This window comes from Rutidosis leptorrhynchoides, chromosome 2, assembly GCF_046630445.1.
Source record: "Rutidosis leptorrhynchoides isolate AG116_Rl617_1_P2 chromosome 2, CSIRO_AGI_Rlap_v1, whole genome shotgun sequence".
In the NCBI taxonomy this organism is placed as follows: Eukaryota; Viridiplantae; Streptophyta; class Magnoliopsida; order Asterales; family Asteraceae; genus Rutidosis; species Rutidosis leptorrhynchoides.
Window position 1 is genome coordinate 634,023,642 of NC_092334.1, and position 72,089 is coordinate 634,095,730.

At 33.7% G+C, this 72,089-nt stretch overlaps 3 protein-coding genes, 1 long non-coding RNA gene and 1 other non-coding gene across 5 annotated transcripts; 1 reads left to right on the plus strand and 4 right to left on the minus strand.

Annotated features, from left to right (window-relative positions):
- The first annotated feature begins 4,040 nt into the window (after window positions 1–4,040).
- On the plus strand, window positions 4,041–4,147 carry LOC139895150 (small nucleolar RNA R71). Its single transcript, XR_011775615.1, has one exon. It is a non-coding gene; the product is annotated as a small nucleolar RNA R71 (small nucleolar RNA).
- A 12,091-nt stretch (window positions 4,148–16,238) lies between these two features.
- On the minus strand, window positions 16,239–20,388 carry LOC139893649 (uncharacterized). Its single transcript, XR_011774644.1, has 5 exons — window positions 20,297–20,388; window positions 19,545–19,591; window positions 19,340–19,438; window positions 17,269–17,336; window positions 16,239–16,609 (listed from the first exon to the last, which is right to left on the minus strand). It is a non-coding gene; the product is annotated as an uncharacterized lncRNA (long non-coding RNA).
- A 13,624-nt stretch (window positions 20,389–34,012) lies between these two features.
- On the minus strand, window positions 34,013–34,642 carry LOC139890098 (uncharacterized). The gene has a single exon (XM_071873000.1). The coding sequence runs from the start codon at window positions 34,640–34,642 to the stop codon at window positions 34,013–34,015; it is 630 nt and encodes a 209-aa protein (XP_071729101.1).
- Window positions 34,643–40,225: 5,583 nt separating this feature from the next.
- Window positions 40,226–45,674, minus strand: LOC139893650 (protein ENHANCED DISEASE RESISTANCE 2-like). Its single transcript, XM_071876825.1, has 19 exons — window positions 45,522–45,674; window positions 45,090–45,164; window positions 44,957–45,010; window positions 44,778–44,881; window positions 44,576–44,700; window positions 44,457–44,497; window positions 44,276–44,376; window positions 44,093–44,188; window positions 43,905–43,969; window positions 43,741–43,812; window positions 43,507–43,653; window positions 43,135–43,421; window positions 42,585–42,809; window positions 42,409–42,510; window positions 41,172–41,222; window positions 40,944–41,087; window positions 40,757–40,852; window positions 40,422–40,523; window positions 40,226–40,338 (listed from the first exon to the last, which is right to left on the minus strand). Exons 1-19 carry the CDS (start codon window positions 45,672–45,674, stop codon window positions 40,237–40,239), a joined length of 2,142 nt encoding a protein of 713 aa, XP_071732926.1. The 3' UTR covers window positions 40,226–40,236.
- A 1,663-nt stretch (window positions 45,675–47,337) lies between these two features.
- Window positions 47,338–51,437, minus strand: LOC139893651 (26S proteasome non-ATPase regulatory subunit 4 homolog). The gene is made up of 11 exons (XM_071876826.1): window positions 51,296–51,437; window positions 51,101–51,214; window positions 50,506–50,611; window positions 50,309–50,423; window positions 50,016–50,225; window positions 49,629–49,932; window positions 48,933–49,053; window positions 48,226–48,329; window positions 48,018–48,095; window positions 47,736–47,820; window positions 47,338–47,523 (listed from the first exon to the last, which is right to left on the minus strand). Exons 1-10 carry the CDS (start codon window positions 51,305–51,307, stop codon window positions 47,770–47,772), a joined length of 1,215 nt encoding a protein of 404 aa, XP_071732927.1. The 5' UTR covers window positions 51,308–51,437; the 3' UTR covers window positions 47,338–47,523; window positions 47,736–47,769.
- Window positions 51,438–72,089: the final 20,652 nt, after the last annotated feature.

The following is a 72,089-nucleotide window of genomic DNA, read 5'->3' on the forward strand; positions in this document are numbered from 1 at the left end:
TGTCCATAACTTGACAACCGTTCAATGAAACGAGACGTGCTTTATATGAAAATTCATCTACTCGACGAGTAGAATCCAAATAATCACTTTTTATAACCCAGAAAATTAGTTACTAATTATCATCAGAAATTTTAATTACGAAATTAATTATGCAATTTGTTTATTTCATAACTTTCTAACCATTACTTGGATTCAAGTGATTCTTAAACCAAAATTCAACTATTTTTCGCTAGCTTTCCAACGACATGCATATCTTATACCTTATCTCAATCGTATATGTAACTAATTCAGAAATCAACATAACCTATCTAATGGCAATATCAAAAGTACAAGCATGCATAATCCTATATACTCGAGCACTAGTCAGGGATACACTATTAGTATGTAAAAATTAAATTATGAGTACTCACATATCAATATTGAGATTCAATATTGCAGGAAAGGTACGTAAACGCAACGGAGATGATAAACACTATATTGACCTCACGAGCATACCCATGAACCATACTCAATCACCTCCATAGCTATAACCCATAATTTCCTTAATCTTATCCCACTCGAAAAAACAACTTCGAAATCACTCGGACAGCACTCCGTCGTAATATTTTATGTATACTAATAGTATCTTGAGATAATACGGAGTAAATATATATATGTAAATCGATTGAGAGAGTTTAGAGAAAACTATTTTCAAGTTTCTATGAAATAATGAAACCTATTGAATTCTATTTATAATAGATTTTTGAATTATTAAAGTGAATTATTAAAGTATGAATTATTAAAGTGAATTATTAAAGTATGAATTATTAAAGTATGAATTATTAAAGTGAATTATTAAAGTATGAATTATTAAAGTTAAAGTAAAGTAAAAATAAAGTAAATGTAAAGTTTAAGTATAGTAAAAGTATAAAACTATGTACGTATAATACGCGTATAAATATATATAATATTAATTTAAATCGTTATATATATTTAATAAAATAAAATATAAATATCGTTATCTTTATCATACTAGTTAAGTAATGAGTTGTCAAAAGTGGTTCTAGATATTTATAAAAGTTATATACGTTTTAATAATAAAGTTCTTTTTAAACTGAAAACGTTTTTGTACGTTTGAAACTAAATAGATCAATCGAGTCTTTATGAGATTCAATCTTCCACTATCCTTTGTCTAGTTCTCAATGATTGACAATTTGTTCATATTTATAAATCACTTTACCATTTTCCGAATATTGTTAAAATGAAAAGATTTCTCAAATCAACGTGGGCCTTTCAACAGAGACTTGTAATCATAATTCAATATATCTGATAATTCAATCATTTGATCTTATCTTCTAATTCCATTGATAAACATTTTGAAACAGATACAATCATATAAAGTATTTAATCTAATATTTTGTTTACGTTTCAAGTTATAATATATATACACATATACATATATAATCATATTCGTTTAATGGTTCGTGAATCGTTGGAACTTGGTCGAAGTTGAATGAATGTTTGAACATAGTTTAAAATTCTTGAAATTTAACTTAACAAATATTGCTTATCGTGTCGGAAACATATAAAGATTAAAGTTTAAATTTGGTTGGAAATTTCCGGGTTGTCACAGTGTTTAGTACTTCGAAGTTTATATATAATACAGATGAGATGTTCTATTTTTGGGGATATTATTGATGTGCATTATATGTTAAGGTCGGTTACCAAGCCAAGTTATGAAAGAAAAGTGAATGTTATGTATCGAGAGAATGATTTTATACACAGGTTATGTGTATGATATTTTTGTGCACGAGATATGTGTACGGTTATTAAAAATCGCGAGGCAACCTACGGGGGAGAAAAGGATACGAACCTACTCTGCTAAGCATTTTAAAAAATGTTTTTGTACACGAGATAGGTGTACTGTATTTAAATCTTGTGGTCTATCAAAATGATGAATTTTATTGCTTATGATAAACCTATGAACTCACCAACCTTTTGGTTAACACTTTAAAGCATGTTTATTCTCAGGTACGAAAGAAATCTTCCGCTGTGCATTTGCTCATTTTAGAGATATTACTTGAAGTCATTCATGACATATTTCAAAAGACGTTGCATTCGAGTCATTGAGTTCAATAAGATTTTTATTAAGTCATTGATAGTTAGGATATATTATGAAATGGTATACATGCCTATTAACTCTCGATGTAAAGAAAGTTTGTCTTTTAAAAACGAATACAAAGTTTGTAAAATGTATCATATAGAGGTCAGAACCTCGCGATGTAATCAACTATTGTGAATCATTTATAATCGATATGAATGGGTCATTAAAAATGGTTACGTAAATTACTAGCCTCTCTGGTGTGCTTTCGAAATTATCTCTTTCCAAGAGAGCGAAAAAGCTGTGAATATCCTCGATCATTTGCACGTCGGAGTGATAAGTCGGGCGTCCGGTGGAAAGATCCATATGCTTCCGGATGAGAGTCAGTAGTGCTCGTTGGTTTCGTGAGAACGGAAGTGCAGATCCGGCTAAGGCGTTATAAACCTTAGAGTAAATGATCTTCTGATCTCGACAGAATCTTGTCTCAAGAATAGTGCGAACCACTGAATTGTGCTCTCGTTGCCTTTCTTCGTGATAGATATGATCGTGATGAGAATTGATATAGTCTTGAATGCGTTCTTCCAGGATTTCAACATCATTGTCTTCTCGTCGGAGATAGAGGTGGTGTTCTTCTCAGATAGCCATAATTTGTTCTGTTAAGCGTAGCGAAAAATCAATGGTTGATTTTCGGATGGCTTCGATAATGTCTTCAAATTCATCGGTATCATTGATGAAGGTGATCATGTATGCATGTATGGATATAACCAGAATTCGATCTGAAAAAGAGTCCGGCTCCCCTTGATCTGGTTCGGTTGGAGAGTATGAGTTATTCATAATGTCTTCATGTTGCTCTACCTCGTCATCATCGGTGTATTGCTCTTCTGAGGATGCGTCTGATGAACGGGTTTCTTCATTATTCTGATTCTCCACTTTAATACTTGCAGGATCAATTTCTATATCCTTAACCTCAGCCTTATCGGTCTTCTTTTTGAAGCGAATGATTAAACTGTGATATGCCGTCTCAAGCCTCATTACTTCTTCATGACGCTCAATGCTTGGAGCGAGTATTGTCGCAGTTTCTTTTATGTCTTCCATTTCCTCTTCCTCTTCAGATTCCTCCTCTTCCTCTATTTCTTCGCTGGGATCCTCTTCTTCCATTTATGGGTCATCTACAGACTGTGATTTGACACCCATCTCGATATCGTCGGCTGGTGGTGAAAACTCGTCATCGGAAGTGATCCGTCTTGTGGAAATAGCAAACATCTCTTCCTGTCCAGAAAGATCGGTTGGTCGGTCAATTTTGAAGGTAACGCTCTCCCCATGTGATCGTAAGATCAAGGTTTGATTGTACAAATCAATGACAATCCTAGCCATATTCATGAAAGGTCTTCCTAACACCACTGGTGTGTGTAGGTCTTCCTTAATGTCCATCACTACAAAATCTGTAGGATACAAGAATTGGTTGACTTTCACCAAGACGTTCTCAACTATGCCCTTAGGATATCGAATTGTGTGATCGGCAAATTGGATTGTCATTTTGGTTGGTGACAAGTCTCCTAACTCTAATCTCTGATAGAGAGAGTAGGGGATTAGGTTGATACTTACTCCTAAATCTGCTAGCGCATGAATGGTTCCAGATTGGTAGATTGAAAATGGAAAAACGAATCGGCCCGTATCTCCTAGTTTAGGTGGTAGAGAGTTTCTAAGTAATGCAGAGCATTCTTCACTCAGTGGAATTTTGATGGCCTTCGTTTGATTGTTAAGTGCAGATAGTGGGGCAGATGATGAAGTTGTTTCACCACTGTTCCAGTCATGATGATGCATTGTCATGTTCTCGAGCAATTCCCATGCTTCGTCTGCGGTTTGGTTTATCAGATTCCCCTGAGCTGATGCATCGATCGTCGTCCTATGATTTACCGTAAGACCATTGTAGAAGGTACAGATTTGGGCTGACCGTTCTAGCTGGTGATTAGGGCATTTCTTTAGCATGGTTTTGAATCGCTCCCATGCAGTGTAAAGAGATTCATCATAACTTTGTTTGAAGTTAATGATGTCATTCTTCAGTTTGGTTTGTTTAGAAGGAGGGAAATATTTGGTTAGGAATTTAGTAGCCATCTCCGTCCATGACGTGATGGAATCTTTTTCCAGTCCTTCGAACCAAGTTTGAACATGATGAGTGAGAGAATAGGGGAACAAGTATAGCCGGACTATATCTTGTCCTATCCCTGGCTGTTTGTAGGAGTTCGAAAGAGATATGAATTTATCAAGGTGAGAATTAGGATCATCATACGGTAATCCTTGAAACTGACAGCTATTCTGAATGAGTTGGATGATGTGATGTTTTAACTCGAACGAGTGTCCTTGAATCTCTGGAAATCTGATTGGTCCTCCTCGACCTTCAATCGAGGGTTTGGTATTTTCTGCTAAAGTAACACGTAACGCCATTCGATTTCTGATTCGTGCTTCCTTGCGTGCTTTAGAGATTATTGTGTCTGGATCAGGTACGAATAACAACGACCCTGGTCTAGATCGGGTTTGGGTCATACACTAGGTATGCCTTTTTGTTTTTTAATTTTTCGCAAATAAACTAAATTATAATAAGCTAAACTAATCTAAAGTAATCTAATCTAGGGTAATCTAATTCTAAGGTAATCTAATTTAATCTAATTTTAATCTAAGGTAATATAAGGTAATCTAATTTAATTAACTAACTATCCTAAGGTGGAATATGTTTTTGATTCTGGCTACTGATTCCCTGGTATTTCGGTAACAGAGCTCCGCACGAACTATTTAACAAACCAAGTGGCCAGGCCGACTACGGAGAGACAGGATCCTTGTGGTCCCAATATAATTGGCGACTGTTCAGAAAATCCAATAACCAAGTCCGTGTATAATTGTCTTTCTTAGACACCACTAAATGCTTATGAATAAGTTTGATAGAGAGTAGTATTGCCTGATACCAGTTCCCCGGCAGCGGCGCCCAAAACTAGTATCCTCCCGTGATATGGCCGAAACGGACGGTTTTATTCGCGCGGTGTCGTCAGACCACAGCTCGCCAGGATCAGCCACTCGGGGGAGGAGGGTACTGTTTTAAATTTATATTTAGCTGGGCCTAAATCTTACTACTCCTTATAAGTAAGGGAAGTTTGACCTAGGGTCGTATTTTTGAGATATCAGTAGAATCGAACCTATATTTAAGCCTAAGATAGTTAGGGAGTAGTGAATATTTATTTTGGGGTTTTTCTAGTTTATAAGACAGATAAAGTAAATGCGATAAAATTCGTAATTCAGATAAGGTTAAAGTGAGTGCATAGTATGACTTCATCAGTTATTCTGCCGAGATTATGGAATGCTGGCTCATGAATAGGCAGAGGCCTTGTATTCATTACACTGGTCCTAAACGCCCCTGTCATAAGACATGTCACTGGGTACTGCATTAGGCTTGAAGATTCTGAATAGACAGCAACGTCCCTTACCCCCGACGCCCGTGCAGTCTGACTACAGGCATACACGTTCAGACGGCTCATCCAATTGAGCGACTCAGTTGGGTGACGTATTAACATTCCGAAATGGTCTAAACTTTCTTAAGCATAATAGAATACATGGTTTACCATATCCGAGAGACGTGATGCGTTTCAATGCTTTCGTTAATAAGTGGTAAAAGATAATTAGGCCCTTAAAAAGAGTTCAACCATAAAGAACACCATGGCCAAGTCAAGCTGGCTTCCATGAACACTTTTGGTTATCCTAACGGTCCAATCCTTTATGTGTCTAAACAAACAGTTCCTTAATTAACTAAGAATCCCTCAAGTGGGGTGCAATGCTTGAGACCGCGTTATGGTGCAGTGTACTGGTCAACACTAACCAGGTTCCATGGCCTTACTTAGCAGAGATACAACTTACAACAACCGATGTGCTTCAGCGTGCACGTACGAAGTTTATATGCTTGGTGACTACACTAGCATGGTCTAGGACCGACAATGTACTAAGGGTCTAGTCAGATGTTTCACTACGAAAGAGTCCTCAGTCGGAATCCAGAGCTTGATAGACTTACTACAGCTGGTGTGCCTCAGTCGATCTTACGTTGTATTCGATAGACTTCTCTTACCAAGGGGTGACACAGATAGTGTACTCTGAATCGGGGTTCGCGACTTCTCAATAACAGAGCCTATAACTACGTTCTATTAGTTGGAAAAGCGATTGAGTTTAAAGCATAATCGGAAAGCATTTCAACAGCATACACAGACCATAATATTATTTCGGCATTATAACTACTTACGTAATAGCATACACTAAAGATAACTACTCGCTAATCATGGCAACAATATCATAAAACATTATATAAGATAAAGGATAGAAGTACCAGTAGATTAAACGAGTTCTGAATACAAAAGTGACAACTTCAAGACTTCAGGCCGCTCCTAATACAATCTTCAGCGTTCTTCTCCGGGTACTAGGTTTCCCGCACGGAGTCGAAGGCCTTGAGAGTATGACTAATATTGTACAAGAGAGAGAAAGAAGTGAATTGAAGTGTGTGTTGGAATGAATGACAAAAACCCTTTAAATAGACTAGGATTTTGCCAAAATACGGCTGGCAGGCCGTATGGCAGGCCGTTTGGTGAGCCGTATTTAGCAGGCCGTTTACATACTGGCAGGCCATTTGGCAGGCCGTTTTTGATGCTGGTCAGCCTTGATTCACTGGATCGTAACTTGATTTCTTGTCTTTCACCGTTTTCGCTCTAGAATCTTCGTTTTAGCTCCGATTCTCTTGATTCTTTTTGCACCGCCTTCGTAATTACTTGTTCTTCAATTCTAACAGACGAAGTGGGTATTTTACCGATAAAGTTCGAATCTTTGTTGTTTTTGGGCCTTAATACCGGGATGAAAACGTGACTTTTTAGCCGATATCAAACGCCCGAACTTAAATCCCATACCTCACGCCCACACACACACACGTGATGATATGGTATCGAACGCCCGAACTTTAAACGCATATCACATGTCAACCCGATGTGGTATCGCACGCCCGAACTTGAGTCCCACATCAAATTTCGTACAAGTAAATACATTACATACACACATGTATAATTATTCCACTCACCTTATCACTTAGGTGATGATTAAGCCCTTCCGTAAGCTTCAAGGCAAAATACCTAATACATTAAGTACCCAATCAATACACAAACTAGTTGGACTAGACACCAACACTTAACTCTTGTGCATTTAATGACCCATGTGCACCAAAAACGCCCATTCAAGGCCAAGACTTATCATTAATCACTAAAAGCTAGTGATTAAAGTCCAATAACACTAACTAACACAAAATTGGGGTATTTCACACCTATCTTGCCTAACTAGATCAACCATTACCCATTTGACTCCTTTCAACATCAAGACCCATAATTTGGTCAAACTTGAACCCATTAACAAAACCTTTCACTAACACATAAGTGTATTAGTGGTTTAACAACACAATTAACTCTATAAACACTAAATTACATGACTAAACCCTAGATTACAACTCTTAGGGTTTCCATACATCAATTTTACCCAAATTCACCAATTTAACCCTAAAATGGGTCTTACAAGCTTTAAATGAACAAACCCTAGCTATAAACCAAGATGAACTCAAAAGTCTGAGTTAAGACTTACCAACACTATCACAGCGTAGCTAGAGATTTAGGGAACAACTTTAAAACTCGAACTTAGGCAAGATTTGGTCTTCTTCTTCCCCAAAATGAGCTCTCTCACTCTAGAACTCTAACTCTCTCTCTCTAGAATTTAATTTGTGTATGTTAAAAAGTGTTTAATGTGACAAGGATAAGCCTTGGTCAGTTTTTATCATCTCAAACCTTCCATATAGTGAAAAGACCAAAACACCCGCAAAAATACCCATTAAAAACGAGATGGGAAGAATCAGGCCTGGCGAAGGGTCGCGTTTCGCGACAAACCAAATCAGGACGCGGTAACCCCAACCAAAACGCGACAATGTAATCAGGAGGGGGAGTTTTCAAGACGTCACGTTTCAACTCACTACATCGCGTACCGCGATGAGCCAGCTCTCGATAAGACTCATCAAAACGCGACAGGTTTCCAGGTACACCCCTAACTCAAGTCTTAAATCATTTACAAATTACCACGGTTAAGATTAAATATTCGAAAGATTAAATACGCACCTTGGAGCATGTACAAGGAAAAACGGGATGTTACACTAACAAGGCCGATTAACATACGTATAACACTAAATTTAACAAATAACGTCCAAAAATGTTCGATTTAAAACCACACATTCAAACACAAAATCGATGATATCTGACAAATGGAATTGAATTGTTATACCTCGCTAGTGGCGCTGGATTCACAAGAGAAATATGTATATGTAAATCACGATCAAAAACTCGTTCCTCAAATTTGAAAATCTGGGTAAAATTTGCTCCAAAAACACACAAGTTTTTTGAGCCGTCTGACCATCTAGGATTTATATACCCTCAGACACACTCAGTCGAGTGTGTGACTCACTCGGCCGTGAGTGTGACTCACTCGGACGAGTGTGTTTCCAACACATCTCATTTTCTTTAGCACACAGTCGGTCGTGTGTGGGTATTCACACGCTCGTGTGTGTATACTCACTCGGCTGACTGTCTCTTAAATTCAAAAACTTAAAACTTTTTCGATTTCAACTTTCACAATCCTTATCACGTCCACTCCCCTGGGACTGATCTCACCAGTATAATTTAATCACGCTTTGTTCCATTAATCTTCACACAACTAACTTTCAGGTTTTACTTAATGAGGTTCCTTACACAGTGAACACTTTGAGAACTCAGTTGTCAAGCTATGGAACCGTAACTAAATGCAAATTAACTATGATGTAAATATTTTTGGATTTTTCATATATAAACATGCAAAGCTAAAAAGCAAAATATTGTACAAGATCCAGTGTGTCACGATAAACAATATAATATCAAGCATATTCAATAAAGCTTCAACAATAAGTGTATGTGATTCTTCACATGTAACTTTTAACATCTAATTCATTAACCATTAAGATAATCAGGAATTAAACGTTATCACTATAAGAACATATATTATCATTTATCAAGAACAACACCAATTATAACATAACACATGTTTTTGTGAGTTGATTTATTACATTGATTCAATCTTTTGATTCAGGGATCAGAACTGAACTATTTTGACATGTTGTTTCAGAATTGATTCAATTTAATATTCAGCAAAGCATATACAGGACAACTTTCAAATATATCAATTGACATTCACCAACCTTCATCCAAGACTTCGATGATCACGTTCAATTAATTACATTAACATTTTCCAATGTTAGATTATGATCAACGACTTAGTCCTCATTTGAGATCGCACGATTTATTAGGTAGTCAATTGAGCACAAATCTATTGACGATGTCCGTTATCACATTAATGTACTTTCGATTTGATTGAACAGAACCATCTCACGATATTTCTAGCAACCCTGTCAGCCATGGGCTTCTACCTTAAACTTACACATTTCGTTTCAGATAATATTGCTAGTCTCAAATTTATTGCATACTTTGACCAGACGCATACCGGTCACTATAAACCCCATACTTGAACGAAAATCGTATAATGTATAATGGATGGGATGGTAGTGATATATTTGAGTGATGGAATGATACGCTAAGATATCTTTCAGAAGATGTCCCTCTAAGTCAATAGGTGCAACCCCATACCACAGACCAAAGACGTAAAGTCCAAGAGATAGCGTTGTGGACTGAATGAATGATTTGAGTTTTCTATATCTGATGATCTGACTTTTATCTCCCCTCGGATGTAGATAACCAAATCTTTCATATAGTTTCCTGATTGAAACTTCTGCTATCTCAGACTTAGATAACTTGGAATCCTTCAAAGTCGTTCAATTCTCGATCAATGATCCTTTGTGTTGTAACGTAGTGCATCATCTTTATATACAAAATGAATAATCATACATAAGATAATATATCATATAATAATATTTTTTTTTTTTTTTGGATTTTCTGATGTTGCACTTTTCTCACTGCTATAATACAAAGCATAAAAATAAAATAAAAATATAATATCTACAATATGACATATGACATGATGATGCACCACTGTCTTTGACTTTAGTTGTATCTTCACGGAAAACCAATCTTCTGATGTTGAAATCTGTAACCCGATGATGTTACGTATTCAAATAATTCAATGTTTGTGATACAAGATTGCACTTCTCAACTCATTCATTGAGAGAACATCCCACTTTGGATACCAGACATGTATGATGTAGACTTTCGGTCCAAGAATTAAAGGTAAATAGAAACAATTATGCATTCTAAACCAAGTATGCTCACCTTGGGGACATACAAAATTATCCTTCGCTACCGAGTATAAATCGTAGTAAGGGAGACCTCAACCGTCTGTTGAATTTCTGAACAATCATTTCTCAGTACATAGTCGGTGATAATTAGGTAACTACCCTTAACCGCTGTAAACCTTTCCATGATTTTCTTATCATGATATTTACGCATTCTTAGTGTGATCATCTCTATCTAGAATTAGGCCAGTAAAGTCTAGTAATACATTATCAATCATCATATACTACTTATTTACCAGTAACATGTCAGTTCAGTATTGCAATCACTTCCCCACAGATATAATAAGCAACTCTTTTTCAAGATTTTCAGCTTTTTTTATGGATTTTCTATTTTTTCAACTTTTATTTGATTTTCTGCTTTTCTGTTTTTTATGTTTTTTATGTTTTCTCTATACAAAAGCAAACAAATTTATCAGACCTAGCTCTGATACCACTTTGTTGGAGCCGATTGGATCTTCGGATCGATGTTCTAGCAAATTCGTGACGTTCGGGTGTCGATTTAGTCGAACCAATCAAGAATGATTGATTAGATCGAAGTCTAAAGTCGTTACTTCGACTTGGTGGATTTTTGGGACTGTTGTGATTGGAGAGAAACATCCAGAGAACTTGAAAGTGGCGATTAGATGATTAGACACAAATGAGAAACCTTAATCTCTATTTATACTCTTTTGGGCTTCGGTCATTCGTCAGGCCCGTCTTGTGTGATTGATCCGAACTTGGACCTTTATGCACCAACAGAACTTCTCTAATGATAACCCTAGAAGTTGTTTCTAAAAAATTCCTGCAACTATATCCTCAATCTTATAAAAACTATCATTAGAAAACTATATATTTATTAGGTAGTTATTTTATAAGTAGATAACTATAATTTTTTATTTTTTTTTTTTTTTTTTTTTTGGACATCACTTTTGGATCATCCAGGGGGACTTAAACACTAAGCGAAAGGTGACATATGTAGATGATTCAAGGTAGGGATAACATTGAGTGCAATGTTGCAGCCCAACATAATCGAACTCATGACCTCTTGCTAAGAGAGGCAGACTACTGCCAGCTAAACTACAACTCAATATTATAATGTTATAAGGATAATTGTTTTGAATAGCTATCAAAAGTAAGGTGATAATAATATACCTTTTATTAGTTTATTTATATGTAGTATTTACCAATACCTTTTATTAGTTTATTTATATTTATATGGAGTATTTACCAATTCGAAGATACGAAAATAACACCGTTATAAGCGGCGAGTTTAAGGCCATGAATTACATTCATGCGAGGTGGGTTTGTGACTTTGTTCTATTAATAAATGGGGGAAAAAAATCAGAATTTTGAAAATTGAAGAAGAAAAAAATATTGAAAGGAAAAGGATGAAAATGACGTAGTTCTTTAATGACCATTTACAATAACTATTTCTTTTCGTAATTATTTGCAAAAAGTCCAAAATGTTTTGAATTTTATACCAAGGTGAATTTTCAACACTAATCACAGTTCCTTTCTATTAAAAACTAATTTATAAACCCGCGATTTCGCGGAATTACACATAAAACCTCGTAAAATAAGTCTAAATGATGGAACGAAACATGTCAAGTATATTAATATTGGTTTCTTATGTACGTGAACATGTCGTTCTTAGTATTTCAATATTAGTAATTTGACATGGCGTGTTTCTATAGTTTTCCTCTCATTTTGTAATACATGTGCAACAAAAAACAAATAGCCGGTTTGAAACCTTTAATGTGATAAGTTGGGGGTGGTTATTTTAACTCATTTATATACAAATGAATGAGTTATGCTTACCCGGAAATTGAGTGATAGTTGTAATTACAGAAAAAGAAACTTAGCAAAAGAGGAACAGTTCAAGCAGCCAAATTTTGGTTTGTATAGTGTGCGACGTCAAAAAACCAGTAGGTAAACCTTGCCTTGTTTTGACCTATTTCATCTAACCCATTATTTAAGCCATACCAGTAGCTCATTTTGACATCTATAGTAACTAATGTACAAGTTAATAAATACAAATGAATGAGTTATGCTTATCGGAAATTGAGTTATAGTTCTAATTACACAAAAAAAGAAACTTGGCAAAAGAGGAAACTATATATTTTCAATAACTAAATCAAAACATTTATAGATTTTCAATAATACACACAACAACAACAACAACAATACCCAATCCCGCGCCTGCGAGGTATGGGGGAGGTAAGGTGTAGACAATCCTTCCTCTACCCTAAACTAGAAGAGAAGTCGTTTCTGTTACCACGAGTCGAGAGAATTCTCCACCCACGGTAAAGGAAATTCATCCCCCTCTCTACTCCAGGGTAGAGAGATTGCTTCCGTGAGGACCTCCGGCTAAAAAAAAGACTCTTTTTTTTTTTTTTTAAACTAGAAAATAGAAATTAAAAAATAAATTAAAACATACAAAGATAAATAAAAAATAATAATAATAATAATAATAATAATAATAATAATAATAATAATAATAAAATATAGGGGGGACGCCATGAAAATGGTAGAAGGCCTGCGTTCGGACGCCTGTGGGAAACACAGAGTATTTCCCGATAGAAGTAGGGTTGCACCAGGGATCGGCCCTTAGTCCTTTCCTTTTTGCTTTGATCCTCGACGAGCTGTATCGAGGAATACAGTTTCGATCAATATGGAAGTGTTTAAATATATTGTAGTAATTAAACTCGAGACTTAACACTTGAAAATGTTATCAATGGCTGAAAAGAAGCTACTTATATTTCTTTCTTTAATCAAAGGCCAAGTAAATTACAAAATCTTGGTGCTTCAATTTTTTCAAAAGGAATTACTATAAGCAATATACATGATGCAATATGCACCGATCTTACACTCCTAAAAACTACAGTCCCCATCTTGCTCACTTGGCCCCAAACATTCATGTAACAAATCAATAATCTATAATATGTTTGAAATTGGCATGTGAACTCAATTACAAAAATCGACTTACCTACTAATATTGAACAATATTCAAAATTTTGATGCCTCCTCTTCATATTCATCTCCCCATAGCTGTTTTCTAGCAACCACAACTCTTTCTTCATTTGCAGAAACTGCATCAGTTTTTGGTTCTATGGATAGTGAATACGCATCACATCTTAAAGCAGAAAAGACTTTTCTTATGTTATCAACGTCATAAGACTTATCTCTAATGATGAAAAATCCTTGTGGTCTTAGCATACGATCCATCGAAAACAGTAAATCTTCAACGCTGCCACCACAATCCTCGATTTCTGAAAAACCCTTCAAGCATGAAGTACGTCTTGCGTGCGTGGATATGTTAAAAAGATTCACACCTGCATGATTTACATTCATTATACGTTTTATTAACCAGCGGGAATCTTCAGCATGTATACAAAAATGACAATAATCGAATTAATAACTCGAGAAGTGGCTTGATTTTCCAAAACCACAACTCAAAAGTCCTAATGGGTCAGACTGAGTCATCTCGACCCATTAGGACTACTACAAAAATTACCCATTTTGAGTACTACAAAAATGACCCATTCTTTAAGATTTCATGTGCAGAAATTTTCATGGACTGCCTCTATTTCTTTTTCTTGCTTCTGGATGTTGAATGATAATGGTTGCAGCATGCTAATTCGATATAATTGTACTTCCATAGCAAAAAATACCCTCACTTGGACCTTTCATTCTTCATCACTAACTGTCAAAAGGTTGAGTGGGGTGACCACGTCTTTGGCAGGACACATACATTTATTTAATCGAATTTGAACCTTTATATTTTTTTAGATTTTAGAATCACCAATAGAAAACTCGAGTTACTTGTATCATTGAGAAGATTGTTTCAGATATTGATTAAGAACGCGATATGAACATACCTTAATGCGGAATAAAAGGATCGATGGCTAAATAGAAAAGATAGATATTAAACCTTCTCGGTTTAAATAGGACACAACCTTCTCGGTTGAACAAAAAGACCTTCGCGGCTTTTTTTTTTTATTCCACGTAACTTTTTATCATAAAACAAAAACTAAACTTTACAATTAAAACCGAAGGCCTTTTATAGCCTCAACCAACTATCCGGCTAAAACAAAATAACAAACTAATTTTTTGATAAACTTCAAGCTAAACAAATTAAAATTACTTATAGATAAACAATAAAACCAATAAAATAGGAAAACTAGTTGGACACCAATTCTAATTCATACTCCGTATTTCTTTTGCACCATGTCAATCCGGCTCCCTGGTCCATCTTTTCAAACTTGGCCCACTCCTTGAAACACAATCATTGATTGAGCCCATGAAATATCCATCACCGTCTTCACGTATATCTGTATCATCCTCCCCTTCTTCAAGAAGACTCGTCCTCGAGTCTAGATCATCGTCACCTTCACCAACATACGGGAACAATTCCCCAACATTAAAATTGGCCGAAATATTGTAATGATCCAGGACTTCGATTTTGTATGTGTTAATTTTTTTCAACACACAAAAAAGATCAACCGTCTCATCTTCACTCTCATGATCGATTGACATTTTTAACCCGTCCTCTTGTGACTCGTCTTCCTCTTCCTCACCGCCGGTATCATAAATAGGGACAGTATCTTCAACCACACAAAGATCAGAAACGTACTCCATGTTAAAAAATTGATCAACCGAATTAACAAAGTCATCTGGTTGAAGCTTTCTTGAAAATTCAAGATTTTCAAGCTTCATCTCTATATTACGCAAGAGATGTTGCATGTCTTCCAAATCTTGAATCTTGCGATTCAATCTCTCGAACTCAGCTTGTTTAGCCATGCCTGAAATCTGATACCACATAATACGGAATGAAAGAATCTTCTCGGTTTAAATAGGACACAACCTTCTCGGTTGAACAAAAAGACCTTCGCGGCTTTTTTTTTTTATTCCACGTAACTTTTTATCATAAAACAAAAACGAAACTTTACAATTAAAACCGAAGGCCTTTTATAGCCTCAACCAACTATCCAGGTAAAACAAAATAACAAACTAATTTTTTGATAAACTTCAAGCTAAACAAATTAAAATTATTTATAGATAAACAATAAAACCAATAAAATAGGAAAACTAGTTGGACACCAATTCTAATTCATACTCCGTATTTCTTTTGCACCATGTCAATCCGACTCCCTGGTCCATCTTTTCAAACTTGGCCCACTCCTTGAAACACAATCATTGATTGGGCCCATGAAATATCCATCACCATCTTCACGTATATCTGCATCATCCTCCCCTTCTTCAAGAAGACTCGTCCTCGAGTCTAGATCATCGTCACCTTCACCAACATACGGGAACAATTCCCCAACATTAAAATTGGCCGAAATATTGTAATGATCCAGGACTTCAATTTTGTATGTGTTAATTTTTTTTCAACACACAAAAAAGATCAACCGTCTCATCTTCACTCTCATGATCGATTGACATTTTTAACCCGTCCTCTTGTGACTCGTCTTCCTCTTCCTCACCGCCGGTATCATAAATAGGGACAGTATCTTCAACCACACAAAGATCAGAAACGTACTCCATGTCAAAAAATTGATCAACCGAATTAACAAAGTCATTTGGTTGAAGCTTTCTTGAAAATTCAAGATTTTCAAGCTCCATCTCTATATTACGCAAGAGATGTTGCATGTCTTCCAAATCTTGAATCTTGCGATTCAATCTCTCGAACTCATCTTGTTTAGCCATGCCTGAAATCTGATACCACATAATGCGGAATGAAAGAATCTTCTCGGTTTAAATAGGACACAACCTTCTCGGTTGAACAAAAAGACCTTCGCGGCTTTTTTTTTTATTCCACGTAACTTTTTATCATAAAACAAAAACTAAACTTTACAATTAAAACCGAAGGCCTTTTATAGCCTCAACCAACTATCCGGCTAAAACAAAATAACAAACTAATTTTTTGATAAACTTCAAGCTAAACAAATTAAAATTATTTATAGATAAACAATAAAACCAATAAAATAGGAAAACTAGTTGGACACCAATTCTAATTCATACTCCGTATTTCTTTTGCACCATGTCAATCCGGCTCCCTGGTCCATCTTTTCAAACTTGGCCCACTCCTTGAAACACAATCAATGATTGGGCCCATGAAATATCCATCACCATCTTCACGTATATCTGCATCATACCTGTATCATTGAGCATATTCTTTCAACTTTTCCCTGAAGTATTCGACGATGTTAGACAAATAAAAGGAGAATTACAATCTTCAAACACAAATATTTTATAACATGAATATTCGGTACATAAATTGTGTAGTAGTGTAAGACATGTCACTAAAGTATGGCAGATATCCTCAGAATATGAATGTTAATATTATTAATATAAGAAAGATATGAAACACGGATATTCATTACATAACTTATTATATCGGTTGAGCTCATTGCGAGTTTAATTGCTATTATTAGTTTAAACATTAGACATGTTCTAACCCAAAGACATGTTGATATCTATCGAAATATCATGCTTGCCCCCATCAGTGCATCTTCCATTCACAGAAGAAAAGTAGCAGTTTATTAAACAAAAGTATCATGAGAACAAATTGTGGTTGTTGAACAAACTATAGTTAGTTTCAGAACTTGTTGAGCAATAACTTGTTAATAACTTTTATGCATATGACTGATGGTGATAATAGGAATATTTCTAAACCTAATGTAGACATAAAATATTTCATATGACTGATAACACAAACTAATTCACTAATGCAAAGTTAAAAAGTTAAGCGAAAATAAGTCCAATAGCTGGTCTTATGACTTATATGCGATCGATAAAGCAAGCATATGCCTACCTGCAACGGGTTAAGATAGTTCACGCGGTAAAGATGATCACCCGACAAAAATAGTATGTCTTCGAAATCTACAAATCATAAATCAGATATTAATGAAACACTAACTATACAAATCACCAAATATAGTATGAAACTGAATGATAAAGATCTTACAAATTAAGAACCACGACAACAATTTATTTAACCCGCCCTAATTAATCGAACAAAAATAATAGGTATTGATGAAATTCAATCGCAAAATTCAATGAACAATCACAAAACAATACAATTCCGACTCAATCAGTTGATCAGGACCACTTGTAAAATAATCATGAACAATCACAAAACCCTAATCTTGAAAGAAAATCACATTTTCAAAATAATATAACTATACCGTAAAAGTTAATACATGAAATTGGATTGGGCTGAATGATTAGAACTTAGAAGAAAAGAAATTAGGGTATTGACACTGAAGAACCCTAATTTAGCATAGGCATTGTTGATTTGGATAGTTGATAGTCAATAATGGATTGTAGATTGGGCGATTTCGCAATTGATTTGTAGATAGAACGAAGAACCCTAATTTAGTGATGGTGGTGATGTTTTGGATCTCAGATTGTGAATAGGGATTTTAGAAAAGCTATCGTAATTTGATTTTGAAGGGGTATTGTGGTCACTGGACAATTCGAAGAGAGACAATTGTTAAGTGATCAATGATCTAATGCTTAATATTGAAAGTTTCTCTTTAATCCAATGGTCACTTTTTCTTCATTTAAAGTTTTTTTAAAATTGATTAGCAAAAGTTGACTTTGTTATTATATATAACTAGTTTATAACCAGCAAATTTGCGAGATTTTACAAACAAAATTATGCTATAAGTTTATTTGAAATGAAACACATGTTATACGTTTGTGTAGAATATAGGTTTTCAATTACATGTTAGGTTGTGCTTGGGTTCATGATCTCCATCTCTATCTCCATCTCCATACTCATTAAAATCTCCATCTCCATACTCATTAAAGCATGAATCTCTAAAGAAAATATATCCTCCCACCTAAGCCTATTTCAAGTATCTTTCACCAACATATTATAACCTTAACATGTAACCACTTAAAATCAAAACAAACAATATTTAGCCAATTAGTATAAGAAATAAAGTGCGAAAAGACAAAAATAACCATCCGAATGAAAGACTAACGCTATTCTGAGTGCTTCAGATAAACGTGTCACACTTATAGAAAAGTAACAATCGGAGCTTGTAGCTGGAGCTGGAGCTTATTTTGAAGCTAGAAGTTGAAGCTTATTGTGTTTTATAAGTGTTTGGTAAGTAGTTGAAGTTGAAGCTTATATTTGTGAAATGACTTAAAAGGACCCATATATGAAATGTAAACTAATATAATAAAGGGTATATTAGTAAATTTTCTCTCATAATCACTTTTTTTTTTCAAAAGCTAGTTTCAAGAGCTTCTTTTTGTAGAGCTTCTTTTTTCTATAAGCTCTACTTTTTTGTTTTGTCAAACAAAGCTTATGACTTGTAGCTTATTAAAATTATAAACTCAAGCTCCAATAAGTTTCCATAAGCTCCCATAAGCTCGTCGGCCAAACACACCATCAATTATATCACTACATCTATTTATGTGGCCCAATAACAAGATCTGGATCACACATATAGATACAAATGAAACATAGATGTAATCTGCTATTCCTAAATTAATAAAAATACACAAAGCATTTAAACAATTAATGATATGATTATAGCAACTTTAAGCATCAAATGACATAGTAAACAAAAAATGAATTACAGCTTGTGAAAAAGATGAAACCTGTGAGCAAATGAGAATGAAACAAAACAAAATGCAATTTGATGCAAATAGCATGTTTGTCGGTAAATGTTTTGCATAGTAACAATTCTAATTTGTAAAATGTACCTATTGTGTTTGTTGATGATAAACTTAAATATACATATGATATAATCAAACATCGATTTGATGCAAGTAAAAATCATCTAACTTATATTATTAGAAGAAACAACAAAAATTGGAAAAAGAAACTCAATTGCTTAGAACAAATTAGAAAAAAAATCAACAAATACCTGTCATTTTCAGCCATCAACTTATGACCTCGAATTAAGAAACTTCTAATCACTGGCCCGTTTTACCAGCTGACCAGTTTGCAAAGTTGATGTAAACCTCTGTGCATTTGACACGTTATCGGAAAAATTAAAACCTTTAAAAAAGAAGATAGTTATTTCCTAGGGAGAAGGTTAAAGCGAATAGAGACCCTGAAATATAAGATACCTTCTAGCGGGAAAATTTCACTTCAATCCAAAAAGTTGGAAGCGCACCTAAAAAAAACCATAACTAAACAATTAAACCCCTATTAATCAAGCAGAAAAATCTGTAGAAATCTGATGTAATCCACCACAATAAAATAAACTGAATATCAACCAAATAGAACATTAACAAATCAAGCAAAGCTACACGTGAAAAACACAGCACACAGCTGTTTTCCTTCTTGCTAATATGACGTATTGTTATTTTAAGATTTGCATCTTTTCTGACTCCGAAGTGCACTTTTAGTTATCAAACTTGATCTTCTTAGGGGAAGATACTTCACTCCCCACTTGTTTATCATATTGAACAATGTTAGTAGTGGCCCAACTCACAAAAACCAAAAAGTACAAATATATAACCTCGTCCCCGAATTGGTTTATATTCACTCACAAAATACAATGTGCAATTTAAGCACTTCATAAGAATGAGGATAACATGTTGACCTCCTACGGAGCAGGAAAATAATAAAATAAAGCAAAGAAAAAAATAGTCAAATTAAGGCATTTACAATCCATCCATATTACATATATTTAAAAAAAATATAATACAACTCTTCTACGGTATTTGTAGATAGTGAAATAGAGTTCTAGGTAGTTTTAATATACAGGCGTTCTTTAACATCATATTCATATAAGATAATCAAGTACTACAAGTTACATGCATTCCAGCAAGAACTTCAAGGAAATCAAACTCTCGAGTATGATTCAGAAACTTACAGTTAGAGATGAACACGCTCTGCAGGGATGATCTGTACTTGCAACAAATGCTCAAACAAAAGGTACTTGTGCATGGTTTCAGCAACAATCTTACCCGGTGGTTTACTCGCTGCGTTGGGGCCAATGTGCCTGCTTCGTAGTTGGGTTCCACCGTTAACAAAAAAAAAAAAAAAAAAAAAAAAAAAAAAAAAAAACAATCTTTGCCACCTACACAAATTTAATTTTCATTATAAAGTTAAACAAAATGCTTTGATTTTCCAGTCTGTATACCCAAATTAAACAAATAGGGTTCGTTACATCACACAACATCAAAAGACAAGCTATATAACTTCTTAGTAGCTTCAATCATCTACAACTTGCTTGATTAAAAAAAACACTAACACCGCGTGTTGTTAAGCTTTTTCGTTGAATAATTCATTTTTTATTAGGAAGTCGGTGATTTCGATTGAATCATGTTATATGCAATGATTTCAATTCATATTTAAAACTCCAATATTTCAATTACTTCGAGCAATAATGAATCCAACAAACAAAGTAGTGAATGAACAAATATTACAAATTACAAATGGTTAAAGATTATAAACGAAATCTTGTCTTGTTCAAGATTAATTGTTAAAAGATTAAAACGCAATAAGTATTAAAATTGTCGTAGTAAAGATTAGTAACGAAATCAATATTAAACTTATAAACCTAATTAAAGATACCTCCATCCGAATATTGAGTATGAGGACTATATCGAATTCAAAACCTGGAATCTTAGTATTGGTACCTTCTTGCATATCTTAAATTAAATCGAAGCATTATATGAACCGAAGGTTGTTGACGATGGATTGATTTGGAAAATATATCATCACAAATGTTTTCCGATTGATATCAGATTCGTAAAATCCCCCTCAAATTAGGTTTCAAAAAGATTCATTGATCGTGATAAAATCAAACTAAAAGAAAATTGGGATAGGGTTTCATCGTGAGGCTCGGTACTATTTTTTGATCTGTTACTAAAAGCTAATTCATGTGTGTGATAAGAGGGTTAGCATTGTAAATTGATTTTGTGCGTGACGTATTTTATGTCATGTGTACGTATCAGATTATTTTAACGGTTAAGATTAAAAATAGTTTATGCATTTTTTTTTTTAAAAGCAAGTAGGAATTATATTAATCAACGATATAAGTACAAATGTGTCATTGTAGTCACTTAAAAAACAACAAGAAAATACAGAAAACTACACACGAATTAGGTTGCAAAGATTGCAACTAGCACGATATGGGGTTAGAAAACCAATTATGCCACTCGAGCTTATGTCGATTTTGTCTCCTCGAAAGCCAGTCGAAAGATAGGGTTTGAATCTCCAAGATTAGTGTAGGAACCGCCCCAATTTTGTTCTTGAAAACCTTTTCATTACGATTCTTCCAAAGCAAATAACAAACAATCCAACAAACCGCTTGCCACAAAAAAAAATTGTTGTCTGTAGCTAGCGAACCAAAAGTCCCATTAAAGATGTCGTCGAAGCCAAAAATTGACGTATTGTATCCCCATCAATTTAGAACTTTTAACCACACCTCTTGAGCGAATAGGCAAGAAAAAAGAATGTGTTCAACCGACTCTATACCCTCATCACAAACCGGACATCTCACGCTATGTAAGTCAATACCCCTTTTGTCTAGTTCAAGTCTAACTGGAATGCGCCCCCTTCTCGCTCGCCAAATGAAGATCTCCACTTTTTTTGGAACTAATCTGTTACGCAAGGTCTCTACCGCCGAATTTTCACGAACCAATGTGATACTATCAATGAGTTTGGACATTACCATAACCGTGTACCCCTTGTTTTCGTCTAGTGTCCACTGCCACCCATCTTGTTTTTCGCTAACCAACTTAATGGGCTGAATTAGCCCACGCAACTCTTGAAGTTCTGCTGCAGTTCGCCAGTGGGCTCACGGGCCCAAGAACCGCCAACCGACAGCCCACCATTTGAGTTATGAAACATCTCTTGCACTGTTGCTGCTTTGTCAAGGGAAAGTCGAAATAGCCTGTTGAATCTTTCTTTGAAGCAAACGTTCCCGATCCAAGTGTCATCCCAAAACATTGTGTCCGCCCCATTTCCAATTGCGCTAGTAAATGAACTAGAGAAGGGGATCCCTAGCCCATTAACGTGTTTTCCTGCATCACAAATAAAAGACCAAAGACTAGCGCTTGGGTTACGGGCAGGCCCGTTACCAATCACAAGTCCTCCATTAGAACCATAAATGCTACGAATCACCGAGACCCACAAAGTGTTGGTTTCGGTTTTGAACCTCCACTACCACTTACAAAGAAGGGCAAGATTTTTACATTTGAGTGACATGATATTTAAGCCTCCTTCTTCGTGAGGAAGAATGATTGTTTCCCATTTGACCCAAGACATTTTAGAGTTTGAACCCGAACCACCCCAAAAGAAAATACGTCTCACACTCTCTAGACATTTTAGCACACACGGAGGGGCACGAAAAAGCGAGAAATAGTAGAGCGGTAAACTAGAGAGAACCGATTTAACAAGAGTCAAACGACCACCGAATGAAATCATTTTAGCTCTCCACTCCGATAACCGATTGTTGAACTTTTCGATAACCGGGGACCAATCTTTCAATTTCTTCATCTTATTACCCACAGGGAGACCCAAATACATAAAAGGTAACTTACCCGCTTGACAAGAACACCATGAGGCAAGATCTTCCACCTCTGAGTTGCTAATACCTACCCCATAAATGTAACTTTTATTGTAGTTCACCTTTAAACCCGAAGCCCTTTTAAAACATTCTAGTAAATACATTAAGTTTCGAGCATTACGCTTACTCCATTCCCCGAAAAAAATCGTGTCATCCGCGTATTGTAAATCCGTCCTAATCCTCCTGGACGAAGTCATCAACATTTGATCCCATTGCGAGGTACTGTCCTAAATATGCAGGGATGACTCCAAGTAATATGAGCAAATGCACAGCGGAAGACTTCTTTCATACCTGAGAATAAACATGCTTAAAAGTGTCAACCAAAAGGTTGGTGAGTTCATAGGTTTATCATAACAATCATTTCAATATATTAATAGACCACAAGATTTCATATACATAAACGTTTTAATAAAAATATTCTAAGTGGTTGAGCACTTGGTAACCATACTTATGTGACGATCGCTCCAAATCCATATGGACGAACACGTCATTCATTGATTTCATTGCGACGTATTTGACCTCTATATGATACGTTTTGTAAACATTGCATTCTTTTGAAAAGGCATACCATAAATGAATATTTAATTCCAAGGTTTTCGACATCTGATGATTTCTACATATAGACAATCACCGTAAATAATAGTTTACAATAATACTTCCTTTGACAATGCAGTTAAAATAGATACATGATGATGGTTTTGTGAATGCAACGTTTTCTTGAATAAAGCATGCAAGACTCCATGCACATAGCTTGTATAATATGTAAGCAAACGGCGGAAGACTTCTAGGAAACCTGAGAATAAACATGCTAACAAGTGTCAACACAAAGGTTGGTAAGTTCATAGTTTTAATGTTTTGCATAATCTGTACATAAAGGTGGATCACAAGATTTCAGTTGTTTCATCCAGAAACGTTTATCAAAATATTCTACGAAATTGAGCACCCTGGTAACTAAACTTAACGTATATATAATTTGTACCCTTTGTATAATCATCTTAATAAATACACGCAAACCAACGTGTACGCTTCTCAAATAGCATACGTCCGTTAAAAGGCTAGTGCTCTAGCTCGGACGGGGATATCAAGCCCTATGGATCCATATACTACTACTCGCGCCCACCAGTTCATATAACCGACAGTTACTAGTCACCAAAGCTAAGGGGTTTTAGGTTCAAACTCAGTATAGAATTTAGTATGTACTTGTGTCCATTGTTTAAAATAAAGTGCATGTATTCTCAGCCCAAAAATATATATTGCAAAAGCAATTAAAAAGGGATCAATGAAACTCACAGTTTAATATTGATATACAATATTGCAGGAAAGCACGTAGACGCATCGGAGATGATAAACACGAGGTTTGATTCACAAAAATACCCCCGAACATTACCCATAATTTCCTTGACAATAACCCATATTTTCCTTAGCTCTAGCTCGCTCGGAAACTCGTTTTGAAAATTACTTGAACAGCACTCCGTCGTAATATTTTATGTACATTATTATTTTTGTATCGCAAAAATAATAACACTAATAATAAAAAAAAATAAGATTAATAATAATCTTATTATTAAAAATAATAATAATAATAATAATAATAATAATAATAATAATAATAAATAATAAATAATATTACGGAGTATATATATATTTGTGTATGTGTGTGATTCAAATCGAGCGAAAACACTGGAATTTATAGATGTGGCCTGACAAACACTGCCATGCGATCGCATGGGTTTGAAGGCCTGTGGCCATGCGATCGCATGGCCTCCCCTTCCAGCTCACATATTGTTTGTCATCAAGCTTGTCGACATATTTTAAAAATAATATATATTATATATAATTTATATTAATTTTATATATAATATATTATATTCACGTGCATAGTTGACTTGTAATTTTCATTCCGATAAGTCGTACGTCGTCACTCGACTTATATCCCGGTTCCGGTTTTTCGAACGTCCTTTCGTATACTGAGATAACTTGTACTTTAAGTTTCGTGAATCGTACATTTGTCAAAATATAGTCTTAAATCATCCATAAACTATACCACTCGAGGTATAACTTATACATTTGAGTGTTTTGGTCATTTACTTCTATAGATCATTGTCTCGCTATTTGTTAATATATATATATATATATATATATATATATATATATATATATATATATATATATATATATATATATATATATATATATATATATATATATAATACATATATTTTCATTTTGAAATAGTGTTTTACTGTAGCAAAGTTACTGTAGGAGCCAATTTTTACTGTAGCAATTCACTATAGCAAGTCAATTTTTACTGTAGCAAATCACTGTAGCAAGTCAATTTTTACTGTAGCAAATAGTGATTTTCAAAAACACTGTAGCATTTTGGGTATTGTAGCAATTTGAAAATACTGTATCAAATTAGTGTTTTACTTGTTCATCTTAAACGTTTTAGTTCACTTATCTAAATACCAATCGAATTAACAAAATGAATGTTACTATCGTTTACTAAATAACTTAAAATTATATATATGTATATATCTTTATTTGATATACATAAATCAGTTTTTAAATACACATTGGAAGTTATTTATAATTAATTTTAATAATAAATATTTCAACTTATCATATATATTCAAATAGATATTTAAACCAATAAGTTTAATGTACGGTATCAAACAATTAATACATAGGATTTTCGATATAAAATAATTTTTCGGCTATCGGGTGGTATTCTATTTACATAGGATATCTATATATAGAGATCAAAAGATTTCATAGATTACGGAGGAATTTGCGGGATATGTCAGGCAAAGTTTAAAGTAACAGATACGATAAGATATGATTTAGCAGATACGCTAAGATATGAATTTTGTCTATACACTACTCATGCAATTAATGTAGCAAGACGTGTCTAGACTAATAATAATAAGCAGGTAATTTCCTATGGATGATAAGCAGATGATTTCCGACTAGAAATGATAAGCAAAACTTTTGACATGCAGACACGGTCCAAGTCCAGACTCACTAATGCATCCTAACGACTTATCAGTTAGACACACTAATGCAGACCTGGTTCGCTAAGACCACCGCTCTGATACCAACTGAAAGGACCCGTTCATATACATTATAAATGATTCACAATAGTTGATTACATTGCGAGGTATTTGACCTCTATATGATACATTTTACAAACATTGCATTCGTTTTTAAAAGACAATCTTTCTTTACATCAAAAATTGACAGGCATGCATACCATTTCATAATATCCACTATCCAACTATAAATTGATTTAATAATAATCTTTGATGAACTCAATGACTCGAATGCAACGTTCTTCGAAATATGCTATGAAAGACTCCAAGTAATATCTTTAAAATGAGCAAATGCACAGCGGAAGATTTCTTTAACACCTGAGAATAAACATGCTTTAAAGTGTCAACCAAAAGGTTGGTGAGTTCATTAGTTTATCATAATCATTTATTTCCATCATTTTAATAGACCACAAGAATTTCATTTCCAGTTCTCATAAATATACGTCCCATGCATAGAGACAAAAAATAAGCATTCATATGGTGAACACCTGGTAACCGACATTAACTAGATACATATAAGAATATCCCCTATCATTCCGGGATCCTCCTTCGGACATGATATAATTTCGAAGTACTAAAGCATCCGGTACTTTGGATGGGGTTTGTTAGGCCCAATAGATCTATCTTTAGGATTCGCGTCAATTAGGGTGTCTGTTCCCTAATTCTTAGATTACCAGACTTTAATAAAAATGGGCATATTCGATTTCGATAATTCAACCATAGAATGTAGTTTCAATTACTTGTGTCTATTTCGTCAAACATTTATAAAGCGCATGTATTCTCAGTCCCAAAAATATAAAGGGTAAAAAGGTAAATGAAACTCACCATACTGTATTTCGTAGTAAAAATACATATAACGTCATTGAACAAGTGCAAGGTTGGCCTCGGATTCACGAACCTAAATTAATTATATATATTTATGTGTTGGTCAATATTTGTCTAACAAATTAGGTCAAGTCATAGTGTACCACAATCCTAATGCTCGAGACTAATATGCAAAAGTCAACAAAAGTAAATTTGACTCAAAATAATTTCCAAAAATCTATACATGATTAATATATAGTTTAAATATCGTCGTTTTATATTTTTAAATATTTTTAAAAGATTTATTAGAGTAAATAATATAATTTATTTATTAATAAATAAAATTTTATATTATATTTATATAATAAAATATACTTTTATATATATTAAGTAATAAAATTTATAGGGTTCATTTAATATTATAAAGATAATATGATAGGTATTATTAAAGTAAGTTATTACACGTAGTAAAATATGTTTGTATCAAATATTTATTTGATAAAATAATATCTATAATGATAGTAAGTAAAAGTTGTATTATTTTGTAATAATAATTATTATTATAAAAATATCAATATTTATAATTACTAAGATGACATTATGATAAAACGATAATTCTAATTATGATAACTTTAATATTTACGATAATTTTTAATATTATCTTTAAAATAATAATTCTATTTAAAATAATAATAATAATGATATTTTATAGTAACAATGACATTTCTATTAAAATGATAATTTTTGTTAAAATGATAATTTTAATACTAACGATAATTTTAATAATAATAATAGTAATGATAAAAATAATAAGAACGATAATTTTATCTAAATCAATATCTTATAATATTTTAATTTCATCATGATACTCTTACCCATTATTTCCTAATCGTTTCGTTTAATTGCTTTTAATCGTCTTTTATATCGTGTTCGTAATAATGATAATAATAGTAATCAAAATAATTAGGTGTTACAAATATTTGTTTTAATTACACTAATATTAATAATGATAGTTACTATAACATTATTAACGATAATACTAATAATTATCTTAATGATAATATAGTAATAATAATATTAACAATAACAATAACCATTTTTAAATAATGATATATATATTAATAATGATAATAATAATAATACCAATAATAATAATAATAATAATAATAATTGGATAATAATAATAATACTAATTATAACTTTAACTATAATAACGATAGTAATAATAAAAAAAATAACAATTTTTTTAATGATAAATCCTTTTATTGATAAAGATAATAATAATAATAATAATAATAATAATAATAATAATAATAATAATAATAATAAGATAAAACTAGAACGACAATAATAACGACGATAATAATAATCATTTTTAATAATAATACAAAAATTCGATGGACTATAACTTCAAATCCGTTCATCGAAATCATTCGATATCTAAATGAAAAGTTCTTAATTTTTCGCTAGCTTTCCAACGACATGCATATCTTATACCTTATCTCAGTCGCATATATAACTAATTCAGGATTCAACATAACCTAACTAAAGACAATATCAAAAGTACAAACATGCATAATCCTATATACTCGAGCACTAGTCAGGGATACACTATTAGTATGTAAAAGCTAAATTATGAGTACTCACGTATCAATATTGAGATTCAATATTGCAGGAAAGGTACGTAGACGTAACGGAGATGATAAACACTATATTGACCTCACGAGCATACCCATGAACCATACCCAATCACCTCCATAGCTATAACCCATAATTTCCTTAATCCAATCCCATTCGAAAAACAATTTCGAAATCACTCGGACAGCACTCTGACGTAATATTTTATGTATACTAATAATATCTTGAAATAATACGGAGTAAATATATATATGTAAATCGATTGAGAGAGTTTAGAGAAAAATATTTTCAAGTTTCTATGAAATAATGAAACCTATTGAATTCTATTTATAATAGATTTTTGAATTATTAAAGTGAATTATTAAAGTATGAATTATTAAAGTGAATTATTAAAGTATGAATTATTAAAGTGAATTATTAAAGTATGAATTATTAAAGTGAATTATTAAAGTATGAATTATTAAAGTGAATTATTAAAGTTAAAGTAAAGTAAAAATAAAGTAAAGGTAAAGTTTAAGTATAGTAAAAGTATAAAACTATGTACGTATAATACGCGTATAAATATGTATAATATTAATTTAAATCGTTATATATATTTAATAAAATAAAATATAAATATCGTTATCTTTATCATACTGGTTAAGTAATGAGTTGTCAAAAGTGGTTCTAGATATTTATAAAAGTTATATACGTTTTAATAATAAAGTTCTTTTTAAACTGAAAACGTTTTTGTACGTTTGAAACTAAATCAAATAAATATAATAATTTTGTTTTCCAAAACCAAATATATTTTTAAGAATCATTTTGTTTAAAGGTTAAAATAATGGAAATCGTTATATCATAAAATGTTTTAGAAAAGTAGAATCATATATATTCATAATAGGTTTCAAGTTTTTAAATTACAGTTTGTTGGTGAAGCATGAGATAAAGTTCAAAGGTTAAATAAACGTATGAAATCATCTTAATGAAAAATGTCGAGTTACTTAACTTGTCGATATCCAACATCTAAGTTATTTACACTTCACGTTCTTACTTATAAATCACTTTACCATTTTCCGAATGTTGTCAAAAAGAATAGATTTCTTAAATCACAGTGGACCTCATAACATAGACCCGTAATCATATCATAATGTATCTGATAAATCAATCATTTGATATTATCTTCTAATTTCATCGATAAACATATTGAAACAAATACGTTCATGTAAAGTATTATACGTTTAATACTTTATTAATATTCTCAAGTTATAATATATATATACATATATATATACATATTTATTTATATATAACGGTTCGTGAATCGTCGGAATTTGGTCGAGGTTATAATGAATGTATGAACACAATTTAAAATTCTTGAGATTTAACTTAACAAACTTTGCTTATCGTGTCGAAATAATATAAAGATAAAGTTTAAATTTGGTTGGAAATTTCCGGGTTGTCACATATTCTCAGCCCAAAAATATATATTGCAAAAGCAATTAAAAAGGGAGCAAATGAAACTCACCATACTGTATTTTGTAGTAAAAATACATATGACGTCATTTAACAAGTGTAGGTTTGACCTCGGATTCACGAACCTATATTAGTTTTATATATATATTAAAACATATAATGAACATATAATGGTAATCAAACCAGTCTATATATATAAATTATATAATATATTACTTATTTAAAATAGTAATGTATTTATTATTTCAAATGTTATATATATCTATATATATGTTATTTTTATATGATACAGAAAATTTAAATATACTTATGATATATGTAATAATTATATTTTTATATAATTATCTTTTATTTGTTAAAATAATATTTATATTTATAATAATACTAAAATAATGTTAATAATACTAATAATAATAATAATGATAATAATAATAATAATATTAAAAATTCTAATAATGATAATAATAATAATGATAGTTTGAATAATAATGATAACCTTAATAAAAATGAAAATTTTAATACTTTTAATAATAAAAATGATAATTTTAATAATAATAATAATGATGATATTAATAATATTAATAGTAATAATAATACCTCAAAAAGATAACAAATATGTCACAACCTAGATTCGAACCCATGACCCCTCGTTTCACAACACACTACTAAACCCATGGATCGTCAGTTTATTTTGGTAATTATTAGCGTGTCTTTTCTTTTAACAAGTACGAAACTGTTTTTCATCATAAGTTCATCATCATAATGAATCACATCATCATCTCCATCATTCCATGGTTTTATCATCATAATCATCATAATGAACATAATGATTATTACTCCACCGCCATCATAATGCTATTATTATCATAATAATATTTATATACATTCCGTCCTCCTCTCCATATCCTGACCCAAATATGAAGCCTAATAACACGGCCCGTTTAGCAATTAAATAAGCCCAACTAATTAATTAAATCTCGGTCCAAAAATGTTATATTGCGGTGGCCCAACACTTAATCAAAAGTCCCGAATATTTGAAGATATACTCTATAATTGATATGGATTGTGATCCTAATCATAACTTTATCCAAAAAATACGTCCCTTTATTGGTTCCCCTGGTCGGCCACTACCTTTAATAATATCACACATGTATTATCGTGTAACTTTATTAAATATGCGGAATTAGGCAGTAGCAGTAGATATAAGGAACAACAACAAATAATAGTGGCGGTGGTTTTGGGTGGGTTACGAACCAACAGAAACAGAATAAGAGACTGCAGTAGCCTGCAGCAGACCCGTTATTGAGTGGCGTCCGAACAGAGACAGGAACACAACAAGCAACGATTATTCAAATGGTAACAAGTAGGGTTTTGTTGTGGTGTTCACAAAGGAAACAGTAAAAGAACAGACTAGCGGTAGGAGGTTTTCGTTTGGTATTAAAACAAGTTCATAATGCGAAAAAAAAAAATTAGATAGATGGGTAGAGAGAGATAAGGTGGTGATGGATTTGAATATGATAGTGAGGGTTGTCGGTTATAGATGGATCACGATGGTAAACTAGAGATGGTAAGATGGTTGTCTACGATGTCTTAGTGTGGTGGCTTTTGATGATCGTAAAACAACCCCAACAGCTGTGTTCGTTTGAAACAGGAAACAAAGAGGTAGTAGTAGCAGCTTAGTAAGTCGATTAAAAACATAAAATAACTCAGCAGTAGAAGTAAGAAACAACGATTAAAATGGTGATGGTTTTGTTGGTATTCACGATGGAAACAGTAAAAAAAGAAAAGGATAACAGCAGGTTGCCGTGAGTGGTGGTCTGAGATGGTTTATGGATGATCATGGTGATTATCGAAGAAGAAAAGTGGTGATGGCTCGGTTTCAAGAAACAAAAAAAATGTTTGTGTTAATGTAATTGTGTATGTAAGTGTGTGCACATATATGTATATAGAGGATATTTAATCATCAATCAAAAACAGTAATAAGGGTGATGATTGTTGAATAATTTGGCAAATACTTTATGTGATTGTGCACCACTATCTCTATAATAATATAATAAAATATCACATATAGGATTTTAGGAACGTGCATATATGTATTATTTATTAGATTAAATATGAACAAGTAATAAGAATATAAATAAAGGTGATGGGTTGGTAAAATTTGTCGAGCATCAAAGGAAAATAAGAAACTTGTTTTTGTTCTATATGCATGGATGCACATATATATATATATATATATATATATATATATATATATATATATATATATATATATATATATATATATATATATATATGATAAAGGAGGTTATTAAGAATCCAATAACAGTAATATTCATATCATATTCAAAAGAAATAGAATCGTGTAAGATAATAGTAGTTTCAATCATAAATAGTTAGCTGCCATAAATTTGCAGTTTACTTATCGACATCAATTTATTTCGGACCTTATTCGTGCTCCTTTGCTAAATAGTTAATATCTAAAAGTCTTCCTAAAATTTCCAATTTTTACATAATTAATTAAATCATATACTATTTCAAATTGTATTTCAAATTATTGTATATATATATTTACAAGTAATTATTCGTGAATCGTCGGGAATGGTTGAAGTCAAATGAATGTACGAAAATAGTTCAAAATTTGTGAGACTCAATCATTGTAGACTTTGCTTATCGTGTCAAAGATATTAAATCGTATTGAGAGTTTGGTTCAAAATTAGTCGAAATTTTCCGGGTCGTGACACCTTGCCTAACACCCCGCCTTAGATGGAATTCACCTGTCGGGGAGCCATTAATTAAGACAGAAATTGAGGCTGATTGTAAGCAAGATGCCATCCACTTTCGCCATTTAACCCCGAAACCCATACAAGTCATAACTTCTAGAAGATAGTTCCAATTGAACGAATCAAAGGCTTTCTCGAAATCGACTTTGAAAATAAGACCATGTTTTTTATTACGCTTGAGATCATCAACCACTTCATTCGCCACTATGACACCATCTAGGATAAATCTCTCACTAAGGAAGGCACTTTGTTCCATCCCCACAAGTTGCGGCACGACTCTACGAATCCTAAGAGACAACATTTTTGCAATAATTTTGTAGTAGCTACCAATAAGACTAATCGGCCGGTAATCTCCAAAATTCAATGGATCCACTTTCTTAGGGATAAGCGATACGAACGAAGCATTGCACCCCCTGGAAAACTCACCGTGATCCCAAAACCAATTAATAGCCTCGATTAGATCCTCTTTGATGATGTGCCAAATTTTTTTGAAAAAACCCAAGTTAAAACCATCCGGCCCGGGGGCTTTAGTACTTCCACAACACTTTATCGATTCCCAAATTTCGGCTTCCGAAAATGGCACTTCGAGGTTTGATGCTTCTAATTCTGAGATCGATGAATAATTCATCCCCTCTAGGCTAGGACGATCCATATCTCTCTCGTCGAATATTTTCTTGAAATGATTAATAGCTTCCTCTTTGATAATCGACGGGTCTTCACACCATGAGCCGTTAACATTAATACCCCGGATATTATTTTTGTTGTATATTCTTCGTAGCGAGTTGTGAAAATATTTTGAGTTTTCATCACCATCGGTCATCCAACGTACCCGTGCTTTTTGTTTGAAAATATTCCGGTTTTTACCTTTTCCTTTTCTAGCCAAGTTTTTCTCGATGCACTCCAATTCTCGTGATCCTCAACACTTAAAAAACCTGATTCCGCTTTTATTTCAAGATCCATCGCCACCTTTTTTGCCTTTTCAATTTCTACTTCAAGATTCCCAAAATGAGATTTGCTCCACTCTTTAAGATCCCCTTTTAACCTTTTTAGCTTGTTACGGAAAACACAATCTTTGCGATTACCTTCCATCGTACCTTTCCAGGATTCGGCAATTACATCTCCAATACCATCCACCAACAACCATTCATCAAAGATTTTAAACGGTTTAGGTCCAAAATTGACTTCACCATCCGACATCATAATAGGACAGTGATCCGAAACCTTTCTATCTAAAGCAATGACTCTTAAATCCGTCCACAAACTAAGGAAGTCACTCGATACAAGAATCTATCTAACTTGCTCATCTTAACTCCATCATCACTAACTCTAGTGAATTTCCTTCCCCCCATTGGAATATCAACTAGCATATTTCTATCGATGAAGTCATTGAACATTTTAGCCCGATTTTCAACGAATTCACAATTTAATCTTTCTGAACAGTGCCTAACTTCATTAAAGTCTCCACAAATAACCCAAGAGACCCCGGTACTACCTAGCAACATATCAAGGGATTCCCACATCCTTTTTTTATTCAAATCATCATGCGGTCCATATACATTTATAATGATAGATTCATGACCCGAGTTTTTCCATTTACCCCGAATTGCAATAAAAAACTCACTATTTACCTCGAAAACATTTTTGTCCCAAATAATAATTTGACCGCCCGATTTACCGACCATTTCTTTTTGAGAAAAACCACAATCCTTGGATCCCCAAAGCCCAAAAAACCAACTATCTTCTTTAGCATGACATTTTGATTCTTGAAGTGCGAAAATGGAAGGTCTTTCTGCAATACATAATTTACGCACATCACCATATTTACTTTCTTTCCCGAACCCAAACCCACGAACATTTAATGACAAAATCTTCATTTAAATAGAAGAATATGATAGAAGAAGATGAAGTACTTACAGCGCTTTCTTGGTCCATTTTAGACCAAGATTTGCACCGAATTCCTCCAACCCTATACTGCTTTCCGAAATTAACAGTTTAGCCTCTTCCTTCTTACTGTTGCGAGACGAACTAGATTTGCTTTTCGAATTGAGGCCCTGTTGATTGGAAGTTCTGGATCTCCTCGCACCATGACTACCACAAGTAACACAATTAACGCCACCATGAGCCTCTTGACTATATCTTTTTCTTGATGATTTATTGGCGTGTAGAATTTTCGATGATGCTTTCCAATTACCCATTGACTTCCAACAACAATTGGATGAATCTGACTTGTACGAGTTGGCTGTTTTATTCCTTCTGGGCATTATATGGTCATCAATATCATGAGATTCTTCCTTTGAGTTAGAGGGATTTCCATCAATCGGCTTACTGGTTATGTTACCATGATTATCATTAAGCCCAACATTGTTATTTGATTGACAATCCACCGACCCACTAGCAGTCGAAGGCCCACCTGCTATTGGTTTTCGAGGAGCAACCGGAGGCCCAAGAATAGGACTAAAGCAGCTATCATCATCTATGGAGCAATCTGTCGCACCCAAATCCTTAATTGTAACCATATCTCTTGGATCATCAGGCCCTGGTATCACCACAGACCCAACAGGCCCAATAGGGTAATTTTGAAAATCTGGATTGGAATTGTCTTCTGCATGGCACAATGGACTGAATCTATTTGAATTAACCCTAGGGGAGCAAGCTGCCAGAATAGGTCTTCCACTTTTCTCTGTCTTATCAGCCTCGGTTCCAACAAAATTGGAATTGGAGTGACCGTATCTAGGTGATTCAGGAACGTTAGACGAGGCACAATCATTATTATTAATTGCATCGAATAGATTTTTGACCCCCATGCATGAGGACTCATCAACTTCCACCTGACCTCTGTAATCACTGTCGCGATTGCCCCGACCACCGGACCGGATTTCACCCTCTTCTAGCTCGTCTGAACTGTCGTCCGAATAGGTATTAGAAATGCCGTCTGATTCCGATGAAACCTCCCAATCAGACAAGTTCAAGTTCTCTAGATCTAGTTCAATACCAACGGCAAATTCAACAATGTTTACATACTTAAAAACCGAACCTGCAACCAATTTTACCACGCCGTTAATCTGTTCATCATCCCAAGTGTGTAGGAGAACTTGTCCAGAAATTAAGTTTTGCTTGCCATGGAGGATGTTACAATTCTCGAATTCAATGGGATTCCCCCACCATTTAGCAACCGAGTTAAACGTTTCAGAATTCCAATACTTGAATGGGACCCCTTTAATATCAACCCACACTAATCTCCCTGGACTGAAATATTCCCCTTTCCAAACCTTTAGATCAACAAAACATTTCTTAATGGGACAATTATTTCTATCCGGCAGGTTTTTTGCAATGGCCGGATTATCACACACAAGCATAACATGTAGTCCACCCACATATTTGATATGGATCCCTTCATCACCATTGATCATACCAATAGTAGTAATGAGATTTAACATACCGATGCTTTTCAATTCACCAATGAGAAAACGGTCCTCCAAATCATTGAATGTAGGGCTGTGAGTTACATCAATAAACCTCACTTTTTCGAATTCCCTGGATTTCTTCCAATCATTTCTATTGCTCGCTAGTTTTTCTCTTAGGTCTTGCTTCTTGGATGGTAAACGATTGTTCCAAATGCTTTCATGGCGAAGGACAGGAATTGGGTTCTGCCGTGATACCCCATATGCCTCCTTCAGATCCGGAATGACATCCCTAGGACCTGCTTTCACCATCGGAGCAACTTTTGGCATCCAGGCAGAATTCACATTTAGCTTGTTCTCACCACCAATGTTACGGGTGCTACCAGCACCGTTAGGGTTCCTGTTAGAAGCTAAAAACACCCTAATGGATCTCCCATCGAACTTCACCGTTTCAAGTAAATATCCCTAAGGAGATTATTCACATCTCCAACTTCACCGGAGGAGATTATTCACATCTCCAACCCCATGAAATCTGACAAACGCGAATTTATATCCACTTCTTAGTCTTTTGCCGGCAAGGTAAATATCCCTAAGATCACCAAAGGGTTTGAAGATCCGCCAGAGGTCCGAGATGCTCCAATGATCACCGAAGTTGAAGAACATGAATGATGTCAAACGATACCCGAAAAACCTTGAATCTGAACCCATAGTATTACCCTCGTCGCGAAATCTCTGCTCGTTCGTACGTACCCCGTGTGCATATCTCACTGAAAGATGTTTCTCTCTCCTCACAGACTCTCTCACGCACACACATGTTTTGCAATCTAAATGAATTTAAGAACTCTGTTATCTCATCTTTACTCGAGCTGTGAACGTTAAACAGCTTGAATCTGAAGAGACGATGAATACGGAACTTGATTTCAAATATGAATTTGAAGTGGTGATGAGCTAGGGTTTTCTAAGGATATTAGTTGAACGAGAAACGAAAGATAGGGAGAAAAGGAATTAGAGCTTAATTCCTCTTTCACAATAACAAAGAGCTAAAGCTGAAAGTATTTTATCTAATCACACAACATGGTATAGAAGTAAGGATCAGAATTAAAGGATTTTTAGATCCAAAAATTGAGAACAGAATTGCGAAATTGAAGAAATGAAAATGCTACAACAAAAACACAATCGAAGATCTAAATATTCGAATTAATCAACTGGATTGTGGATTTATGAAATTTGATATAAAAAATGAAACCCTAGATTGCGAGATACAAAAGGGATCGTTTTTCAATTTCAAATCGGTGCCCAGATAGAATTGAATTGAATTGAAAAGGAAACAAAAAAAGAAAGCAAGCGGTTAATTGATAAAAAGGGGAAGATTATAACGATCGACGATCATAAAACCTAAAGCTGTTACCAAATTATAACTCAAACACCAAACAAGTCTATACGACCAATTAAATGCATCGAATAAGGTTAAAATTTGCTCGGAACGAGTTGAGCAACAGCAATTAATGAAAAGAAGGTAAAATTAAACTTACGGAGATTGAAGAATCGAGGTTTTCTAAAGATGATAAAATAGTTTATGCATCTAAGGGGTGAGGTTTGGACAGCTGGGATTTTTTTTGTATTTAGGGTGATGTATTAAAAGTTTTGTTATAATAGATAAAAGAGAGAAGTTTCATAATATGCAATATATATTTGTATTTTGTTAACAACTAAATAACCAATTTGTAACTTAAATGTACCATTCTTAATGCATAGACGATTTCCTTTAAGTATAGGTGTTACGACTATAATTACTTTAAAATATAACATCATTTAGATCTCTATTCATTAAATGAAAATTTAAATTATTTTAACTGAATGTATGTTTTTATTCAGTGACCGTTTTGACCCTTTCTCTGACCATCGAGAAGGATAAGTTTTTTTATATGCATATGCACACGACCAAACTAGATTATATGATGATCCTTTTGTTAGTTTTACCTCTCACAACCTCAAAATTTGTTGATAGTAAGATTAGTTTTTTATAAATAAGTTATCTTAGAATGGCTTAAAGAGAACAAAACATATTTTTTAGCATAACAATATTGTTAAAACAATGACCTCTAGCAAACCACTAAAGAGACCAACAACCTGATTACAACGACTTTATAGTCAAGTGTTCCAACAAATATTAGACTTGGCTCTATTTTTTATTTAGTTAGACGAACAAATTACATAAAGAATCGAAAACCACCTCCTTCTCCATCAATCGAGTTCTAACAAAATTAATGTTACGCGCTTTTCAAATGATCCAAAACATACAAGCCACAATGATATACATCGTATCTTTCTTGACCAAATTTAGCGTGCCACCCATCATATCAATCAATCCAATTCGTTCCAGGTAGCAAATGAAGGGACATATACATCAATCCATATGCGAATTCTATGTCATAACTCCATATCCATATTACACCCGAACATGATGTGGTTAACCGATTCAACACGGTGAAACCATTCAACCTAAAAAGATTCTTCAAAACATATTGATAATTGAGTAAGATGATTATGAGGAGAAAAAGTTGAGGATATATCATTTTCTCAAATATTTTATTATACTAACACAAAACGAAATTTCTTATAAGATTGGTAGTATCGGTGCGACCTTAACATCGCCAAAGGAGCTCCCTTGCCAAGACACCAATACTAGCAAGCTTCATTGGAACTCCCTTGCCGAGACTGTGCTGCTTTATGTCAATGTATTGCATAATGGAGAACAGATGTGTATGCTTTTATTTATTTGTACCATATGCATTAAAATTTATACATTGTATTAATTAATTAGTTTAGGTGAGTTCATTCATTTCATAGTGAAGGGGTACGTTATTAATATTAGTGTAAAGTGACATGTTAGTGATGGAAAGGACATGGTAAGATAGCGCTGCTATAACACAGTGTTAATGACATGACGTAAGCCATAAATAAGAGTAGTTTAACATGTTAAGAGTTAACTTTGTTGTACAGAAAATGACTTTGTATATAGTTCTTGTATATCTCTACAAACGAAATATCATGTTGATTTTTTATGCCTTGCACAATAAATCTTGTCAAACATGGGCTTTGGTTCTTGTAATAGTAAAAATGGGCCACGAATGTACATTATTAAGAGCCCATCTTCACCCATATGAACCAACAGCAGAAAAACACTCTCTATTAGTGAAAAGTTTATACCATTTGATAACATGTTTTTTGGGGTTTGCAATTCTCTAGCGATGATCACATTGGGTCCTCACTCACTAACTAGTAAAATCCCTGGTGACGAGACCCATAACTGGGTGAATTGCGCACATTGACGTTCTTCTAGTCAAGAGCCCAATTAATTCAATCTTAAGCATTAACAAAAATTGAACTTGCGCCTACTTTATTGAAAACTCGGCGGTCATATGGGCTATGGTCAAGTGGTTCAATTTGATAACATTATATATATATATATATATATATATATATATATATATATATATATATATATATATATATATATATATATATATATATATATATATATATATATATATATATATATATATATATATATATAGCCAAGATTTTGGATTAAGGGAGGCAACTTACACACATATATTCTTAGGGAGGCTGCCAAATAATAAATGGGATGCTCACATATAATATAATTTATGAATAAAAGCTATTATGAATACACTATAGTTAACCCAATTGAGGGTGTCCACATGCATCCCTCTATCTCCACCTCTGCTTTCGAGTCCTAATTTATGACTCGCTTTGCGAGCAGACTAATCTTGAGGTGACAACCTGCTTTGTAAGCTGTCCGGAGTCGTGCATGGTGAACCTTCGCGGCCATAAACATTAAGATTATAGAATCATAAATAATCAAATTTAACAACTACAAGAAAAAATGGCTATGTATATTATATAATTCCGTCAGCCATAACAAATTTATATTTACATGATTATATACATTTGTGTTTTATGCTGCAATAGTTCGGCTCGAGATCAAAGAATTACCTACGTGTAAAAGTTAGCAAAAAATTCAACTTGATCGCGATTGTTGCCTACTTATTAATGGAATCAACTGAAACAGCCTTTTCGGTATCCATGTGACTCAATCGGCATGTACCAAGAAGCGATTCTGGTAGTTCGTCTTCTGTGTTAGCCTGAAAACCGTACGAAGTTTTAACTGTCATTCTTCGAAAAATGGTACATTTATACAATCAAATTGTTCAAGTAAAAATCTTACTTGTATTAGAAAGGCCATTTCTACTACCAAATTGTTCAGGTAACCAAGAACAAGATTGACCACACCTCGTGCTACAGTCGATGAACCAACATCAACATCAAGCTACAAAATAGTATCCAAGAAGTCAAAAGTCAAAAGTCAAACTCTCTAAATTCAATCGTTTATTTCAATGCTCATTCTCCAGGAAACTCATAATCATATCTTTCCATTTGTTGTAGCTCTACTAGTTCAACATTAAACATATCTACCAAAGTATAAAGTTTAAGTTCATAGTCAAAATAGCTTGTTTGACTTTCAAAGTCAATGTTAATATTTTTTCGTAGATTATGAATTACCTCTAAGTAATTCGCCCCGCGGAAATAATTCACTTCGAGTGCTTGACCGACCAAACATGATTTCTTCCCGACACTTTGCTTCACCAACCATGATCCCTAAAATGAAATAAATATTTACTAATTAGACAAAGACTAAATTTATGACTTAAACAAGAAAATATGATATGGATCGAACTTTGGGTCTAACCTTAGATATGTACGGTATGAGCTTAAATCGTGAGTTTCTAAAAGTGTCATCTCCGTTCACAAAGCGTTCAAGTAAAGAAGATTTTTCCAATGGAGTTTTTGTCATGTAATATAGAACAAGATTATATGCAGTTGTACCAGGAACCTGATTTAACCACCATTAGAGTAAGAAAACCGTTGACTGGTCAACATCATTTGTTTAATGCTAAACACTAAAAGAATTTTAAACCTGTATATTGATAACAATGAAAAACTCGGGTCCTCCTTGTGCTGCATATTTCTGAAAAAAAGACCCATTATTAGAATATGCATAAGTGATAAATCTTGTTTTCATTTATTTAGTATAAAAAACACGACAAAGCTAGCAAATAAGCGGCTTGGGTAACAAGTCAAAACATTTACTAGGGTTAAACCCAAATAACTAATTCTCTAAAGAAGGTTAGCCTTTTCTTAGTGTCAAAATGTGGCGTCTAATCTATTTGCTGCTTTACAAAATGTGGAGTTATCTACTCAAGATGATACCATATACTGGGTTTTAAATCCTAGCGGTGGATTCTCAGTTTCGGATACAAGGAAATGGATCTATAATGCAATTCTTCCTTCATTACATCCTAGTACAAGGTGGAATAAAGTTCTCCCAATTAAGGTAAACATTTTCTTATGGCGTTTAGCTCTTGATAGACTCCCGACACGTCGTAATCTTGTTAACCGTGGAGTCGAGATTGGCGATGTAGGTTGTTCGATTTGTAATCATGGGTTAGAGGACGTTAATCATGTGTTCTTCTCGTGTATTTTGGCTAAAGAGCTTTGGAGGAGAATTCGAATTTGGACGGGTCTTGACATTAATGTGTTTAATTCGTAGGCTAATTGGTTGGAGTGGTTTGATCTTTGGACAACTAATGAGGATGTTAAGATTCGTCTATTCTCTATTGTGGCTTCAATGTTTTGGGTCATTTGGAGATTTCGAAATGGAGTTATTTTTTCGGCGAACCGGGTGAAAAAAGATGAATTATTTGATACTATTAGAAATTACTCTTACACTTGGTTAACAAGTAGATGCAAAAATAATTTGTCTTGGAATGATTGGCTCGTTATGCCATTGTAATTGGTGTTGCTTGTTTTTGCTTCTAGTTACTTGCTAGAAGCCTTAATAAAAGTATTTTCTTGCTGTTCAAAAAAAAAAAAAAAAAAAAAAGATATATACGGAGTAGTCTGTAACTGTGTATCTTTTTGAGTATGATGGTTTAGCAGGTTTATTAAATCATCTTAAATAACTTTTATGTTACAGCTCATTTGAATCGTTTCCTCAAAACTAGTCTCTTGTGTTTCCTAGTTGATTCATAAACGTGTCAAAATTGCCACATTATCATAAACGGGTCAAAATTGCCACCTTTTCATAAACGGGTCAAAACTGTCACCTTTTCATAAAGGGGTCAAAATGGCCACCTTGTCATAAACGGGTATACCTGAACAATGCTTCCTGGACGTCCTGCTAGATCATCTTCACGTTTATCAGATTGAAGCCAGTCTGCACCAATCATTTCCATCATTGTCCCCTTCGCCTTATTCTGTACAAATTCAACTTCCATCATAGGGTTCCACATTAATACTATCTTTACAAATAAGCTGCTAAAAAACTAACCTTTTGATTGTCTTTGTGATAATTCGGTCCACGAATAAGGAATAAAGCAGGATCAGAAGCTGCCCAAGTGCAAGGCGTATTGCATGTCAAATCTTTTAGCAAAGTTGACCCGTAAGAATGTGTTGCAGTTGATTCCCAATCCATATCTTGTAATTCTGAACCCTTTTTTTGAGCGGCAAGACCATGCAACTTCTTCACAAAGCTCGCAGCTGTTGATAGTTTAGGCTGTATACAAAAAGACCAAAATTACAAAAAGGAGATAAATAAATGATAGATGATTAGATTTTTAGTGTGTTTCTACTAAAGAATAACTTTTCTAACGACGGTTCTTTGGGTTTTCGTTAAGGTGCAAAAAAGACTTGTACTTTTTAATAACCGTCATGTAAAAGTCAACATTAACAACTTGTACAATACATTAATGCACGGGCAAAAAGTACTTGTACTTTTTAATAACCGCCATGTAAAAGTCAACATTAACCACTTTGTACAGTACATTAATGCACCTTAACGACAACTCGGGCTTTTCTTAGAAAAATTATTAAAAAAATACCGTCAAAGTTTCTTGTTCTTCCTGTGTGCTTATATATTTTTGATCTTCTAAAGGTTCAGGAACATCATAAAATTCATCACTTGTATCATTTAATCCAATGAGACTTGATGAACAAGACACTGGTGCATCATTTGCGTCTTCAAGTTTATCGTCTTCTAATTGCATCAAATCACCTTCACCTTCTTTCTTTATTTGTTCATCACCCGTTTGCAATGATTCAACTTCTCCAGTTAAAAACTCAGAAGGAAACTGATCCCCTCCTTTTGCTCTAAATAGTTCTTTCAATGCTAAACAATGAAAAAAAAACACAAATCATGCATAATCAATCATTTGGACTTTTAAAGTTTAAATTTTTATGATAATGATTGGTACCTGAAACTCTGCCAAGCATACGAATAGTCATGGATCGTGCGGATGTTTTGGGAAAATATGATCTCCATAGCTTCCAATCAATGGAAAGCATATGTTTAACTACACATTCTTTTCCTTGATTCAAAGGACTTATTACAGATCCACCGCCTGAAATAAAACAATCGTTAGGAAAGTTAGTTAGTTAACTGTTATAATCACTCGACTACATAATTGATACTTAAAAGCATACATTACTTTGAAGCCAAGCTCGAACGTATCCCTGTTGTGGTGGACACTTGCTATGAATAACAGAATGACATAGAATCACTGTTGTGAAAAAAAAAGATAAAAAAAAAAAAGTTATATCCAATGCATAAATGTATATATAAAAAAATGTGATTTTTTGTGTGAACAAATACCATAAGTCCCATCATCTTCCCTTCTCCAATACCTCCGCAAACACAAATCTCTTCGACTCATTCCCCTGAAAAAAGGAGCCAATTAAAGGGAACCTTGAACCCTAAACCCTGAACCTTGAACCCTTAACCCTGAACCCTAAACCCTGTTAAATACAAACTGAAATATATGTATGTGAATAGTAATAAACCATGGTAGCCAATCTCGGCTAAGTTGAAGGTGGATTATGTCGGTGTGACCATCAAGGTGCTCAACCACACTGCCATTATAGTAACAAAAATCCCATCTGCATTTGAGATTTTGATTACTAATTAGATGAATATAATATCGTTCAATAATTACAATAATAAAAAGAAAGTTTTTAAAAGTTTACTCGGATCTTGAGAGGCCAAGTGACATGAAAGTTCTGAAAACAGCCTCACAAGTCCCCTCGATGACACCCACCGCCATTATAGCCGGAAACTCACTAACTGACTGTTAACGAAAACAAAATCACATCATTATGAATACAAAAGGACTTAATGTGTATGTTTTAAAAAAGTATTAAAACCTACACTCGAAGGATTATCTTTCGCTTCCTTGAATAACCGTAACCCTGCAACATAATAAACAAAATGGGCTAACGAAATTTCATTATAGAATGACACTTTGAATATTTGTCAATTTTCGGTACCATTTTTACAGCCAAATATTTTCCATTGAGAAGGTGCAATAACATCAGATGTCATAGCATCAACATTTGTGTTTGCAGTTGAGGTCCAATCTACAGAGCGTTTACGTGTCTTGGAATCATTTAATCTGTCAACAAATTCATAACATTTGAGACGATAAATTCAAAAATAAACTGTTTATTATATTTGAGAATATGAGTGTACCTAAATGGCTGCCATGGTCCTTTTGAATTAGCTCCATGTTCCATTGCAACATCCTTCAAAGAATGTATCCACTTTGCAGCTTCTTCTGGATTGCTTGCTCCCAACTGTACAATCACAAAATGTCTAAAATACCCTTCAGTTAAACTGAAAAAAGCTTCTACTTTTTCATAGTTTCATACCTTAAGACAATCATCATGATTCGACGCATTGTATAGAGTGAAAATGAAAAACACCTGTTTATTGAAAATATTGACATAAAATTCAGTGTGTAAACCATTGAAAAAACCAAAGTTTTTGTGTTTAGTTACATACTTTTCGACTGAAGCTTTCTCTTCCATTGTCCATAACTCGAATGCAAGAATCTACAATTGCACTTCTTAGTGGCATCTGAAAACGAATTCAAGTTTGTGTCTTTAGTCTTTACAAACAGATTTATCTTATTTCGCATAACTTCATCAGAAATTTCAAAAATGACATAGTAATAGTTATATGTCTTTTTTTTTAACGACCGCCCTTAGGAATATCATTAGCGTGCATAAATGGGATGCACATAGCTGTTACATCGACTTTTATATGACGGTAATTGATTTTTAAAAGCTTTTTATGCACACTAACGACGGGCGTTAGAAAAATTCTTATCATATTCAGTAATATATAGTTGACATGAAACTTTTTTAACCTCATGAAATTTTTTAGAATATAATACATTATATGAAAATGAATAGAAGAATAATATTAATGTACCTGTGAATCTGAAGTTGGTTTATATTTAAAGCTTTTGAGGCAGTTATCTTCAAGAATAAAATACCTTTTTCTAGAATATTGTAACCCGAACCGGTTGGATCGAAAAAGATACAACCATCCTTCCATTCTTCCATGAGATTTAACCAATTCCATTTGTTCTAGATTTAAAAAGTTGGTAAATTAAATACCTTATGAATACCTTAAAAGAACCAATAAGGTGGTTGCTGAACCTTTTATGATATTATTATGCACGAAAAATATTAAACAGGAAGAAAAAGAAATGAAATGATGATCCTCTGATTCCACAAAAATGGAATCAGAGAATTAATAATAATCCAAAACTAATCAAACCCACAACAGGAATTGGTTGGTGGGTGGTTGTTGTTATATTTTCCGGTGAATTGATAACAAACTGTTTTGATTCAGTTCCCTTTCTTCCTGTTATATTATTACGGATGGATGAAATGAAATAACTAACAAAAATGTTCATTTAAACCATTATAAATCATATAATATTTTTATTTTTATTGGTAGTTTGTTTTAAATGAATGGCATTATATTTTCGCTTTTTACATTAGTGGATGCAAGTTATCATTAATTTTAAAACCGTGTAGCATAGTTGGTTAACTGTTAGATAACTTGGACTAATCTAAGCGTGACATACTTATTAGAATAATAACTGAGGCGTATTATTATATTATTTAACTTAAGTGAATGAACAAATGTTAATCTCACGAGTAAAAACATTTACTTTACTTCATGGGTGATTTAACATGCTAAAAAATACAAATGAATGGCATGCAAAAGAAGGGCAGATGATGACTATGGTGTGCCAATGGTTTCTTCTTAAGAAGCTCCATAATTGATGTTATTGCAACCGTTGGGAGTAGGGTGGTCTTAGTATATTAATTAATGTTGTATATTACTCTTATGATATACGAGTAGCAAAATCTAAATGTATTCTTTAGTATTAAGTTAGTAGCAAAATGCTAAATGTATTCTTTAGTATTAAGTTTAGTTGAATTAATTGTATATTATAATAGTATTGACTTTCCTTATTTAGTTGTGTCAATATCAATATCTTGATGAATAAATAAGAAATTAAGTTATATGCAATGTGCTTAATTGTAGCCGTAAGAGCTAAGTTTAACATTCTTCTATAATATTTTAGGTCCAACGATGAATTTAGTGTACAATGGTATGTACATTGTAAACTTGTTAAGTTGTTATATTTCGAAACAAATATTAGGGATCGAGGAAGTTGTGCTCTCTTGCAGGATCCTAGTGGCAGCACCACTTTTTGGAGTCCAAGGGCAGAGCCTGCACAAATGAGTAGTTAATTTGGGTTCAAACCAAGCTCACTTTGGACAGAGTCACTTGGTCTATATTGTTTTAGTTTAGACGTTGTTGGTCTATATCGTCAACAACCACCTGCACCTGCTGTCAAATTATAGTGAAATGGTTGTTAGACTTCTATAACCATTTGAAGATTTGTTGGGATCTATATCTGCATAATTTCTTCCACATATTTGATAGTTACAAACACACTTGTTTCTGTCATTTGTGCCAAGAATCTAAACGATGTTCGATTTTATTTCAAGCTGAATTTCGTTCGACTCCAACAAATATTGAGGTCAAAATTTTACATCTATGAATCAAAGTGAATTTCTCCTTTATTGAAATACCATCTATGAAACTCAAAATTATCCTCCACTAAACTTCAATAATTATAAACAACATTTCAGTTTCTAGCTGTTAAAACACATAACTTTGATTTCATTAAACTAGGAAGAAACAAGTTCACGATATTAAATCATACAGACGAGAACAAGTAGACAAACAATTTGATTATCCAAGTACCGCGATTTAATAAAGTTCATAAATAAGCATCAAAAGTGAGAAACTGATCAAGAACAATATTCCGTACATTCAACACATTGCAATCTATCCCATTATACAGTTCATCAAAGAGAGCTCTACAAAAGGCGGCATAACTGGTATCCTGCACGGACAAAGATACGAGGAAAAGTCAATTCTTTGTTTTTCATCAATTGGCTACAAGATTATCCAAGCTACTCAGCTTGCAAAGAATATTACAGAACAAGATTATAATTTATAATACACTTAAATAATATTTGCATAATAATAACAAACTAAACACTGTCCTTACATGATTCTACAATTTGCTGACATTAAGCTTTTAAAAAACTGTACCTGGGATTATACCGATAACAATGAGCATATATGATCACTTGTCATCTTCCTTGGGTGTTTTGTCCTCATCTTTCTTCTGTTCAGACTTTTAAAAAAAATCAACTTGTTAGTCAATCATCACAAAGGCAAGGTCAGCTTATAAGTAAATATCTCAAAAGAAAAATGCTAAAATACACCTATTTCCTCATATAAGTTCTTTATATATTTATCATTCTTGGTAACAAAAAGTGGACCCAAACGAATATTACAGAATGTTAACAGTATTGAGAAAAAGATACTTACTGAACCCGCATCGGGCTGATTTTGCATTGAGGCAAGCAAATCTTTGACTGATGGGTCATTAGGGTCAACTCCAGGCAACTGCAAAACCAATATCAAGACAAATGAAAATCTAAAAAGGATGGTAGTGCAACATTTGACGCTGTACTTTTAACACAATTTATCAGTGATAAGTAAACATGGTAAAATTAAAATGATAAAATTGACATACTGAAGCAAGAATTGAAGACACGAATGACTGATCTGCCAATAGCTTGCCCACATCCCCCTGCCCTGATTGGTCTTTAGCACCTTCTTGAACAGACATTTGTAAAGCTGCAAATTACACCAAAGCCAGCAGAATCATTCAGTGACAAAATATGTGTATAATCACAATAGTCAAGTGAATCCAGAAACAGATTCTATGTCTATTGTAAGAATCATTAAACTGGAGTATAGATCCACAGTTATGTATCAACTTTATAAATACAACTTGTAACCGATTAACTTTTTCTTATGACCATCATCATCATGTCTCTAGTAGTCTTAATATAGCACACAAGAAGGCCGAAAAAGCTAAGAGCCTGAGATCTAAAGCCATTAACCTCAAACACAAGTGGGACGTCCTTAAACTCTTGAATTTTCATCTAGGAGTCACCTTGTTAGTAACAAAAATATGTCATACTCAACTTACTTATACCTTAAGTATCATAATATCCTAGTTTTGCATATTCTTCCCAACAACCCCAATTACATATTCCAAATAATTATTTATGAATCATGATTCACATGAATCTCAAGACAATTAATTGAGAATGCTGCAACTAAGAACTTCCTAAAGTTTAATTCTATCTGCTTTAGTAATATCGAAGTGCCAGGTTATATAGATGAATGCAAGCTAAGGATATTTAGTACAATTACATATGATCAGTAACTTACCAAGTGCCAAGTCTTGATCATCAGCAGCCTCTGACATATCAACGTCCTTTGTAGTAACAGTGGCATCGGGATCATCCATTGACATGGCAAGTGCCTGTTGCAACAGTGCATTCTCGTCATCCTGTTGCAGAAAAAAAAGCCTCAATGTATTAATTTAATTATTCTGTTCACAATACATACAATTACAATAACAAAATAAAAGATTAATCAAGCAAAACAAGTTATTGGCAGCAGCATCATTAGTAAGACAATTCTCATGAAGCGTAAGCATGGTCAATATACGCAAAAACAGCATGCATAAAATGTAGCAAAAGAACCTCGGTATTTGATTAAGAATGAAACGGGTCACTAGAAGAGGCTAAATATCAGAATTCAGAAAGAGACGTGAAGCATACAAACAGCCAAAATAAACAGAAACAGAGGATTGAGATCACAGACAATGCTTTTTTATTGCAAGACTTGATATTGGATCGAATGCTCTTTGGTTAAGGTTTGTATTTGTTTTAATGATTACTCGCTTTCATTAACAAGATTCTTGTTTGTATATTGCAAACCAAACAATGATTAAACAACTCAACAGAGAGAAAAAATGATCTATAAAAGATATATAAACAGTACACAGATTCAAAAAGGCAAATAACTCATAGCAAGAAACTTGGAACGCAACATGCAGAGCAAAAAGAGAGTGGTACCAACCATTAAATCATCCTTTTTACTCTCAGATTCAGAAGCTGAAGCGCCAACTTTTTCAGACATAGTTGCATCTTGTGAACTAGACTCCCCTTCTTGCTTTGAAGAATCATCTGCAGCCTTTTTCGCAGCAGCTTCTTGCCTTGCTCTCTCCTCTTCCATTGACACACGAAGAGCGAGCGCAAGTTCAGGATCCAGATTTGGGTCAACACCAAAGTCAAACCCAGATACTCCTCCAGCCGCAGCTGCAGCAGCTGCCGCCGCAAAGCCGCTTCCACTACCTTCTCCATCACCAGTGAAGATAGGAGTACTGACAGTAAATATAACATTAACAATGTCAGACAAAAAAGACCATTAATTTACAAACATGTACTCAATAAAACAGATATAAACCTCAACAAGACATCAGAAAGAGCATTTGATCCAGCTGGAACATGAACAATATGACTGCTATCGTTATTATTCACAGCAGCAACCAGGGCCTCAAGTTTCTCTGCCTTTCCTTCATCCTCTTCACCAAAGTTCACAACATCAAGAGCTACACTGTTCTTTTTTAACTTCTTTCCAATCATCTCCAACACTTTCTTGTCATATTTAACCGGTCTACAAACCAAAGAACACATATAATAAGCGCAATGACATCAGAAGCTAATAAAACCTGCAACGTAGAAAGGTACAATACATACCCTCCAGCAAACACAATGATCCTTTGTTGCTGCTTTTTGTTTTGGCGATGCTTCAAAGCCAACTGAGCAACCTGAATCCCGGCGGCCAAGTTCATCTCACCACCTATATCTAAACCTACGTAACCGAACAATAAAGCTTCAGTACTTCATAGAGTACTTTAAAATAAGAATGTTCATAACCGAATAAACAAGCTAACCATGCATGCAAGCCAGAATCTTTCCAAGATCACTAGTAGGAGTGACAAGAACACGGACGCCTTTACCAGCCATCGTCAATACACCCACAGTATTCTCTGGATTAGACTGTAAATAAAAGTGAAAAAGCAAAAATTTGAGCTTTTCATCAGATATAATCCCAAACGTGTTAATTCAATAGTACTAAAATCAAACAAAAAACCCTAGGGTTAACTATAAATTAAGAATATATGGCAGGGGCGAAACTACATGGGAACAGGGGGCGCCCGCCCGATTTTTTTTAGTGTAAAAATTTTGGGTTTTTCGACTTTGCCCCTGTGGATTTTTTTTTCCCCTACATATTTTGCCCCAAAACCTTCAAATTTTGCCCAAAATTCTCCAACTTTTGCCCCAAAACCTTCAAATTTTGCCCAAAAACCTTCATAATTTGCCTAAAAACCTCAATTTTTTTACCCCAAAACCTACCTATTTTGTCCAAAAAAATTGATACAGTTTTAAATTTTTTTTTGCCCCCGGTGAAAAAAATTCTAGTTCCGCTACCGTATATATGCATATGTATGTTTATATGTCTATTTACATACATGAGTATGAAATTACCTGGGTTTTAGCACCACAAATCAGATTAACGGCGTCGGCTTGAGCCTGAAACCTAGTCGGAGAGTAATCTCCGTTACGCATCCATTCAGAATTGTCGATACAGATCATAGTTGCCTGATTTCAAATAAATTATAAACCCTATTTTTTTAGAATTAAATGAAGATGAAATAATGTTTTGTAAATTGAAAAACGTACCTCGAGAACCATGATTGATGATTGAAGATTAAAGATGAAAATGAGTAAATCGTGAAAACGATTGTGGAAATTGAGAAGGGAATCAGGGCGTTTTCTTGCTCAATACGATAGTTGTTATTGATATACGGAGTATGAATGAAGGTTTGATCCCAGGCTGAAACATATTTATAAAGGTCCCTGAATTTTGTAAAATATACAAAATGTAGCATGACTTAATAACAGTGTGATTTGTAGAATATTGTAAGTTTTATTTCTAAACTTTTTTTTTCTAACATGGATAGTTCTAATGTTTGCAAATCGTGCACAGATAGTCCCTACGTTTGACAGTCATTAAATCTTTACGTTAAGTCAAGTCATGTGTCAAGCATGTGAGGCATTTCCTCCGTTTACCTTTCCATTATCTTTTTAGCTCCTTCATCTTCAACTCACCTCCATCATCATCTTCTGCCAAGATAATATACCGTTAATGATACCGCAACCCGCATGCGCACCTCATATGTATGCGGGCGCTTAATAGTGTGCGTATGCGTGTGCTTGTGTCCGCTATGCGGTATGCGGATTTGTATCTGATGCCTTTGTTCTCGGTACAGCGATTGCTTGGCTAACAAGTAAATATCTTTTCCATAATTACATCCGTGATTCGGGGAGTTTGTTATGGAAAGGATTGCCAAGATCTCGGATGGTTCTAGAATTAGAGTTTGCCTATATATACAAACCCTAACTATCATTCTAGGGATCATCACATTACGTAACTACCATCTGTCACACGTCTTACGTAATTAAGCATCGTCGTAACGACCCTGGTTTTTTCCATCCTTAATTAATAATGGTTATTATTAATACTTGTGATTTAACGAATGTATTGCTATACATTTACTTGCTACCATACATGATTCTTGAATGCCCGAAACGTCTTTGTGACACGCGAAACATTACACGAATAATATTTTTGAATATTATTTGCATTCATGATTAAGTTTTATTAATCATTTTGATTAACTATGGTTATTAGTTAATTACTTGGACTTTTTGCTTGGATGATTATTTATTTGGACATGGGCTTGTGTTAATGGACTTAGAAGCCCACTATACTTGTATTAATGGATTAACTAGGAGCCTTTTGTTACAACTAGTCCATTAAGGTTTAGAAACTAGCTTAGTTTGTAATGAAAGACTTGTTACATGTTACTTGCACCTTATCCCCATGAAAGCCACTCTATTAACCAACTTTTAAGGACTTTAACATGCATAATCTAGTGAACAATTTATTTCTCCCTCCCCCTTGAATGAACCGTAGGTTTGGGGTGTTTACAAGGGAGGTTGTTTAATTTTTTTTTTTGCTAACTTATCTCTAGTATTACTTCACTTCCTCACACACACAAAACACTTCACTTCTTCTTTCATCTTTTCCTCTCATTTTCTCTCAAAGACTTGTAAGTTTTATGAACAATTCCTCCTCTTCTTTCCTTTGAAAAACCGAACCCAAACCCCTTAATCATCATCATCATTTGTTGTTTTGATACTTGTCTTTGTTAATTACTTACTAGTTGTTACTTGTTTCATATTGTTGTTGTTTATTTACTATTTTTCTAAGAAGCAAACTTGTTAGTTTGATTCTTCATCTAACTTGTTCTTACAAGGCATACAAGAACATAAAGTTTCTAGCTTATGTTCTTCATTTATTGTTTCAAAAGTTTGTAAGTTCATAGTTGTTAAACTCATACTTGTAATTCATGTTAGTAAACTTTAAAGTTTACTTTCTTAAAGATCAAACTTTGGTTTGAATCTTTAAAGTATGAACAACCATGACCTATTAACTTGTTTATTTAGTTTGTTACTTCATATTATGCACTTTAAATTATTTTTTTTTGTTGATTAATATTGGTCAAATGTTACTAGTTAACTTTGATCTCATTAATCTTGAACTAAAGTTAACTTTAAAGTTCAAGAACATAGAAGTGTAACTCTTTGATTATAACTTCATACACTTGTGTTAGATTTAACTTAATAACTTTAGATCTAGACTTTTGGGTCTTGGATCTTCAAGATCAAACTAAGAACTATGTTCTACATCTTAAGATCTTGATTAGTTAATTTACTTTCAAGTTTGTAGTTCAATATTACTTTTAAAGTTCATGTATGTGTTAGATCTAAGACTTTGATGTAACTTTGGTTCATCAAAACACTTGCAACACTTAAGTGAGTTGTGCTTCATGTCTTAGACTTACACTTAAGTTATGATGGTCAAACCTTGGTGAAAATGATGCAAACACATCAACGAGTTGTACACACTTGAAGCCATATGCATCAAGGATGAGAACCATGATAAGCATCGAGCACCAAGAACCACCGGAACCTACTGACCCTACTGTTTTGCTGTTTCTGGGTCTGATCAGTAAGACCTGGGCTGTTTTAATATTGATTTTAGATATATCTGTTCGAGTAGATAACTTTTCATATAGGACTCGTCTTAATCCGAGTTACGGTTTAGGATTTATGGCCCTCCGATCATCACTATGTCCTTTAACGTTGTGCAGAAAATTTCTGACCTACTCGCACTTAGACCGTCGCCACGGTCAAACGAAGATGAGTTTGCTTATGTAAATTTTACCACACTTAAAGGACTCATATACGGAGCCATCGCCACTGGTCTCACCTTATTTCAGTAAGGGTAGAGGCCGTGGTGACTGACCGAAGTTAGCCTTTGTTTTAAACTTCTTTCATGAACGAAACTTACTTTACACCTTTTGTTTAATGATGAATGATGATGACCCTTAAGACCTTATTTACATACTTTTAAACCTATTCGGAAGATTTACTGACTTAGTACTATTTGACTTAGGTTGAGGACTCGTTTGACCTTTCGGACCGATTACTTGCACACTTTTTCCGACTCGACTTTACCGCCACTTTATCATTGTGAGTTATAGCATTCCCTTTTTACTTTAACTTATTTTGGGAACTGAGAATACATGGAGATTTTATATTTTACATACTAGGCACGAGTACTTAAACTTTATATATGTGTGGGTTATATAACGGCAGAAACATTCCCTTTAGCTCGGTAACGTTTAGTCATTGGTTTTTGAACCGATGAACGCGAATCTTAGATATGGATCCATAGGGTTTGACATCCCCACTCGGGCTAGTCACGCTAGCAGTCAACGAGTGTTTAATACTTCGTAAACATACGCACTTTCCAAGTGTACTAAACGTTAAGTTAGTTACCGAGTGCCCACAGTTGAGCATATACTTTATCATACTGATTTGGATTACTGTTTTGAAACGCTCTTTGTAGCACTGAAATCTCGTGGCCTACCTTACATACTGTTATACTTAAACTATAGCTCACCAACCTTTGTGTTGACGTTTTTAAGCATGTTTTTCTCAGGTGCTTAAGGTTATTTGCTTCCGCTGTTGTGCTAGACTTGCCGTAGACACCCGCTGCTCTAGTGTTATCACAGCATGAACTGTTTATCTTGCATTCAAACTTTTATACATTTGAACTATGTTTTGTAACGACCTAAGGGTCACATACATTTATCCATGCTTGCTATTCGTAGAAGCATACTGTTGGTGTAAAACAATTGACGTCGGTTATGACGTCATCTTTTTATCGTGAATGCAACTTCTTTTATTACAGCATATAGTACTTAACCTTGTAATGATCCTGTTGTTGATGATTCGTACACAATGGTTTTGTACGGGGCATCACATTTGGTATCAGAGCATTGGTTGTAGGTAATTAGGTTGCATTAGTGAGTCTAAGACCGACCCTTGTAGGATTCACTAATAGGACTAATCTACAACTTGCTAGTTTACTTGTTTCCGCTGAACTTACTGCATGCTGCTGCTTACTTTTTACTGCTATATGTCGTATGCTACTACATGTTTCACTACTGCATGCTATTATTTGCCTTCGATTGCATGCTACTGTGATATATTACTACATGCCACTATCTGCCTTTAGCATGTTACCTCGGTATGATACTGTTACTATTGCCATGCTACATACTGCTGTGAATGATCTAGGCTGCTGTAGTTGCTATGCCTGATTACGCTCTTGCTACCTATCTACTATCCGCTATACCGACTTGGAGAACTTATCCTTCCCGGTTCAGATGTTTTCCTGAACTACTTTCCCACTCGTCTAACCCTAAGAACTAGTGGTGTAATCCACATGTTACTACTGTTCCACCGTTCCAGAGATCGAAACATTTCTTCACTCAATCTAGAAGATTGTTCAGTTGATACATACCCTGTACGCTTTCATGACCGTCACTTAACTCTTTCATTCTTTCCCACTGCTCGACGACCTAACGACACTTCTATACTTAGGCATTGGAGAAGTCGGGAAGGCATCTCCTTTCACAAGCTCATAGTGTCTTCCACTAAAGCTCAGTCATACCCAAAGATTTGGGGATCACCTCGAGACATATCGTATCACTACTTGCTACACGTACAACCCGACGCGAGAGCCAGATTGAATATCTAGAAGGAACCTAACAACGTTACCTGAATCCGAACCTTTGAAGAAACTTCGGGACACTTAGGCATTAATACTTGATCTACGGAACCTACGCACCCACATCGAGAAACTGTGAGATTAGTTATGCCGATTCTGTTTTGAGATAGCATGGTTAAAGCACCGTTAGATGAAATTGTGTATAATTAGAAGTGATCGCGTTACATTTACCATATGAAATGATATTGGAATGAACGTACGATTTAGTACAATATAATGACGTCAGGCCAGCGTGATTATATTGAAGTAAATCATGCAGAAGTTCCAATGTTACTACATGAGGGATATGGGGTGATCCAGGGAAAATTTTGACAGGGATCATTTGAGCTTACGCATTATAGTCTGTTAAAGGTAGGAATAACCACATAGCCCATATACTATACAAGAAGGGCTTTGATTGCAGAATTGATAACCCGAAAATTTGTTATTGATGTGGTAGCGGAGTGGTATAAAATAGTTATTAATTTTAGCAGGAAATACTATTAAATACGATACAATTTTACACAAGATATTTATTTATTTATCGAATGGATATACTTAAACCTTGCTACAACACTTATAGGCAGTGTACCTAATCGTACAGTAGTGTAGTTTTTAGTAAGTCCGGTTCGTTCCACAGGGAATCTTTTTAAACAAAGCTTAACGCTATATTAGTTTACTTTTATAAAAATACAAATATATATATAAGTAATATTATTATTATAAAGGGGGGTTTTTACCGTTTAATGACTGGTTTGTCGATTTTAAAACTTTAGTCGCAGTTAAAACCAAATGTAAAATATTAAAAATAAATACAAGACTTAAATTAAAGCGTAAAGTAAATAACGATAATGAAATTGCGAATAATAAAAGTGCGATAAAATAAACTTGCGATAATTAAAGAGTGCGATAATTAAAAGTGCAATTAAATAAAATAAAAATGCGATAATTAGAAGTGCAATTAAATATAAAATAAAAGAAATTAAATATGAAATAAAAGAATTATGCTTATTTAAACTTCCGTAATCATGATGTTTGACGTGTTGATTTTAGTTTTATGCCCATGGGTTAATTGTCCTTTGTCCTGGATTATTTAATATGTCCGTCTGGTTTTTGTCCATAACAGTCCATCAGTCATAGATATAAAGTGCGAGTGTCCTCGTCAAATTATCCTTATACCCGAAGTTAAATATTCCAACTAATTGAGGACTTAAACTGTAACAAGATTTTAATACTTTGTTTAATAATTACACCAGGATGTCGACTGAGTGTAACCCAAGGTTTTAATATTTTGTTATCAATTATACCAAGTGTCCTTTTACATAATTTCACCCCTGTTTTAATTATTCTAGTGGCTATTAATCCATTCCCGTGTCCGGTTAAATGAACGATTATTCGTACATATAAATACCCCGCCCATCGTGTCCGATTGAGTGTATATGGTAATTTATAGGGACGCCCAATTGTAAATCTTTATATTAACATTAACAAACTATCATTTAGTTAAACAAATATAAAGCCCATTAATAGCCCATAGTCTAATTTCCACAAGTGTCGTTCTTTTGTCCAAACCCCAATTATGGTACAAAGCCCAATTACCCAATTTTAGTAATTAGCCCAACATCATGATTACTTCGTTTTAAATAAGCATAATAATAACTTAGCTACGAGACATTAATATAAAAAGGTTGAACATAACTTACAATGAAAAAATAGCGTAGCGTTACACGGACAGAATTTCGACTTATACAATCAAAACGATCTCTATCATAAATCTTATTATTATCATAATTTAAACTTAAAATTAAGATTATTGTTATATCTTATTACATTAACATTATGATAGAGAATTATAGATATTGATATTAGATATAGAAAAGGGATCGATATATATATAGAAAGATAGATTTAGGATAGAAAAGGGTCCGTTAAATCTACGAACTACATTGCCTTTTATAGGCAAAAGTTGAAATTGAATTTTCATTTACGACCCCTGAACTATGCTCAATTAACAACTTTTTATTATTTAATATTATTCTAATTATAAATTATTTAAATATTATATTTTATTCTTGTGCATAGTTGACTCGTAATTTTTACACCGTTGCGTCGAGCGTTGAGAGTTGACTCATGTCCCGGTTCCGGATTTTCGAACGTCCTTTCGTACAATTTTATATTGTGTACTTTGCGTTTTGTAACTTGTACTCTTGTCATTTTTAGACGTTCTTCATCAATAATTTGAACCTTTTTGATTGTATCTTGTACTTTTGAGCTTTTTGGACCTTTGTGTCTTCAATTCGTCGTTTTCGCCTTTTGTCTTCGAAACTTTTTTAATATAAACGAATATTACTTGAAAATGGAACAATTGCAACTAAAATCTTGTCTTTCTTGGGGGATAATGCTATGAAATATATGTTCCTTTTTAGCCTTATCAATATTCCCACACTTAAGCGTTGCTTGTCCTCAAGCAATATAGTCTTGAAAAACACTTGAATCACTTCTTTATTCTTCACACTTTGTACATCAGTGATTTCAATACGGCGGTATGAACAATGATAGTAACGATGTGGTTAAAGGTGGGTGTGTCATTCACAGTTGCCTTGGGTTTAGGTCAACGACACTTTCAATCAAATAGCCGATTTACTTTCGGTTTCCAAAGCAAAGTGCACATTTGAAAGGCGGTTTACAGTCCCACATGACTATAAAAATGTAGATCCTTTAGGGAAATTGGATCTTTATGAAAACATTTGATCTTTTGAAAATTCATGCTAGATTTTACCCTAGACAAGTTTTCTGATTTGATCCATCATCGATGTTGCAAAATATATTTGTGGATCAATATTTTGGCTAAAAACTTTTAGGTTCGTGTAATCCACTGCTATCCCGGTATCGAATAGCACACATCCAGTTTACTTGTTCCGTATATTACCTTTCGGTAAACTACCGTCCGGTTGTAAAGGAAAACGATGAACAAGAAACTGTTAAGGCAATGTCCCGTGACATGCAGATGATTATGGTCTTATTAACGTGTTGGATGCTAGAACTATCCTTGGTAGGAGCAATAGTAAAGATCATCCTATGATTTTTCGGTCTGGCACAAGGTCCTGTCTCCGACCATGCTATGCAACCACCGTTCTTACGGTTGACACCCGATTTGGTTCAGGTGACCTAATGAATTCCCGGTGAATTCCTAGGATTTTACGTTCAATGATAATGAACGCATTGAAAATGGATTTTCAGAAAACAAATCGGTTTGTAATTTTTGATCAAAATATTTTCCCGTTCAAGCTCGAGTTTAGATATCATCGAATTCCATGAGTTTGAATTCTCAATCTTTAAGGTCAATCTCAAGGATTGAGTAATATCAGTCTTAAAAGCTGATTTTTTATCTTTAAGGAGATTATCCTTTTCTGGGGATCTGATTCATTAGTCTTATCAAGCTAATTTACACGGTGCCCCCCCATTGTACGAGATAAATCCTTCTCATGGTTAGGATAAATCTGACCACTTGGCGACCCTGTTTGATGCTGAGGTCCGTGGATTTCCTGCTGATTTTAGAGATGACTTTTCTAGATTTTTCGTCAACCTACAGCTGGTCTGGACGACAACTTTATGACCTAAATCAAGAAGCGCGTGTCTTTTTTTCGGAAGAATTTACTTCCTTTAAATGATGGAATTGATTCATCGTATAGATCCATCTCTTCTTCAATAGTTTCAGTGGGTAAAACAGTTGGTTATCGTCCAAAACAAAAGTATTTTCAAAAATTTGTACAAAAATATGTGGTATATTTTGTGAATAATTTGGTAAAGTTTTCCCACACTTGGCTTTTATTTATATTTTTCTTTGCCTTTTTCTCCTCTATTCCATTCTTAAATGAATTCTAACATTTTGGTTGTTTCTCAATTTATGTCCTTTCCTAGGTAACAATAATTTCGGCTCAATGACCTAGTTTTCATCGTTCATAAATATGTATAAACATGATTTTGAATTCATTTTGTTGAAAATTTTGAAAAATTTACTAGAAGTGGGTAGTCAGTATATAAGACTAGGGCTGTTCCTTGTTATCGGAGAGCACTAGATTCTAATACAACTACTGCGTTACTAGTATTTTTAATGGTAACCAAGTGTTTAAAATAAAAAATTTTAAAATCCGAAAGAATTTAACCCCTTCCCACACTTAAGATCTTGCAATGCCCTCATTTGCAAGAAATCAGTAACAATTTAAATTATTGAGGGTGATTTGCGTAGAAAAATGATTAAATTTTACCAAAGTTTCCAAACATATTGGAATTTTTTTTTTTTTTTGGCATACTTTAATTCAATAAGATTAAAAATAATGATAATAAAAGTTCTCGTCCCTCCCTCGGGTAAAGCAATTTTGGTTCAATGACCTAGTCTTCAACTTACGACGAATTTTAAAAATCATATTTTTAACTTAATGAGATAAAGTAAATTTTTGTTTTTAAATTCACACAATTTAAATATAAAATTCAAAATTAATATTAAAAATTCACACCAAACTTAAAATTTGAAATGCATAAAATTAAAAAATTCATATTTTAAAAATTAAAAATTCACACCAAACTTAATTTAAAAATTCATATTATAAATTCACACCAAACTTATATTAATTTTTCAAATATTTACAATTTTAAATATATTGTTTTTACAAAGTTTACAATATTAATTTAAGATTTATATATTAATTTTAAAAATATGGTAAAAATAAAATTAAAAATCTTTTTGGCTTTTTATCCCACTTTAATCAATCAAATATTATCAAAAATATGCGCCCCTCTTTTCGGTAAAGTAATTTCGGTTTCAAGACCTAATTTAACTCATGACGAATTTTTGAAATATTTTGGGTTGATTGATTAAAGATATTTATACCTTAAGAATAAACGTTAAATTTCGCAGTGATGTAATAAATTTTTGAATGATATCAATAATTTCGGTCGCCAAATCTAGTTTTATTTAATACCAATTTAATACTTTATAGTGAACAAATTAGCGTTTATTATCAAAAGGTTAAAAATAAAAATAAATAAAAAATAAAATCTGTACAGACTTACCTGTGAGATAGTATTCTTAGTTATATGATCTATCCCATTCATAAGATAGTCAGTTTAATTGGTTTTCCATAGCTACATAGGCGTAACCTCGAGCATTCAGTGTCTTTTCTTCTAAACATATGAACGGTCCGTCTCTACATAAAGTAGCAAATTCGGTATTTGAATAGGTTTGATTATTTGAACATTTACCTCCATGTGACCATTTTCCGCATTTGTGACATCGTTCTAGGTGTCGTGCTCTTCTTTTCGCTGTGGATTTTGATTTTCCTTTACCAAATTGTAACTTATTATCTTCGCATCTGGATTCTTTTCTAACTCCGTCCATTCTTTCTCTGATTACTGATACTAATTCACTCGGGAGTATGTCATTATTACGTTTAGTGATCAAAGCGTGTAGCATTAGACCATGGTTTAGTTCACAGGCAGTCTTCATTTCCTAAAAAAAATAAAAATTCAGAATGGGGGGAGAAGACTAGTTCTTTAGGGTCTGCTAGGGAAAGACCATTCGGGTTCCATTTTCGAGAACTACACGAAAACAGACAATCTAACTCTAACAGAAATATATATTATCCTTTAAAGACTTGATTCTCCCCACACTTAGTTAGCTGTGGTGTCGAAATTGTGATTAACTTCGTTGTCGACTTCCATCGGACCATGTATGTAATGTTTAACTCTGTGACCATTAACTTTAAATTCAATCCCATTTGAATTTATTAATTCTATCGTTCCGTATGGGAAAACTCTTTTGACTATGAATGGTCCAGACCATCTTGATTTCAATTTTCCAGGAAATAGCTTGAATCGTGAATTGAAAAGAAGAACTCTGTCTCCTTTTTTAAATTCTTTTGAACTTCTGATTCTTTTATCATGCCATTTCTTCGTTCTTTCCTTATAGATTAACGAATTTTCGTATGCTTCATGTCTTAATTCTTCTAATTCGTTTAGTTAACTTAATCGTAGACGTCCAGCTTCATGTAAATCAAGATTACATGTTTTCAAAGTCCAAAATGCTTTGTGTTCAATTTCTACTGGAAGATGACATGCTTTTCCATAAACAAGTCTAAAAGGTGTGGTTCCAATTGGAGTTTTGTAGGCTGTTCTAAAAGCCCAGAGTGCATCCTCCAATTTAATGGACCATTCCTTCGGATTTGATCCTACGGTTTTCTCTAGAATACGTTTTAAAGCTCGGTTGGTATTTTCAACTTGTCCACTTGTTTGTGGATGATATGCGGTGGAGATTTTATGAGTTACTCCATATCTTTTAAGAACTTTCTCAAGTTGATTATTACAAAAATGAGTACCCCGATCACTTATTAAAGCTTTCGGTGTTCCAAACCTTGCAAAAAGACGTTTTAAAAAGTTGACTACAACTCGTGCATCGTTAGTTGGGAGAGCTTGTGCTTCTGCCCATTTAGATACATAATCAATGGCTACGAGTATATATAGATTATTATGAGATTTTGGAAATGGACCCATAAAGTCAATACCCCAAATGTCAAATACTTCACATACTTGGATGACATTTTGTGGTATTTCATTACGTTGACTTATTTTTCCGGCCCTTTGACAAGCATCACAGGATTTGCAAAGAAGGTGTGCGTCTTTGTAAATTGTAGGCCAATAGAATCCAGCTTCATAAACTTTTCTAGCTGTTAGTTGAGGTCCATAATGCCCTCCTATTGGTCCTGTGTGACAATGGTTTAATATTTTACTAGCTTCATCTCCAAATACACATCGGCGTATTATTCCATCGGGACAACTTTTAAACAGATGTGGATCTTCCCAAAAATAGTGTTTTATATCACTAAAGAATTTCTTTCGTCTTTGGTACGATAATCATTTTTCAAGGAATCCACAAAATAAGTAGTTTGCATAGTCTGCAAACCATGGGATTTCTTTATAATCTATCTTCAATAGATATTCATCAGGAAAGTTGTCTTGTATGGCCGATTCATTTAGAACTTCTAACTCAGGATTTTCAAGACGAGAAAGATGATCAGCGGCGAGATTTTCTGCTCCTCTTTTATCTCGGATTTCAATATCAAACTCTTGTAAGAGTAAGATCCAACGGATTAATCTTGGTTTAGCATCTTGTTTTGAAAATAGGTATCTAAGAGCAGAATGGTCGGTATAGACCACCGTTTTTGCTAGAACGAGATATGATCGAAATTTGTCAAAAGCAAAGACAATAGCAAGGAGTTCTTTTTCAGTAGTTGTATAGTTCGTTTGTGCTCCTTGTAATGTCTTACTAGCATAATATATAGGTTGAAATCGTTTTTCAATCCTTTGTCCTAAAACGGCTCCTATTGCAAAATCACTTGCATCGCACATTAGTTCAAATGGTAGATTCCAATTTGGTGTTATCATGATCGGCGCATTAGTGAGTTTCTCTTTAAGAATATTAAAAGATTTGATACACTCATCTGAAAAGATGAATGGAGCATCCTTCTCTAGGAGTTTATTCAAAGGAGTGGCAATTTTAGAAAAATCTTTTATGAAACGTCGGTAAAAACCGGCATGCCCTAGAAAACTCCTAACTCCTCTAACATTGGTGGGATGTGGAAGTTTAGCAATTACATCTACTTTAGCTCTATCCACTTCAATTCCTTTCTTTGAAATTTTATGACCAAGAACGATGCCTTCTTTAACCATGAAATGGCATTTCTCCCAATTAAGTACTAGATTTGATTGCTCGCATCTAAGAAGCATTCGTTCCAGATTAACTAGACATGATTCAAATGTATTACCGAAGACTGAAAAGTCATCCATGAAAACTTCCATGCATTCTTCTATCATGTCGTGAAAAATCGCCATCATACACGTTTGAAAGGTTGCAGGGGCGTTGCAAAGTCCAAATGGCATGCGTTTGTAAGCAAAAGTACCATAAGGGCACGTAAATGTGGTTTTCTCTTGATCTTCGGGTGCTATTGGAATTTGAAAGTATCCGGAAAAACCATCTAGAAAACAATAGTAACTGTTTCCGGCTAATCTTTCCAACATTTGATCAATGAAAGGTAAGGGAAAGTGATCTTTTCTGGTGGCGTCATTTAATTTTCTATAATCAATACATACATGCCATCCTGTTACAGTCCTAGTAGGAATAAGCTCATCTTTTTCATTTGTGATGACAGTCATGCCACCCTTCTTAGGTACGCATTGAACTGGGCTTACCCATGGACTATCAAAAATTGGATAAATTAAACCTGCATCTAGCAGTTTAATTATTTCTTTCTTTACAACATCTTGCATATTAGGATTTAGTCTTCGTTGGCGTTGCACATATGTTTTATGACCTTCTTCCATAAGGATTTTATGTGTGCAATACGAAGGACTTATGCCTTTGATGTCATGAATCTTCCATGCAATAGCTGGTTTATGAGCCTTTAGCATAGAAATGAGTCGAGATTTTTCATCGTTTGTGAGAGAAGATGATATTATTACAGGTAATTCAGATTTACCATGTAAATAAGCGTATTCCAAATGGGTTGGAAGTGGCTTTAACTCTAAAGTTGGTGGTTCTTCTATCGATGATTTATATCGATATCGGTCTTCCTCTTTTAACATTTGAAGTTCTTCTGTTGTTGGTTCATATCCATTATCCATAAGTGTAGCTAACATTTCAGCTTCATCAATTGGTTCAGTTCCTTCTCCTACCGAACATTCTCCTGTTCCTTGTAATTCTGGAAATTCTTCTAATAATTCTGCATGTGCATCTATAGTTTGATATAATAACATGTATCATCTGCAGATTGTGGTTGTTGCATTGCTTTATCAACTGAAAAGGTAACACTCTCATCCTCTATACTTAGGGTCAGTTTCTTACCGAACACGTCTATCATTGCTTTAGCCGTGTTTAAGAATGGTCTTCCTAATATGAGAGGAACTTGAGAATCTTCTTCCATGTCCAAAATAACAAAATCTACTGGAAATACTAAAGTACCAACTTTAACTAGCATGTTCTCCATTATCCCTCTAGGATATTTTATTGATCGATCGGCTAGTTGTATGCTTATTCTTGTTGGTTTCAATTCTCCAAGTTCTAGTTTCGCGTATAGTGAATACGGCATTAAATTTATACTAGCACCTAAATCTGCTAATGCTTCTATTGAACTAAGACTACCCAGAAAACATGGAATTGTGAAACTTCCTGGATCAGATAGTTTTACTGGTATCTTATTCAACAGTACTGCTGAACAATTAGCATTCATAGTAACAGCCGAGAGTTCTTCCATTTTCTTTCTATTTGAAATTAGATCTTTTAAGAATTTAGCATATCTAGGCTTTCCTGAAATCACATCAATGAAAGGAAGATTTACATTTATCTGTTTAAACATATCCAAGAACTTGGATTGCTCGGCTTCAAGTTTCTCTTTCTTCATTTTACTCGGGTAAGGAAGTGGTGGTTGGTATGGTTTAACATAAGGTTTAACCTTAACTTTGTTATCTTCATTAACCTTTTCAACTACCGGTTCTTTTTCCTTATCTTGATCAGGTTGTGGTTCTTGTGGAGTAGGAATAGCTTCATCAGTTGGTTCAGGTATTTCAGGTGGTTTAAGTGTTGTGCCACTTCTTGTGGTAATGGCTTTAGCTGTTTCATTCCGGGGGTTAGCATTTGTATCACTAGGTAGACTTCCTGGTTTTCTTTCACCTATTAACCTTGCTAGGTTACTCACTTCTTGTTCCAGATTTTGAATAGAAGCTTGTTGATTTCTAAATGCTTGAGCATTTTGTTCATTGGTTTGTTTTTGAGATGTGAAAAATTGCGTTTGAGTTTCAACTAGCTTAGTCATCATATCTTCTAAATTCGGCTTTTTATCATCGGTTTGTTGTGGTGGTTTGTTTTGAAAATTAGGTCTTTGCTGGTTGTAAGTATTATTGGATACTTGTTGATTGCTAGGACCTTGTTGGTTGTTGTATGGAATATTTCTGTTATAATTCTGGTTTTGATTGTAAATCGGTCTTGGCGGTTGATAATTATTCTGATAATTATTTCCAGGCCTTTGGTTTATGTATGAAATATTCTCTCTTTGTTCCATTGTTAATTCAATACTGAGACAATCTTTTGTCAAATGTGGTCCTCCACACTGCTCACAACTAATTCGTATTGAGTGAATATATTTAGTCATCTTTTCCATTCGTCTTTCCACAGCATCTATCTTTGCTGAAATGGAATCTAAGTCATGGCTAGAATCGGCTCTAGCTGCTTTAGATGATCTAACGATGTCTTTTTCTTGGTGCCACTCATGTGAGTGGGAAGCAGTATTATCAATAATTTTGTAAGCATCAGTTTCGGTTTTCTTCATAATAGAACCACCAGCTGCTATATCTATGTCTTTCCTTGTAGTGATGTCGCATCCTTGGTAGAATATTTGTACTATTTGACAGGTGTCTAAACCATGTTGCGGACATCCTCTTAACAACTTTCCATATCTTGTCCATGCCTCATATAGAGTTTCATTTGGCTTCTGTGTAAACGTAACAATTTCTACTTGAAGTCTTACGGCTTTAGATGCAGGAAAGAATTGTTTAAGAAATTTGTCAACTAAAACATCCCATGTATCGATCGCCCCTTCAGGTAACGATTCCAACCAATCTTTGGCTTCTCCTTTTAAAGTCCAGGGAAATAACATGAGATATATCTGTTCATCCTCAACTTCTCGGATTTTAAATAGTGTGCCAATTCTATTAAAGGTACGTAGATGTTCATTTGGATCTTCCTTCGGCGCACCACTAAATTGGCATTGATTAGTCACCATGTGTAGAATTTGTCCTTTGATTTCATAATCTGGCGCATTAATGTCAGGATGAGTAATTGCGTGACCTTGGCCAGTGCGTTTAGCTCTCATTCGGTCTTCCATACTTAAAGGTTCCAGATTCTCCATAATAGAATTTGTTGAATCGGTATCACTAGATGATTCTGATTTAATGGTTCGTTCCTCAACAATCTCTGTTTGAATGATTGGTGGCTCCGGAGGAAAGTTTAATGGTTCAGGATCTACGAACCGTTCCTGAATATTCTCTGGATTCTCAATTGTGAGGTTGGGTTCAAAAAATGGATTATCGGAAATTTGAACTGAAGTACTTGGTCGACTGGATGACGATTCTAAAGAAAAATCAACGGCGGTTATATTTGCTAAATGTCTTGATCTAGTTACAGGTGGTGAACGTACAAAAGGTGGTGATCGTCTTGCTCGGTGCATTCACTGAATATCCTATTAGTTTTAAAAAGGAAAGAAAAATTATAATAAGTTATCCAATCAATAGACTTTTCTGATTTTGCCCACGTTTCGAATAGCCAAAAGATGCAGCAGAGGGGCAGGATTCGTTTGGTCTCAATATAATTGAGGACTGTTTGGCTCCAATAACCCGGTCCACGTACAAATCCAACTATTACTACGAACCAGAAAATTTTGATGTCTATCAATTTAACCACTTAAAATAAATTTTCGTAATTTTAAGAAATTTAGAGAAGAAGTAGAAAAAAATCTAAGTCCTAAAAACTAGAATGGCGAGAAATAAGAGAGAAAAAGAATGCGCGTCGAAAAGTGTCGAAAAATGAAAAAGACGAAGAGTGGTTTGTAAACACGCGGTTAATCCAACCTTATAACGATCACTATCTTAAAATTAAAGCTACAAATGGAGATCACTAATTGAAATTGTAATTGATACATAGGTAAACGCGTCGAAAAATAAAAATAAGAAAATAGCGCGAAAAATGGCGTCGCAAAATTCTAAAGCACCTAAAACTTAGTCTAAAGAAAAAGCACTTAAGGGATTTTACGGCAAAGCCTAAAAATCTGGTAGTATAAAAATAACTACGGCAAAAAAAACTAAATTTAATACTAAAAGTTGTGACTATAGTCTAAAAAAAACTAAAGGTAATAAAACTTAAAATATATTTTTTTTTTAATTTTATAGACAAAATCTTAAAAATATAATTTTTTTTTTTTTTTTTTACAAATATAAATTAAGTGTGGGAAGGGGTCACGTGCTCATAGTCACATTCTGTATACATTACTTACATACATATGTAATGACTTTGAAGTGAAATGAATGGGGTCAATTGACCCCAGTGCTTTACAAGTAGCTACGCCACTTGGGTTGAAGAGGTCCGTTTGTGGGCTGAAGAAAATGGAAGTGGGTGGCTCAATGATTAATTGAGAATGCTTTTAATTATTAAAAGGCAAAGAAATTTGAAGAATGGGAGATAAGTATTCTCGTTTGTCAAGTGGGTGAAATTGTGATTGGGACACTAACACTTTTTTTTTTTTTTTTACAAATTTTTTTTTAAATATATATATTTTACAAGAACTAAAAAAAACTTAATAAAAAAAAACTTTTATGTGGCGTTTCGCTTCGGCGTGTCCCCGGCAGCGGCGCCAAAAATACTTGATGTGGTAGCGGAGTGGTATAAAATAGTTATTAATTTTAGCAGGAAATACTATTAAATACGATACAATTTTACACAAGATATTTATTTATTTATAGAATGGATATACTTAAACCTTGCTACAACACTTATAGGCAGTGTACCTAATCGTACAGTAGTGTAGTTTTTAGTAAGTCCGGTTCGTTCCACAGGGAATCTTTTTAAACAAAGCTTAACGCTATATTAGTTTACTTTTATAAAAATACAAATATATATATAAGTAATATTATTATTATAAAGGGGGGTTTTTACCGTTTAATGACTGGTTTGTCGATTTTAAAACTTTAGTCGCAGTTAAAACCAAATGTAAAATATTAAAAATAAATACAAGACTTAAATTAAAGCGTAAAGTAAATAACGATAATGAAATTGCGAATAATAAAAGTGCGATAAAATAAACTTGCGATAATTAAAGAGTGCGATAATTAAAAGTGCAATTAAATAAAATAAAAATGCGATAATTAGAAGTGCAATTAAATATAAAATAAAAGAAATTAAATATGAAATAAAAGAATTATGCTTATTTAAACTTCCGTAATCATGATGTTTGACGTGTTGATTTTAGTTTTATGCCCATGGGTTAATTGTCCTTTGTCCTGGATTATTTAATATGTCCGTCTGGTTTTTGTCCATAACAGTCCATCAGTCATAGATATAAAGTGCGAGTGTCCTCGTCAAATTATCCTTATACCCGAAGTTAAATATTCCAACTAATTGAGGACTTAAACTGTAACAAGATTTTAATACTTTGTTTAATAATTACACCAGGATGTCGACTGAGTGTAACCCAAGGTTTTAATATTTTGTTATCAATTATACCAAGTGTCCTTTTACATAATTTCACCCCTGTTTTAATTATTCTAGTGGCTATTAATCCATTCCCGTGTCCGGTTAAATGAACGATTATTCGTACATATAAATACCCCGCCCATCGTGTCCGATTGAGTGTATATGGTAATTTATAGGGACGCCCAATTGTAAATCTTTATATTAACATTAACAAACTATCATTTAGTTAAACAAATATAAAGCCCATTAATAGCCCATAGTCTAATTTCCACAAGTGTCGTTCTTTTGTCTAAACCCCAATTATGGTACAAAGCCCAATTACCCAATTTTAGTAATTAGCCCAACATCATGATTACTTCGTTTTAAATAAGCATAATAATAACTTAGCTACGAGACATTAATATAAAAAGGTTGAACATAACTTACAATGAAAAAATAGCGTAGCGTTACACGGACAGAATTTCGACTTATACAATCAAAACGATCTCTATCATAAATCTTATTATTATCATAATTTAAACTTAAAATTAAGATTATTGTTATATCTTATTACATTAACATTATGATAGAGAATTATAGATATTGATATTAGATATAGAAAAGGGATCGATATATATATAGAAAGATAGATTTAGGATAGAAAAGGGTCCGTTAAATCTACGAACTACATTGCCTTTTATAGGCAAAAGTTGAAATTGAATTTACATTTACGACCCCTGAACTATGCTCAATTAACAACTTTTTATTATTTAATATTATTCTTATTATGAATTATTTAAATATTATATTTTATTCTTGTGCATAGTTGACTCGTAATTTTTACACCGTTGCGTCGAGCGTTGAGAGTTGACTCATGTCCCGGTTCCGGATTTTCGAACGTCCTTTCGTACAATTTTATATTGTGTACTTTGCGTTTTGTAACTTGTACTCTTGTCATTTTTAGACGTTCTTCATCAATAATTTGAACCTTTTTGATTGTATCTTGTACTTTTGAGCTTTTTGGACCTTTGTGTCTTCAATTCGTCGTTTTCGCCTTTTGTCTTCGCACTTATTTAATATAAACGAATATTACTTGAAAATGGAACAATTGCAACTAAAATCTTGTCTTTCTTGGGGGATAATGCTATGAAATATATGTTCCTTTTTAGCCTTATCAATATTCTCACACTTAAGCGTTGCTTGTCCTCAAGCAATATAGTCTTGAAAAACACTTGAATCACTTCTTTATTCTTCACACTTTGTACATCAGTGATTTCAATACGGCGGTATGAACAATGATAGTAACGATGTAGTTAAAGGTGGGTGTGTCATTCACAGTTGCCTTGGGTTTAGGTCAACGACACTTTCAATCAAATAGCCGATTTACTTTCGGTTTCCAAAGCAAAGTACACATTTGAAAGGCGGTTTACAGTCCCACATGACTATAAAAATGTAGATCCTTTAGGGAAATTGGATCTTTATGAAAACATTTGATCTTTTGAAAATTCATGCTAGATTTTACCCTAGACAAGTTTTCTGATTTGATCCATCATCGATGTTGCAAAATATATTTGTGGATCAATATTTTGGCTAAAAACTTTTAGGTTCGTGTAATCCACTGCTATCCCGGTATCGAATAGCACACATCCAGTTTACTTGTTCCGTATATTACCTTTCGGTAAACTACCGTCCGGTTGTAAAGGAAAATGATGAACAAGAAACTGTTAAGGCAATGTCCCGTGACATGCAGATGATTATGGTCTTATTAACGTGTCAGATGCTAGAACTATCCTTGGTAGGAGCAATAGTAAAGATCATCCTATGATTTTTCGGTCTGGCACAAGGTCCTGTCTCCGACCATGCTATGCAACCACCGTTCTTACGGTTGACACCCGATTTGGTTCAGGTGACCTAATGAATTCCCGGTGAATTCCTAGGATTTTACGTTCAATGATAATGAACGCATTGAAAATGGATTTTCAGAAAACAAATCGGTTTGTAATTTTTGATCAAAATATTTTCTCGTTCAAGCTCGAGTTTAGATATCATCGAATTCCATGAGTTTGAATTCTCAATCTTTAAGGTCAATCTCAAGGATTGAGTAATATCAGTCTAAAAAGTTGATTTTTTTATCTTTAAGGAGATTATCCTTTTCTGGGGATCTGATTCATTAGTCTTATCAAGCTAATTTGCACGGTGCCCCCCATTGTACGAGATAAATCCTTCTCATGGTTAGGATAAATCTCACCACTTGGCGACCCTGTTTGATGCTGAGGTCCGTGGATTTCCTGCTGATTTTAGAGATGACTTTTCTAGATTTTTCGTCAACCTACAGCTGGTCTGGACGACAACTTTATGACCTAAATCAAGAAGCGCGTGTCTTTTTTTCGGAAGAATTTACTTCCTTTAAATGATGGAATTGATTCATCGTGTAGATCCATCTCTTCTTCAATAGTTTCAGTGGGTAAAACAGTTGATTATCGTCCAAAACAAAAGTATTTTCAAAAATTTGTACAAAAATATGTGGTATATTTTGTGAATAATTTGGTAAAGTTTTCCCACACTTGGCTTTTATTTATGTTTTTCTTTGCCTTTTTCTCCTCTATTCCATTCTTAAATGAATTCTAACATTTTGGTTGTTTCTCAATTTATGTCCTTTCCTAGGTAACGATAATTTCGGCTCAATGACCTAGTTTTCATCGTTCATAAATATGTATAAACATGATTTTGAATTCATTTTGTTGAAAATTTTGAAAAATTTACTAGAAGTGGGTAGTCAGTATATAAGACTAGGGCTGTTCCTTGTTATCGGAGAGCACTAGATTCTAATACAACTACTGCGTTACTAGTATTTTTAATGGTAACCAAGTGTTTAAAATAAAAATTTTTAAAATCTGAAAGAATTTAACCCCTTCCCAAACTTAAGATCTTGCAATGCCCTCATTTGCAAGAAATCAGTAACAATTTAAATTATTGAGGGTGATTTGCGTAGAAAAATGATTAAATTTTACCAAAGTTTC

Excerpts from the sequence above, each read along its gene's own strand:
- LOC139890098 (XM_071873000.1), bottom strand. The coding sequence starts at position 34,642 with ATGAAGATTTTGTCATTAAATGTTCGTGGGTTTGGGTTCGGGAAAGAA.
- LOC139893650 (XM_071876825.1), bottom strand. The coding sequence starts at position 45,674 with ATGGAATTGGTTAAATCTCATGGAAGAATGGAAGGATGGTTGTATCTT. Across the intron at positions 40,853-40,943 it reads TCATACCGTACATATCTAAG|GGATCATGGTTGGTGAAGCA; the intron begins GTTAGACCCAAA and ends ATTTCATTTTAG. Across the intron at positions 40,339-40,421 it reads AAATGGCCTTTCTAATACAA|GCTAACACAGAAGACGAACT; the intron begins GTAAGATTTTTA and ends TACGGTTTTCAG.
- LOC139893651 (XM_071876826.1), bottom strand. Across the intron at positions 50,226-50,308 it reads ATCATTGTGTTTGCTGGAGG|ACCGGTTAAATATGACAAGA; the intron begins GTATGTATTGTA and ends TTTGGTTTGTAG. Across the intron at positions 49,933-50,015 it reads CTTTCTGATGTCTTGTTGAG|TACTCCTATCTTCACTGGTG; the intron begins GTTTATATCTGT and ends ATTTACTGTCAG.